The sequence below is a fragment of the Triticum aestivum genome, chromosome 1D (genome assembly GCF_018294505.1).
Source record: "Triticum aestivum cultivar Chinese Spring chromosome 1D, IWGSC CS RefSeq v2.1, whole genome shotgun sequence".
NCBI lineage: Eukaryota > Viridiplantae > Streptophyta > Magnoliopsida > Poales > Poaceae > Triticum > Triticum aestivum.
Window position 1 is genome coordinate 155,076,890 of NC_057796.1, and position 72,089 is coordinate 155,148,978.

The window sequence follows — 72,089 nt, forward strand, 5'->3', positions numbered from 1 at the left end:
AATCCTGCAACATGATATGTTGCAGCCGTGTAGGTCAGTACATTGAATGTACCGACAAGATCACAATAAGAGAAAGCAGATGATAAAACTATTCTATATGCAATATGGCTTTGTGGCTCTATGCCTGAGTTTTATTTTGCATAAAAGCTGGTTTTATTTTCGCTACATCAAAGGAATATCAGGAGTCTGTACTATGGAGTTTTCTATCATGACATGGTTCCGCCAACCGATGTCTCATTGCCCGAATCATCATAAGTTGCCCACAATTAAATTATCAGTCTGGTGTTGACAGTTCTGAGATAGATCCAAGTCCAGAGGCTCAAATTGTCCGTAACCGGGGACACGGCTAATCGATTAGGTTTTAACCCTCTGCTGAGGTTTGTACACTTTACCCGCAAGATTCGATCCCTCTTTTTACGTTCTCGCACTTCAGGGTGTTTGAGAACAAGACGACCGAAACATGGTCTTCCGAAGAGTTCCCCTGACCACTGTCCAGTGCTCATCCAATCCTACCGTAGTTCTACATCTGCTAGCACCGTCCCAGCCAGAGTCACCACTAAGGTCAACCAAGCCAGAGCCCATAGTGACTTGCGGTTGCACAGGTAAGCTTCCGGGCATGAAGTATTCTTCCGTCTCTTTGATTCTGGGTGAGGCTTTCCGCAAGATGTCATGGCACTTCTCCATGCATCCCGGCCATCCACTGGTTGCTCCAGGGTGCCCGTCAACCGTCCTTCACCCAGTAGTGTGCATTAAATTCTTGTCTCTAGTCTTGAAGTCTTGAGGCCTTGAAGATGCAGTCCTTGCAGATTCCATCATGGAGTTGTTGTTATTGACGTAGAGTCCTTCTTCTTCACACCACTCTCGTGCACTCATACCAAACCCCGTCTACTATAGCGTAGCATTAAAACTATATAACGTCCCAGGCTTGGTAACAGGGAGATGGGTTCCTACCTCATGCATTCTACTCAACTACAAGATTCAATAACACTACTGGAGGGGTTGTTGAAAGGGTGCTACTACATGCAAATAAAACATAGGTATGAAAAACATGGTCAAAGTGAACTTGCCTGGTAAGTTGATGAAGATAATAACGCTCTCGAAATCTTTGATAAACTATTCGTCACTCCAAGAAAATCTATATAGTCAAATATTATACTCATATAAGCAATAATCCTAGCAAACAATACTAGCAATCAAAATAACAATCAAAAAGCAATAAATAAAACAATAATGAAGTCAAAGAAAACCAAATAGAATTCCAAAGAAAACTTCAGGAAAACAAGGGAGAAACCAACTCACACAATAACAGTCAATACTCTCATAGCAACACTAAATTACTCTAATAACTTTTATGCAGCAAAGAAAATATAATTCTATTGCAACAACATAAAATAATTTAATAAATTAATAACTAGCAAAAAGAACTAATATAAAAACTACTATAACTATCTAGTTAACACTAGAAAAACTATAACAACTAACACAACACTAAGACAATAAAAAAAACTAAAATAACTATGAAAACTAATTTACTTCTAAATATAGAATCAATGACAACATATATTGAAGTGGCAAAAAGAATTACTTTAAAACTAATAAAACTATTTCTATCAACTCTCACTATGAACTAAACAAACAAATACTAAAACAGTAGCTAAACACTAATAAATAACTACAAAAATTTATCTACCGGAGTCTAACAGAAACATATGACAACATGTAAAAATTTACAAAAAGAATTAACTAAAAACAATTAAAAACACTAATTATATGACTAAAACAACTACATAAGCAAAACAGTACTGTTTTCACAATAAACCTAATTTAAAATAAACTAAAAACAGGCCACTATATGCTACTGGATAGACAAAACAATAACAAAACAGTAGCAAAAAGATTCAATCGAAAATCTATTCTAGAATTCAAACTAGAGCCAAAACAGTGTTTGAAGCATATTTGAAATAACTCAGATTTATCTACTCAAATTCAAAATTTCAAGTTACTAAAAGAAACTTCACAAAATTTGTGACACAGTGCAATTCGAATCACTCAAAAACATTAAGCAGGCTAAAAGATACAAGCAATCTAAGATTGAAACTTGTTCTGTTTTTAAAACAGAAACGAAAATAACAAAAACAAATTGGGAACTAGCTACGTGGCCTATTGCTACTAGGGTAAACAGGTGGGTGATCGGTAGTTAAAAGACGCTCGGCCGAAACTTAACTAAACTGATTGCGTGCGTTTAATAAGAGAAAACCGGCGAACCGGTCAGGTTTAAACCGAGTATAAACCGTAAATAAAACCGATCTACTTAAGAAAACCCTAACTATTGACTCCGATCTAATCTACGCCGTAAAACAAAGATCGGACGGTGGTGGTTGATGCTCACTGGACGGGGTTGCCGGACTTGGAGAAGACGACGACGACGTCGTTCGGACGTGGTTGTGGCGCTCGTCTTGGTGGTCGCCGGACTCGGGGAAGGGTCGAACGGGGCGCGGAGCATGAAGGCGAACTCGGGGTGACCTCGTGAGCTTCGGGGGCGGCCTGTGGCGACAGTGGCGAATGGCTGGAGCAGCGGCAGCGCCGGCGAGATGCGGGAGGCGTCGGGGACGTCGTTCCCGTGCGGATCTGCGCGAGAAAAGGGTCAGGGATATGAAGCGCGTCAAGCAGGAGCGGACAGAGGAAAATAGGGATTCGGGAAACCTCCAGTGGCGGCAGATTTGGTCGGCAATAGGAGCTCCTGGAGGCAAACTCCGGCGAGATCGAGGTGAGGCTCTGGGGCACGAGATATTGAGATTTTTCGAAAAATCGGAGGAGGAGGAGTAGGGCATTATTTATAGGGAGGCGGGCTTGCGCGATGGGCAACCAATCGAGCGAATCTCGCGAGGATTTGGGTTGGCAGGAACGAACTTGTGCGCGTGCAGGATTAGGGCGTGGCTTGAGGAAGAAGAAGACGTGGGCCCCGCTGTCAGTGAGAGAGAGAGAGAGGCGAGCGAGAGCGAGAGGGGTTCGGTCGTCCGAGCGATAGTGCTTTGGCGTTGGAGAGGGGCCCAAGTGGAGGTGGCCCGCGGTTCGGGAGCGACGGCTGGGCCTGGCGGCTAGCGCCAGCCTGCGCTGGTTTTTTTTATAAGAACAGACAACAAAAAAAGAAACAAAATAAAAACAAATTACATATAGTCATATAATATGTCAAAAATTTTAGAAAAATATTTCCCACAACATGAACTATTTTCCAAGTTCAAATAAATCCACAAAAATTCACAAATGTCAAACAGTGCTTCTATTGCAATAAAACCCAATAAAAATCATCTTTTAAAATACCAAAATTATTTCCAAAAACATTTCTCCAAATTTTCCATTGAAGGGAATCATTTTACCCTTATTTCCGTCTATTATGTTTTAGGAGAGAAATAATTTGAAAAAAGGCAAATAACTCCTAAATTGAAGGTGGGTTTCAAAATACTTCCAAATGACTTTCAATTTGATTCTTTTAACTTCCAACCTATATTTCTTATAATTTGAAGAAGTCATTTTATCTTCTCTCATGAAAATCATTGAGTTGCATAAAGTTTCTGAATTTGAAATATTTCCAAATCAAATTCAAATCCCTTTTCATTTAATTAAATGGAAGAATTCATATCATCTTCACTCTAGGGTTTTTGTGATGAAATGGATTTGAATTCATGGAGATCAAATGCAAAGAAGAAAGTTTGGGAAAGTCCTTTTATTCCCTCTCATTCAACTTTCAAAAAGTTTCAAATTCCACCCAATTTCACTCAATCAATCACGCAACAATAAAACTTATTTAATTAATATAACATTCCAAAATTTGGGATGTTACAAACCTACCACACTTAAAATGAATCTCGTCCTCGAGATTCGAAGATGCTAGCAAGAAAGGTTGGGGTTTGGGGGTCTTCTAGCAATTCCATTGATCGGTATGGTCTAGTCTACCACACTTAGAAGCATGGTTATGGTTTCAACAAAATTCATGTACTCCATCCTTTGGGTTGACGGTGTCGGTCTTCTCATATCTTCATGATAAGTCCCACTCCGGGGTCCCTTTTCCTAAAACACTTGTCCTTTCATCCTGGTGAGGTTCTTCCGAGAATGGGTCTTCTTAGCTGACCGGTCTGTCGCCAATGCTAAGCAACTATCGGAACCTCATGGTGGTGAGCCATTCATGGTTTTCCTGCAGCAAATGGGTCTGGGCTAAAGCTCACCGTATAAGTATGATTGGCAATGGTTGCCTGTACATGGATAAATCGTCCTACCATTCTATGGTTTAAACAAGGTTTGACATCGTCGTCTCTCTACTATGGGTGAGTCTGATTTACCATTCCAAATAGCAAGAGCGAATGACAAGAGTAAGTCAGTATGGTGATCAACCCATTCCGCACCCGAATCATTACCTTGTATAAGGTTTAGCAGATCTCGCATTTCTAACACTCGGGCATTCTCACAAGCATTGCAGAATTTCTCTTGTCCTCGAACTGGGTTCGGGTATATCCATTAATTCTGCAAGCTGAACAAAACATCTATCGTTCTTCACAACTCTTAGGTTTTTGCATAATCTCCTATGAAACATTTGCTGATGAAATCACAACTTCTTCCAAAATTTCTTCTTCCTGGGAGTACTTGATCCTTATTAATTCCTGGGCCTGTGGGTTCTGGCCCACTTCAACACTTGTACAACTTTAACTCATCCTTGGAGTAACTCTTGTTTCCATATTTCTACATTACACCTCACTTCATTCCATCATATCAAAAGCCAAAACTCCAACTCATTTTGTCCAAACTAGACTCCAGGGAATAAATTTTCCTTTCCATAAATTAGGTGTTCTCAGAGAGTACTACCAGCCTTAAAAATGAAATGCAGAATTTCATCCATAGACCATATTTCTCATATCCTCGAAACTGGTCCAGATTTGAGTTCATAGCATAACAAATCATACAATTCAACATATGGATTTTGGACACTTTATTGATTTCATGAATTCATTACAATATATGAGCACTCATTACATAAATTCAACTCCATATCCTTATGGAAACAATTGCTTCCTACTAAACTTATTACCAATATCAAAATTCCAACTACTCAGCTCCGGCTTCCTTCTTGTAGGGACATTCATTAGCATAATGTCTGGCTTCCTTGCATCAAAAGCAAATGACTTCCGTCAAGTCTCGAGGCTTCTTGATGATTATGTATGCTCCTTGGATTTTTAGCTTCTTTTGTGGCCATTTATGAGCGTAATGACCTAAATCCTTACACCTGTAACAAGTGATATGACCGAGGTCCTTCTCTGCAGAAATTGGGTTGTTCTGAGGATGCCTTCGTTTTCTCTTCCTGGATTTGTCCGTAATGATCAGAGCTTCTATTTCCTGAGGGTCAAAGTTCACTTCTGCTGTCGGGAAGTCTTCGAGATACTCTTGGCTTTCCTTCGTGCAATACTCTGAAAAATGTCCTTCTTCTCCACATGAATAGCAGGCTTGGGCGAAAAATCTGTTTAGGCCTTCACCATCAGGGTCTTCAATAACTTCCTTCATCACGGGTTCCTCTAAACTTTCCCTAAGGGCTTCTTTCTGCTGCTTGGTAATTTTTTGTACCTTGCGATAAATGTGACATTAACCAGGGTAGTGTGTAGTTCCTTCACACAGGAAACAAGTAACTTGCCCAGTTGGGCATTCTTCGGCTGGGTGATTCTCCTCACAATGTGGGCATCCATCCTTGTGTTCCTCCTGGGTGTGTCCTATTTCTCCACTCCATGCACAAGCTTGCTTCATTTTACTGTCACCGGGCTTCTGGATAAAACGAGACCTCGGTAGAATCGTCTTGAATTCTTCCCAAGCATTTGCTCCATTCCATCCTTGTATAGCTTGATGTATCTCTCGCCATTTTGCAGCACCTTGTGTGATCCATCGTAGGGTGTATGGAACCATATACTCTCCTTCAATACAGTGCTCCTTCATGCGATCTTCCATGTTCCGTATCCACTATGCTACCTCCGGTTGTGTCATAAATCTCGGAAATGCACATCCATCTTCATTCATCATCTATTGGGTCCAAGTGTTTTTGGGATGAGATACGGAAGATAGGGGGAGATGCACGCAATACAAACAATAGTTTTGAAGAAACATGTTTTGTTTTGTGGTTGTCGGAAAAACATCAAACAAATGACAGCTCACAAATCGTCGCATCTAAAGTAAGTATATAACAAGGGTTTTGTTCTTCTAAGGGTCAAATAAATCTTCGGAGTTTTCCAAAGTCTTCGGAGTCTTCTGTTGTTGCAGCTGCACTTCTTCCAACGCATGGAGAAATCCTCTTTAAACTGAAATGACCATCAGTTGTCCGATATCTTGTACTTCTTGGAGCGGCTTCAGTTGATCCTCCGTGTGGTCAAAAGGGAAAAGGGTATACTCCGGCTATTGGAGGTAAGAGGGACTACTTGAAAAAAATTAGAAAAGACGAGAAGTAAGAGTCTTTTTAAAAATAAACTTTTAGAGATATCCTATCCTAGGGCTTTCCAGTTTCTAGGGCCACATCCTACAGTCAACATGTGCTCTGATACCATATCTGTAGCGACCCGACCTCAGACGGTCAAGCCTCTGTGTATCTGTGCCATCCCTGGATCAGTATGCTGGCACACACAGTACATCAATGTATATATCAAAGTGCAATCACATGTATAAATAACGTAAAACTGATATATACCTCATAAGTCTCAGCGGAAACAAACAATCGGGTGTGGAGTCCCATCAACGCCATCGGCAGGTTGAGTGTAGACCGTAACCCAACAACGAAAATCACTCATCATGGAGATAATCCCGCAACATGATACGTTGCAGCCGTGTAGGTCATTACATTGAATGTACCGGCAAGATCACAATAAGAGAAAGCAGATGATAAAACTATTCTATATGCAATATGGCTTTGTGGCTCTATGTCTGAGTTTTGTTTTGCGTAAAAGCTGGTTTCATTTTCGCTACATCAAAGGAATATCAGGAGTCTGTACTACGGAGTTTTCTATCAAGACATGGTTCCGCCAACCGATGCCTCATTGCCCGAATCATCATAAGTTGCCCACAATTAAATTATCAGTCTGGTGTTGAGAGTTCCGAGATAGATCCAAGTCCAGAGGCTCAAATTGTCCGTAACTGGGGCACGGCTCATCGATTAGGTTTATCGATTAGCCGTGTCCCCGGTTACGGACAATTTGAGCCTCTGGACTTGGATCTATCTCGAAACTCCTAATCGATTAGCCGTGTCCCCGGTTACGGACAATTTCAGTCTCTGGACTTGGATCTATCTCGGAACTCTCAACACCAGACTGATAATTTAATTGTGGGCAACTTATGATGATTCAGGCAATGAGGCATCGGTTGGCGGAACCATGCCATGATAGAAATCTCCGTAGTACAGACTCCTGATATTCCTTTGATGTAGGGAAAATAAACCAGCTTTTACGCAAAACAAAACTCAGACATAGAGCCACAAAGCCATATTGCATATAGAATAGTTTTATCATCTGCTTTCTCTTATTGTGATCTTGCTGGTACATTCAATGTACTGACCTACACGGTTGCAACGTATCATGTTGCAGGATTATCTCCATGACGAGTGAGTTTTGTTGTTGGGTTACAGTCTACACTCAACCTGCCAATGGCGTTGATGGGACTCCACACCCGATTGTTTGTTTCCGCTGAGACTTATGAGGTATATATCAGTTTTACGTTATTTATACATGTGATTGCACTTTGATATATACATTGATGTACTATGTGTGCCAGCATACTGATCCAGGGATGGCACAGATACACAGAGGCTTGACCGTCTGAGGTCCGGTCGCTACAACTAGTCTGTAGGATCATATTCTTGTGTGTTTCTATTGTTGCTAACCATGCCAGGATCACAAGTCGACGAGATTGACTGGGAGAACTTAACGAACAAGGAGCTCCATGACAAGTTTCAGCAAATGATGACTGAACAGGTGCAAGATGTGCTGAACAATTTTGAAGAGGCCATGGAGAAGATCACTGGCCTTGAGAAGACATTCGAAACAAAGCTCGATAACAGATTTAATGAACTGTTTGCGCGTCTTCCACCGCTTGCTGCACCTGTCGCACCTCTACAACAACAACAACAACAACAACATCGCCTTCCAAATCAAGTGGGATGTGCACAGCACATTCCCCTTGAGCCTGGTCAAACTTCTGGTGCCGGTGTACCTACTGTTGATGCTTCTGTAGCTCCTGCTGCTGCTACTTCAGAGGTGGAGGACCATTACGAGGTTGAGGTTGATCAAAATCAGAACTACGTGCAACCACCAGCACTACCACCACCAGGTCGTCCTCATGCATATCATCGCAAGGTAGGGCTGCACCACCACCTGAGGTACAAGCTCATGACCATCTTCCTAAACTAAAATTGAATATTCCACCATTTGAGGGTAGATATGTTCCTGATATATATCTTACTTGGGAGTTAGAAACTGAACAACAGTTTACATGCTTACAATATCCTGAGGAGAGACGTGTTCCTGCTGCTGTTTGTGCTTTCACTAGTTTTCCATGTGTTTGGTGGTCTGAACATTGTAGATTATATTCCATTCCAGCTACTTGGGCTGCTTTGAAAACTGCTATGTGTACTCGTTGGGTTCCACCTTATTATTGTTGGGAATCATAGCATAATTTAAAATTTTCCTACGCTCACCAAGATGCATCTATGGAGTATACTAGCAACGAGGGGAAAGGAGTGCATCTACATACCCTTGTAGATCGCGAGCGGAAGCGTTCCAATGAACGTGGATGACGAAGTCGTACTCGCCGTGATCCAAATCACCGATGACCGAGTGCCGAACGGACGACACCTCCGCGTTCAACACACGTACGGTGCAGCGACGTCTCCTCCTTCTTGATCCAGCAAGGGGGAAGGAGAGGTTGATGGAGATCCAGCAGCACGACGGCGTGGTGGTGGATGTAGCAGGATGCCGGCAGGGATTCGCCGAGCTTCTACAAGAGAGAGAGAGGTGTTGCAGGGGAGGAGGGAGGCGCCCAAGGCTGTCATACTACTGCCCTCCCTCCCCCCCCTTTATATAGGCCCCCTGGGAGGGGGGCGCCGGCCAGGGATCCCATCTAGGGTGGGGGCGGCGGCCAAGGGGGGTGCCTTGCCCCCCAAGGCAAGTGGGAAGCCCCCCACCCTAGGGTTCCCAACCCTAGGCGCATGGGGGGAGGCCCATGGAGGGGCGCCCAGCCGACTAGGGGCTGGTTCCCTTCCCACTTCAGCCCACGGGGCCCTCCGGGATAGGTGGCCCCACCCGGTGGACCCCCGGGACCCTTCCGGTGGTCCCGGTACAATACCGGTAACCCCCGAAACTTTCCCGGTGGCCGAAACTTGACTTCCTATATATAATTCTTCACCTCCGGACCATTCCGGAACCTCTCGTGACGTCCGGGATCTCATCCGGGACTCTGAACAACTTTCGGGTTTCCGCATACACATATCTCTACAACCCTAGGGTCACCGAACCTTAAGTGTGTAGACCCTACGGGTTCGGGAGACATGCAGACATGACCGAGACGCCTCTCCGGTCAATAACCAACAGCGGAATCTGGATACCCATGTTGGCTCCCACATGTTCCACGATGATCTCATCGTATGAACCACGGTGTCGAGGATTCAATCAATCCCGTATGCAATTCCCTTTGTCATATCGGTATGTTACTTGCCCGAGATTCAATCGTCAGTATCCCAATACCTTATTCAATCTCGTTACCGGCAAGTCTCTTTACTCGTACCACAATGCATGATCCCGTGACTAACGCCTTAGTCACATAGAGCTCATTATGATGATGCATTACCGAGTGGGCCCAGAGATACCTCTCCGTCACACGGAGTGACAAATCCCAGTCTCGATCCATGCCAACCCAACAGACACTTTCGGAGATACCCGTAGTGCACCTTTATAGTCACCCAGTTACGTTGTGACGTCTGGCACACCCAAAGCACTCCTACGGTATCCGGGAGTTGCACGATCTCATGGTCTAAGGAAAAGATACTTGACATTGGAAAATCTCTAGCAAACGAAACTACACGATCTTTTATGCTATGCTTAGGATTGGGTCCTGTCCATCACATCATTCTCCTAATGATGTGATCCCGTTATCAATGACATCCAATATCCATGGTCAGGAAACCGTAACCATCTATTGATCAACGAGCTAGTCAACTAGAGGCTCACTAGGGACATGTTATGGTCTATGTGTTCACACATGTATTACGATTTCCGGATAACACAATTATAGCATGAACAATAGACAATTATCATGAACAAGGAAATATAATAATAACCATTTTATTATTGCCTCTTGGGCATATTTCCAACAGTCTCCCACTTGCACTAGAGTCAATAATCTAGTTACATTGTGATGAATCGTACACCCATAGAGTTCTGGTGTTGATCATGTTTCGCTCTATGGAGAGGTTTAGTCAACGGATCTGCTACATTCAGGTCCGTATGTACTTCACAAATATCTATGTCTCCATTTTGAACACTTTCACGAATGGAGTTGAAGCGACGCTTGATATGCCTGGTCTTCCTGTGAAACCTGGGCTCCTTCGCAAGGGCAATAGCTCTAGTGTTGTCACAGAAGAGAGTCATCGGGCCCGACGCATTGGGAATCACCCCTAGGTCGGTAATGAACTCCTTCATACAGACCGCTTCCTGTGCTGCCTCCGAGGCTGCCATGTACTCCGCTTCACATGTAGATCCCGCCACGACGCTTTGCTTGCAACTGCACCAGCTTACTGCTCCTCCATTCAAAATATACACGTATCCGGTTTGTGACTTCGAGTCATCCAGATCTGTGTCGAAGCTAGCGTCGACGTAACCCTTTACGACGAGCTCTTCGTCACCTCCATAAACGAGAAACATATCCTTAGTCCTCTTCAGGTACTTTAGGATATTCTTGACCGCTGTCCAGTGTTCCATGCCGGGATTACTTTGGTACCTTCCTACCAAACTTACGGCAAGGTTTACATCAGGTCTGGTACACAACATGGCATACATAATAGACCCTATGGCCGAGGCATAGGGGATGACACTCATCTTTTCTCTATCTTCTGCCGTGGTCGGACATTGAGCCGTGCTCAACTGCACACCTTGCAATACAGGCAAGACCCCTTCTTGGACTGATCCATATTGAACTTCTTCAATATCTTGTCAAGGTATGTACTCTGTGAAAGACCAATGAGGCGTCTTGATCTATCTCTATAGATCTTGATGCCTAATATATAAGCAGCTTCTCCAAGGTCCTTCATTGAAAAACACTTATTCAAATAGGCCTTTATACTTTCCAAGAATTCTATATCATTTCCCATCAATAGTATGTCATCCACATATAATATGAGAAATGCTACAGAGCTCCCACTCACTTTCTTGTAAACACAGGCTTCTCCATAAGTCAGCGTAAACCCAAACGCTTTGATCATCTCATCAAAGCGAATGTTCCAACTCCGAGATGCTTGCACCAGCCCATAGATTGAGCGCTGGAGCTTGCATACTTTGTTAGCATTCTTAGGATCGACAAAACCTTCCGGCTGCATCATATACAACACTTCCTTAAGGAAGCCGTTTTGACGTCCATCTGCCATATCTCATAATCATAGTATGCGGCAATTGCTAACATGATTCGGACGGACTTCAGCCTCGCTACGGGTGAGAAAGTCTGATCATAGTCAACCCCTTGAACTTGTCGATAACCCTTAGCGACAAGTCGAGCCTTATATATGGTCACATTACCATCCGCGTTCGTCTTCTTCTTAAAGATCCATTTATTTTCTATGGCTCGCCGATCATCGGGCAAGTCAGTCAAAGTCCATACTTCGTTTTCATACATGGATCCTATCTCGGATTTCATGGCTTCTTGCCATTTGTCGGAATCCGGGCCCGCCATCGCTTCTTCATAGTTCGAAGGTTCACCGTTGTCTAACAACATGATTTCCAGGACAGGGTTGCCGTACCACTCTGGTGCGGAACGTGTCCTTGTGGACCTACGAAGTTCAGTAACTTGATCTGAAGCTTCATGATCATCATCATTAACTTCCTCCCTAGTCGGTGTAGGCACCACAGGAACATTTTCCCGCGCGGCGCTAATTTCCGGTTCGGAAGGGGTGACTATCACCTCATCAAGTTCCACTTTCCTCCCACTCAATTCTTTCGAGAGAAACTCCTTCTCCAGAAAGGACCCGTTCTTGGCAACGAAGATCTTGCCTTCGGATCTGAGGTAGAAGGTATACCCAATAGTTTCCTTAGGGTATCCTATGAAGATGCATTTTTCCGACTTGGGTTCGAGCTTTTCAGGTTGAAGTTTCTTGACATAAGCATCGCATCCCCAAACTTTTAGAAACGACAGCTTAGGTTTCTTCCCAAACCATAATTCATACGGTGTCGTCTCAACGGATTTCGACGGAGCCCTATTTAAAGTGAATGCGGCAGTCTCTAAAGCATAGCCCCAAAATGAGAGCGGTAAATCGATAAGAGACATCATAGATCGCACCATATCTAATAGAGTGCGATTATGACGTTCGGACACACCGTTTCTCTGAGGTGTTCCAGGCGGCGTGAGTTGTGAAAATATTCCACATTTCCTTAAGTGTGTACCAAATTCGTGACTTAAATATTCTCCACCACGATCTGATCGTAAGAATTTTATTTTCCTGTCATGTTGATTCTCAACTTCACTATGAAATTCCTTGAACTTTTCAAAGGTTTCAGACTTGTGTTTCATTAGGTAGACATACCCATATCTACTTAAATTATCAGTGAGAGTGAGAACATAACGATATCCTCCGCGAGCCTCAACACTCATTGGACCGCACACTTCGGTATGTATGATTTCCAATAAGTTGGTTGCTCGCTCCATTGTTCCGGAGAACGGAGTCTTGGTCATCTTACCCATGAGGCATGGTTCGCATGTGTCAAATGATTAGTAATCAAGAGACTCCAAAAGTCCATCTGCATGGAGCTTCTTCATGCGCTTGACACCAATGTGACCAAGGCGGCAGTGCCACAAGTATGTGGGACTATCGTTATCAACTTTACATCTTTTGGTATTTACACTATGAACATGTGTAACATCACGTTCGAGATTCATCAAAAATAAACCATTGACCAGCGGGGCATGACCATAAAACATATCTCTCAAATAAATAGAACAACCATTATTCTCGGATTTAAATGAGTAGCCATCTCGAATTAAACGAGATCCAGATACAATGTTCATGCTCAAAGCTGGCACTAAATAACAATTATGGAGGTTTAAAACTAATCCCGTGGGTAGATGCAGAGGTAGCGTGCCGACGGCGATCACATCGACCTTGGAACCATTCCCGACGCGCATCGTCACCTCGTCCTTCGCCAGTCTCCGTTTATTCCGTAGTTCATGTTTTGAGTTACAAATATGAGCAACTGCACCGGTATCAAATACCCAGGAGCTACTACGAGTACTGGTAAGGTACACATCAATTACATGTATATCACATATACCTTTGGTGTTGCCGGCCTTCTTCTTGTCCGCTAAGTATTTGGGGCAGTTCCGCTTCCATTGACCACTTCCCTTGCAATAAAAGCACTCAGTCTCGGGCTTGGGTCCATTCTTTGACTTCTTCCCAGTAACTGGTTTACCGGGCGCGGCAACTCCCTTGCCATCCTTCTTGAAGTTCTTCTTACCCTTGCCCTTCTTGAACTTAGTGGTTTTATTCACCATCAAAACTTGATGTTCTTTTCTGATTTCTACCTCAGCTGATTTCAGCATTGAATATACCTCAGGAATGGTCTTTTCCATCCCCTGCATATTGAAGTTCATCACAAAGCTCTTGTAGCTTGGTGGAAGCGACTGGAGGATTCTGTCAATGACCGCGTCATCCGGGAGATTGACTCCCAGCTGAGACAAGCGGTTATGCAACCCAGACATTCTGAGTATGTGCTCACTAACAGAACTGTTCTCCTCCAATTTACAGCTGAAGAACTTGTCGGAGACATCATATCTCTCGACCCGGGCATGAGCTTGGAAAACCAATTTCAGCTCCTCGAACATCTCATATGCTCCATGTTTCTCAAAACGCTTTTGGAGACCCGGTTCTAGGCTGTAAAGCATGCCGCACTGAACGAGGGAGTAATCATCAGCACGCTGCTGCCAAGCGTTCATAACGTCTTGGTTTTGTGGGATTGGTGCTTCACCTAGCGGTGCTTCTAGGACATAATCGTTCTTGGCTACTATGAGGATGATCCTCAGGTTCCGGACCCAGTCTGTATAGTTGCTGCCATCATCTTTCAGCTTGGTTTTCTCTAGGAACGCGTTGAAATTGAGGACAACGTTGGCCATTTGATCTACAAGACATAGTGTAAAGATTTTAGACTAAGTTCATGATAATTAAGTTCATCTAATCAAATTATTCAATGAACTCCCACTCAGATAGACATCCCTCTAGTCATCTAAGTGAAACATGATCCGAGTTTAACTAGGCCGTGTCCGATCATCACGTGAGACGGACTAGTCAAGATCGGTGAACATCTCCATGTTGATCGTATCTTCTATACGACTCATGCTCGACCTTTCGGTCCTCCGTGTTCCGAGGCCATGTCTGTACATGCTAGGCTCGTCAAGTCAACCTAAGTGTATTGCGTGTGTTCCGAGGCCATGTCTGTACATGCTAGGCTCGTCAACACCCGTTGTATTCGAACGTTAGAATCTATCACACCCGATCATCACGTGGTGCTTCGAAACAACGAACCTTCGCAACGGTGCACAGTTAGGGTGAACACTTCCTTGAAATTATCATAAGGGATCATCTTACTTACTACCGTCGTTCTAAGCAAATAAGATGCAAAAACATGATAAACATCACATGCAATCAAATAGTGACATGATATGGCCAATATCATTATGCTCCTTTGATCTCCATCTTCGGGGCAGCATGATCATCTTCGTCACCGGCATGACACCATGATCTCCATCATCATGATCTCCATCATCGTGTCTTCATGAAGTCGTCACGCCAACGATTACTTCTACTTCTATGGCTAACGCGTTTAGCAACAAAGTAAAGTAAATTACATGGCGTTGTTCAATGACACGCAGGCCATACAAAATAATAAAGACAACTCCTATGGCTCCTGCCGGTTGTCATACTCATCGACATGCAAGTCGTGATTCCTATTACAAGAATATGATCAATGTCATACATCACATATATCATTCATCACATCTTCTGGCCATATCACATCACATAGCACTTGCTGCAAAAACAAGTTAGACGTCCTCTAATTGTTGTTGCAGGTTTTTACGTGGTTTGTAGGTTTCTAGTAAGAACGTTTTCTTACCTACGTATGACCACAACGTGATTTGCCAATTTCTATTTACCCTTCATAAGGACCCTTTTCATCGAATCCGTTCCGACTAAAGTAGGAGAGACAGACACCCGCTAGCCACCTTATGCAACTAGTGCATGTCAGTCAGTGGAACCTGTCTCATGTAAGCGTACGTGTAAGGTCGGTCCGGGCCGCTTCATCCTACAATGCCGCCGAAACAAGAAACGACTAGTAGCAGCAAGAAGAATTGGCAAACTCAACGCCCACCACTGCTTTGTGTTCTACTCGTGCATAGTAACTACGCATAGGCCTGGCTCTGATACCACTGTTGGGAATCGTAGCATAATTTAAAATTTTCCTACACTCACCAAGATGCATCTATGGAGTATACTAGCAACGAGGGGAAAGGAGTGCATCCACATACCCTTGTAGATCGCGAGCGGAAGCATTCCAATGAACGTGGATGACGGAGTCGTACTCGCCGTGATCCAAATCACCGATGACCGAGTGCCGAACGGACGGCACCTCCGCGTTCAACACACGTACGGTGCAGCGACGTCTGCTCCTTCTTGATCCAGCAAGGGGGAAGGAGAGGTTGATGGAGATCCAGCAGCACGACGGTGTGGTGGTGGATGTAGCAGGATGCCGGCAGGGCTTCGCCGAGCTTCTACGAGAGAGAGAGAGGTGTTGCAGGGGAGGAGGGAGGTGCCCAAGGCTGTCATACTACTGCCCTCCCTCCCCCCCTTTATATAGGCCCCCTGGGAGGGGGGGCGCCGGCCAGGGATCCCATCTAGGGTGGGGGCGGCGGCCAAGGGGGGTGCCTTGCCCCCCAAGGCAAGTGCGAAGCCCCCCCACCCTAGGGTTCCCAACCCTAGGCGCATGGGGGAGGCCCATGGAGGGGCGCCCAGCCCACTACGGGCTGGTTCCCTTCCCACTTTAGCCCACGGGGCCCTCCGGGATAGGTGGCTCCACCCGGTGGACCCCCGGGACCCTTCTGGTGGTCCCGGTACAATACCGGTAACCCCCGAAACTTTCTCGGTGGCCGAAACTTGACTTCCTATATATAATTCTTCACCTCCGGACCATTCCGGAACCTCTCGTGACGTCCGGGATCTCATCCGGGACTCCGAACAACTTTTGGGTTTCCGCATACACATATCTCTACAACCCTAGCGTCACCGAACCTTAAGTGTGTAGACCCTACGGGTTCGGGAGACATGCAGACATGACCGAGACGCCTCTCCGGTCAATAACCAACAGCGGGATCTGGATACCCATGTTGGCTCCCACATGTTCCACGATGATCTCATCGGATGAACCACAGTGTCGAGGATTCAATCAATCCCGTATGCAATTCCCTTTGTCATATCGGTATGTTACTTGCCCGAGATTCGATCGTCGGTATCCCAATACCTTGTTCAATCTCGTTACCGGCAAGTCTCTTTACTCGTACCGCAATGCATAATCCCGTGACTAACGCCTTAGTCACATAGAGCTCATTATGATGATGCATTACCGAGTGGGCCCAGAGATACCACTCTGTCACAGGGAGTGACAAATCCCAGTCTCGATCCGTGCCAACCCAACAGACACTTTCGGAGATACCCGTAGTGCACCTTTATAGTCACCCAGTTACGTTGTGACGTTTGGCACACCCAAAGCACTCCTACGGTATCCGGGAGTTGCACGATCTCATGGTCTAAGGAAAAGATACTTGACATTGGAAAAGCTCTAGCAAACGAAACTACACGATCTTTTATGCTATGCTTAGGATTGGGTCCTGTCATCACATCATTCTCCTAATGATGTGATCCCGTTATCAATGACATCCAATGTCCATAGTCAGGAAACCTTGACTATCTGTTGATCAACGAGCTAGTCAACTAGAGGCTTACTAGGGACACGTTGTGGTCTATGCATTCACACATGTATTACGATTTCCGGACAATACAATTATAGCATGAATAATAGACAATTACCATGAACAAATAAATATAATAATAACCATTTATTATTGCCTCTGGGGCATATTTCCAACAATTATCAACGTGAATTACTTCAAAAATTGCAGCGCTTAAGACAAGGAAAAAATTCTGTAGAAGAATATTATCAGGAATTACAAACTGGCATGATTCGATGTGGTATTGTTGAGGAGAATGAAGCTATGCTTGCACATTTTACGGGTGGACTAAATCGAGAGATTCAGACCATTCTAGAGTATAAGGAGTATAATAATATCACTCGTTTATTCCATCTTGCTTGTAAAGCTGAACGTGAAGTGCAGGATCGACAGGCATTGGCGCGGACTAACTTTTCTGCAGGTCGACCTTCATTATGGACACCGCGTGCTACTTCCACACATTCTACTGCACCGGCACCTCCATCAGGTGCCACCTCCAACCGTGATACATGAAAGCAGGCACAACCACCTCTATCTTCCAAGAGCACACCTGCCGGGCCTGCACAGAGCTCTTCTTCTTCCATGGCATCAACAGGGCACACAAGTGATATTATTTGTCGTCATTGTAAGGAAAGAGGACATTATGCGAGAGAATGCAAATCTCAGTGTGTGATGATTGCTACTGAGGATGGTGGGTATGAGTCGGCTAGTGACTATGATGAGGAGACTTTGGCTCTGATTACACGTGAAGAACACGCTGAGAGGTATGAATGTTTAGTTACTCAACGTGTTTTGAGTGTGCAGGTCACACAAGCTGAGCAAAATCAGAGGCATAATTTTCTCCATACAAAGGGAGTTGTGAAGGAACGTTCTGTTCGCGTCATCATAGATGGAGGGAGCTGTAACAACTTGGCTAGCATGGAGATGGTGGAGAAGCTATCTCTCACCACAAGACCACATCCACATCCTTACTACATCCAATGGTTCAACAACAGCGGCAACGTTAAGGTAACTCGTACAGTTCGTGTGCATTTTAGTATCTCTACATATGTTGATTATGTTGATTGTGATGTGGTACCCATGCAAGCATGTTCCTTATTACTTGGTAGACCATGGCGATTTGATAAAAAATTATGTACACCATGGTAGAAACAATCAGTATACTCTTGTTCATATGGATACAAATATTACTTTGCTTCCTATGACTCCTGATTCCATTTTGAAAGATGCTATTCATAGAGCTAATAAAGCAAAATAGGAGAAAAATAAGAGTGAAAATCAGATTGTGGCAAAAGAATTTGAGCAACAAATGGAGCCTAATAATTAACCATCTAGTGTTGCTTCTGAAATTAAATTGAAAAGTGCATGTTTACTTGCCACCAAATCTGATATTGATAAGCTAGTTTTTAGCAAATCTGTTTGCTATGCTTTTGTGTGCAAAGAGGCATTATTTTCATTCGAGGACGTGCCTTCCTCTTTGCCCCCTGCAGTCACTAACATTTTGCAGGAGTTCGCTGACGTCTTCCCACAAGACGTGCCACCGGGATTACCACCTATTCGAGGGATTGAGCATCAAATTGACTTAATTCCCGGTGCATCGCTACCCAACCGTGCACCATACCGTACCAATCCAGAGGAGACGAAGGAGATTATGCGTCAAGTACAGGAGCTGCTTGACAAAGGTTATATTCGCGAATCCCTTAGTCCTTGTGTTGTTCCTATTATTCTAGTGCCGAAAAAGGATGGTACGTCACGTGTGTGTGTTGATTGTAGAGGCATTAATAATATTACTATTCGTTATCGTCATCCTATTCCTAGGCTAGATGATATGCTTGATGAGTTGAGTGGCTCTACAATATTCTCCAAAGTTGATTTGCGTAGTGGATACCATCAAATTTGTATGAAATTGGGAGATGAATGGAAAATAGCTTTTAAAACTAAGTTTGGTTTATATGAGTGGTTAGTCATGCCTTTTGGGTTAACTAATGCACCTAGTACTTTCATGAGACTAATGAACGAAGTTTTACGTGCTTTCATTGGATGATTTGTGGTAGTCTATTTTGATGATATACTGATTTATAGCAAATCTTTGGAAGAACATTTGGAACATTGACGTGCTATTTTTATTGCTCTACGTGATGCACGTTTGTTTGGTAACCTTGGGAAGTGCACCTTTTGCACCGACCGAGTATCTTTTCTTGGCTATGTTGTTACTCCACAGGGAATTGAAGTTGATAAAGCCAAGATTGAAGCTATTGAGAGTTGGCCGCAGCCCAAAACGGTCACACAAGTGAGGAGTTTTCTTGGACTCGCTGGTTTCTATAGGCGTTTTGTGTGAGATTTTAGCACCATTGCAACACCTCTCAATGAGCTTACAAAGAAGGATGTGCCTTTTGTTTGGGGTACCGCACAGGAAAAAGCCTTCACGATATTGAAAGATAAGTTGACACATGCTCTTTTACTCCGACTTCCTGATTTTAATAAGACTTTTGAGCTTGAATGTGATGCTAGTGGAATTGGATTAGGAGGTGTGTTATTACAAGATGGCAAACCTGTTGCATACTTTTCTGAATAGTTGAGTGGGCGTAGTCTGAACTATTCTACTTATGATAAAGAATTATATGCTCTTGTTCGGACCTTAGAAACATGGCAATATTATTTATGGCCCGAAGAATTTGTTATACATTCTGATCATGAATCTTTGAAACACATTAAAAGTCAAGCTAAACTGAACCGTAGACATGCTAAATGGGTTGAATTCATTGAGACTTTCCCTTATGTCATTAAACACAAGAAGGGTAAAGAAAATGTTATTCCTGATGCATTGTCTCGTCGTTATACTATGCTTTCACAACTTGACTTTAAAATATTTGGTTTGGAGACCATCAAAGATCAATATGTGCATGATGCTGAATTTAAAGATGTATTGCAGAATTGTAAAGAAGGTAGAACATGGAACAAGTTCGTCGTTAACGATGGATTTGTGTTTCGTGCTAACAAGCTATGCATTCCTGCTAGCTCCGTTCATCTTTTGTTGTTGCAGGAGGCGCATGGAGGAGGACTAATGGGACACTTTGGCGTGAAGAAGACGGAGGATATACTTGCTACACATTTCTTTTGGCCAAAGATGAGACGGGATGTTGAGCGTTTTGTTGCTCGCTGCAATACATGTCAAAAAGCAAAGTCACGACTCAATCCTCATGGTTTATATATGCCTTTGCCTGTACCTAGTGTTCCTTGGGAGGATATATCTATGGACTTGGTTTTAGGTTTACCTCAAACAAAGAAGGGGAGGGATAGCATATTTGTTGTCATGGATAGGTTCTCGAAAATGGCACACTTTATACCATGTCATAAAAGCGATGATGCTGTTAATGTTGCTGATTTGTTCTTTCATGAAATTATTCGCTTGCATGGTGTGCCAAATACTATTGTTTCAGATCATGATACTAAATTTCTTAGCCACTTTTGGAGATGTTTATGGGCTAAGTTGGGGACTAAACTGCTTTTCAATACTACTTGTAGCCCCATAATCTACTATGCTTAGGGCTGTTTTGAAGAATAATAAGAAAATGTGGGAAGAATGCTTGCCTCAATTGAATTTGCTTATAATCGTTCGTTGCATTCTACTACTAAGATGTGCCCTTTTCAAATTGTGTATGGTTTCCTACCTCATGCACCCATTGGTTTGTTGCCTCTTCCATCTTCGGAGAAGGTTAATTTTGATGCTAAACAACATGCTGAATTGATCTTAAAAATGCATGAGTTAACTAAGGAAAACATTGAGCGTATGAATGCTAAATATAAACTTGCTGGAGATAAGCGTAGAAAACATGTTGTCTTTGCACCTAGAGATCTTGTTTGGTTACATTTGCGTAAGGATAGGTTTCCTAATTTGCGCAAATCAAAGCTAATGCCACGTGCCGATGGTCCTTTTAAGGTGTTAGAGAAAATAAATGATAATGCATATAAACTTGAGCTGCCTGCAGATTTTGGGGTTAGTCCCAGTTTTAACATTGCAGATTTGAAGCCTTATTTGGGTGAGGACGATGAGCTTCCGTCGAGGACGACTTCATTTGAAGAAGGGAAGGATGATGAGGACATCAATAACATTGTTACACGCACAGCCCCTGCTGCTATACATACTAGACCAATTACTAGGGCTCGCGCACACCAATTAAATTATCAGGTACTTTCGTTTCTTGGTAATGATTCTCATGTTCATGAGAATATGATGCTGCCTAAATTGGATACATTTGTTTTGCTTACAAATGAAGGGCCTAGCTTGGAGAAGGATGAACATTGGAGCAAGAACAAGCATGGAGTTGATGCCATGCGCAAGGGGAACAAGAACGGAGTTACAAGTGATGATTTCAGGACTTTGAAGCCACCATAAGGTGTGCATGAAGCCTTGGACAAAATATACAAAATATACAAGATGCCTCTTATACATACTGGACCAATTACTAGAGCTCGCGCATGCAAATTAAATTATCAGGTACTTCCGTTTCTTGGTAATGATTCTAATGTTCGTGAGAATATGATGATTCCTAAATTGGATACATTTGTTTTGCTTACAAATGAAGGGCCTGTCATGGATAACAGGGATGAACACTAGAGCAAGACCAAGCATGGAGATGATGGCATGCGCGAGGGGAACAAGAACAGAGTTACAAGTGATGATTTCAGGACTTTGAGGCCACCATAATGAGTGCATGAAGCCTTGGATGAAATATACAAGATGCCACTTCATAATATTCGTCCATAGGCTATTCTAGGTGCTGCGTCACCTTATTATTGGGCCAGGCCCATGTAATTTTGAAATACTTAAGTATAGGCTGTTTTTAGAGTCCGTATGTGTGGGGAAACAAGAGATAGGGTTTATTTCAGACCCCTTCCCCAAGGTCCACAAAATTCCCCCCTCTTCCTCCATATATACAGCCCTTAGGGCACCGTTTAGACTTTGGGTTTTCTTTAGACTAAAAGTTCACGTACTTCATTTGTGTTCAACGACCAGACAAAGGCGTCACAGAACCCCACCTTCATTAATAAAGCTTTCCTCTTTTATTCGCAATATCCAGATTGCAATCTCAGTTTCTTGCTTGTTCGTCATTTGCTCGCAGGAAATAGACCCTCGTGGTCAGGTCGATCGTGCTCCGGCGTGGTCAATAACCCCTCGGAAGTTGGTTTAGCGATTGCTAAGGCGCGACGTCTCGCACGATCGTTATCGGATCATCAAGGTCGACTCCCACAGAAAACGATAGTCATCATCTCATTGAAACATCGGGACACCTTAGCCTCTATCATTAGCGGATATAGCGGTTGTTCCGGTGCTGTTCCGGCCTTGCACCGGTCTCATCACAGAAGCTTCACCGGTAGTTGACCGGTAGTTGGGCGGTAGTACCGGTGGACCGGTAGTTTGGGCGGTAGTTGAACCGGTAGTACCTCTATCTCTGCGCTGGGAATATCCCTGTCCATGCTCTTGGTGTCCATCTTCCTCCATTCCTTATCCTTGTTGGTTCCTTGGTACCTAGGCACACAAAGTGTCTTTGTTTGAGGTAGTAGCCATGTCTCATGTTGGTCCAAGGGAAGTTGAACAAGGAGAGAGTTCACCTTATGTCCAATGGCACATGTTGGAGGTCTCGTCGTATGTCCACTTGGGGCTTATGATGTAGGGTGGAACCCTAGATGGCCGATCTTTCATGAAAGGAGCGGATCCCAATTAAGAACACGAAGAACACGAAGGCAAACACGAGGGAAAACACGAGAGAATCACTCAAACCAACAAGAACAATCACACATGTGCTAGATCCTCGAAACACGAGACGAGATACAAGATCCACGATCAACAAAGGACGATACAAAGGGTAACCGGTTCTTATCCGTAAGGAGGTCTTGATGGGGGCCATGATGAGGACATCAATACCATTGTTACACCCACAGCCCCTGCAGCTATACATACTGGACCAATTACTAGAGCTCGCGCACGCCAATTGAATTACCAGGTACTTTTGTTTCTTGGTAATGATTCTAATGTTCATGAGAATATGATGTTGCCTATATTCGATACATTTGTTTTGCTTACAAATGAAGGGCCTGACATGGACAAGAGGGATGAACACTGGAGCAAGACCAAGCAGGGAGATGATGGCATGCGCAGGGCGATCAAGAACGGAGTTACAAGTGATGATTTCAAGACTGTGAAGCCACCATAAGGAGTGCATGAAGCCTTGGACAAAATATACAAGATGCCACTTCATAAATTTCATCCAGAGGTTATTCTAGGTGCTGCGTCACCTTATTATTGGGCCAGGCCCATGTATTTTTGATATACTTAAGTATAGGCTGTTTTTAGAGTCCGTATGTGTGGGGAAACAAGAGTTAGGGTTGGTTTCGGACCCCTCCTCCAAGGGCCAAGAAATTCCCCTCTCTTCCTCCATATATACAGCCCTTAGGGCGTCGTTTAGACTTTGGGTTTTGTTTAGATTAAAGTTCGCCATAGCTGCAACTTCGCGTACTTCGTTTGTATTCAACGACCAGACAAAGGCGTCACAGAACCCCACCTTGATCAATAAATCTTTCCTCTTATATTCGCCATATCCAGATTGCAATCTTAGTTTCTTGCTAGTTCTTCGTTTTCCTGCAGGAAACAGACCTTCGTGGTCAGGTTGATCGTGCTCCGGCGTGGTCAATAACCTCTCGGAGTTGGTTTAGCGATTGCTAAGGCGCGACGTCCTTGCACGTTCGTAGTCGGATCGTCAAAGTCGACTTCCTCCAAAACGATAGCCACAATCTCATCGAAAAATGGGACACCTTTGCCTCTATCAAGTGGTATCATATTTCTAGCTTGCTCGGTGAGATTTTACAGTTTTTCGTAGTTTAGATCGAGTCTATTCTTCATACCTAAAGTCCTAGATTGAGTTCTAGACGATTTTATGCTTGAGGTATACTCTGCCACCCTCTACCACCCTTCCGTGAGCTCACCTACGGACTAATATATGGACAATAACATATAGAACAATGCACCATCCTTCCATTAGAAACTAGAAAGACTACATGTTCCGTCACGACACACGGAGGAGGCTCTTCGTCGCATCGAAACCCAAGAATTGATGCTTTACAAGGTCTATCACCCATCTCGCTACCACCCTCACGTTTAAACCAGCGGATGCATTATTCTTGGATCATAAAGTACATAACACTTCATCCTCACTCCATCTATGCACTCGAAAAATTATAGGTCATTCCGAGTTGTGCAAGATGGCTCGTCGGTGCGATCATCTTACCTTGAAAGTTGTATTCATGGTCTGTCCCGCGAAGTTGTATCCATAAAATGGCAAAAAATTTGCCACAAAAACTCCATTGGAGCTTCATGACCTGTCAATACTATCAAAACCAAAAGTTTTATGCGCCCGACCCAACTCTCGGGTTTCGACAACATTTCGGAGGCAAGATCTGGCTTGTAAAATTGAGTTCCAGACGATTTTATGCTTGAGGTATACTCTGCCACCCTCTACCAGACTTCCGTGAGATCACCTACGGACTGATATATGGACAATAACGTATAGAACAATGCACCATCCTTCCATTACAAACTATAAAGACTACATGTTCAGTCATGACACAAGGAGGAGGCTCTTCGTTGCATCAAAACCGAAGAATTGATGCTTTACATGGTCAATCACCCGTCTCGCTACCACCCTCACGTTTTCACCATCGGATGCATTATTTTTGGAGCATAAAGTACATAACAGTTCATCGTCACTCCATTTATGCACCCGAAAAATAATAGGTCTTTCTGAGTTGTGCAAGATGGCTCGTTGGTGCGATCAACTTACCTTGAAAGTTGTATTCATGGTCTGTCCCGCGATGTTGTATCCATAAACCGGTAACAATTTTGCCACAAAAACTCCATTGTATCTCCATGACCCGCCAAAACAATCACAACCAAAACTTGTATGCGCCCGTAACCCACTCGTGGGGTTCGACAACATTTCGGAGACAATATCCGGCTTGTAAAATTGAGTTACGGACGATTTTATGCTTGAAGTATACTCTGCCACCCTCTACCACCCTTCCGTGAGTTCACCTACGGACTGATATATGGACAATAACATATAGAACAATGCACCATCCTTCCATTACACACTAGAAAGACTACAGGTTCAGTCACGACACAAGGAGGAGGCTCTTTGTTGAATCGAAACCTAAGAATTGATGCTTTACTTGGTGGATCACCCATCTCGCTACCACCCTCACCTTTAAACCAGCGGATGCATTGTTCTTGGATCATAATGTACATAACAGTTCATCCTCTCTCCATTTATGCACTCGAAAAATTATAGGTCATTCTGAGTTGTGCAAGATCGCTCGTCGGTGGGATCATCTTACCTTGAAACTTGTATTCACGGTCTGTCCCGCGATCTTGTATCCATAAAACGGCAACAATTTTTCCAAAAAAACTCCATTGGAGCTCCATGACCCGCTTATACTATCACAACCAAAAGTTTTATGTGCCCGTAACCCACTCTCCGGCTTCGACAACATTTCGGAGGCAAGATCCGGCTTGTAAAATTGAGTTCCAAACGATTTTATGCTTGAGGTATACTCTGCCACCCTCAACCACCCTTCCGTTAGCTCACCTACGGACTGATATATGGACAATAACATATAGAACAATGCGCCATCCTTCCATTATACACTAGAAATACTAAAGGTTCAGTCACGACACAAGGAGGAGGTTCTTTGTTGCATCGAAACCCAAGAATTGATGTTTTACATGGTCTATCACCCATCTCGCTACCACCCTCATGTTTTTACCAGCGGATGCATTATTCTTGGATCATAAAGTACATAACAGTTCATCCTCACTCCATTTATTCACTCAAAAAATTATAGATCATTCCGAGTTGTGCAAGATGGCTCGTCGGTGTGATCATCTTACCTTAAAAGTTGTATTCACGGTTTGTCCCCACGATGTTGTATCCATAAAACGGCAACAATTTTGCCACAAAAAATCCATTGGAGCTCCATGACCCGCCAATACTATCACATCCAAAAGTTTTATGCGCAAGTAACCCACTCTCGGGCTTCGATAACATTTCGGAGGCAAGATCCGGCTTGTAAAATTGGGTTCCAGCCGATTTTATGGTTCAGGTATACTCTGCCACCCTCTACCACCCTTCCGTGAGCTCACCTACGGACAGCTATATGGACAATAACATATAGAACAATGCACCATCTTTCCATTACAAACTAGAAATACTACATGTTCCATCACGACACAAGGAGGAGGCTCTTCATCACATCGAAACCCAGGAATTTATGCTTTACATGGTCAATCACCCATCTCGCTACCACCCTCACGTTTTCACCAGCGGATGCATTATTCTTTGATCATAAAGTACATAACAATTCATCCTCACTCCATTTATGCACTCGAAAAATTATAGGTCATTCCGAGTTGTGCAAGATGGCTCGTCGGTGCGATCATCTTACCTTGAAAGTTTTATACACGGTCTGTCCCGCGATGTTGTATCCATAAAACGGCAACAATTTTGCCACAAAAACTCCATTGGAGCTCCATGACCCGCCAATACTATCACAACCAAAAGTTTTATGCGCCCGTAACCCACTCTCGGGCTTTGACAACATTTCGGAGGATGATCCGGCTTGTAAAATTGAGTTCCAGACGATTTTATGCTTGAGGTATACTCTGCCACCGTCTACCACCCTTCCGTGAGCTCACCTACGGACTGATATATGGACAATAACATATAGAACAATGCACCATCCTTCCATTAGAAGCTAGAAAGACTACATGTTCAGTCATGACACAAGGAGGAGGCTCTTCGTCGCATCGAAACCCAAGAATTGATGCTTTACATGGTCAATCACCCATCTCGCTACCATCTTCACGTTTTCACCTGCGGATGCATTATTCTTGGAGCATAAAGTACATAACAGTTCTTCCTCACTCCATTTATGCACCCGAAAAATTATAGGTCATTCCGAGTTGTGAAAGATGGCTCGTCGGTGCGATCTACTTACCTTGAAAGTTGTATTCATGGTCTATCCCGCAATGTTGTATCCGTAAACCGGCAACAATTTTGCCATAAAAACTCCATTGGATCTCCATGACCCGCCAAAACAATCACAACCAAAACTTCTATGCGCCCGTAACCCACTCGCGAGGTTCGATAATATTTCGGAGACAAGATCCGGCTTGTAAAATTGAGTTACGGACAATTTTATGCTTGAAGTATACTCTGCCACCCTCTACCACCCTTCCGTGAGTTCACCTATGGACCGATATATGGACAATAATATATAGAACAATGCACCATCCTTCCATTACACACTAGAAAGACTACAGGTTCAGTCACGACACAAGGAGGAGGCTCTTTGTTGCATCGAAACCCAAGAATTGATGCTTTACGTGGTCTATCACCCATCTCGCTACCACCCTCACGTTTTCACCAGCGGATGCATTATTCTTGGATCATAATGTACATAACAGTTCATCCTCACTCCGTTTATGCACACGAAAAAATATAGGTCATTCCGAGTTGTGCAAGATGGCTCGTCGGTGCGATCATCTTACCTTGAAACTTGTATTCACGGTCTGTCCCGCGATGTTGTATCCATAAAACGGTAACAATTTTGCAAAAAAAAACTCCATTGGAGCTCCATGACCTGTCAATACTATCACAACCAAAAGTTTTATGCGCCCGTAACCCACTCTCGCGTTTCGACAACATTTCGGAGGCAAGATCCGGCTTGTAAAATTGAGTTCCAGACGATTTTATACTTGAGGTATGCTCTGCCACCCTCTACCAGACTTCCGTGAGATCACCTACGGACTGATATATGGAAAATAACATATAGAACAATGCACCATCCTTCCATTACAAACTAGAAAGACTACATGTTCACTCACAACACAAGGACGAGGCTCTTTGTTGCATCAAAACCCAAGTATTGATGCTTTACATGGTCAATCACCCGTCTCGCTACCACCCTCACGTTTTCACCATCGGATGCATTATTCTTGGAGCATAAAGTACATAACAGTTCATCGTCACTCCATTTATGCACTCGAAAAATTATAGGTCATTCCGAGTTGTGCAAGGTGGCTCGTCCGTGCGATCATCTTACCTTGAAAGTTTTATTCATGGTCTGTCCCGCGAAGTTGTATCCATAAAACGGCAACAATTTTGCCACAAAAACTCCATTGGAGCTCCATGACCCGCAAATACTATCACAACCAAAAGATTTATGCGCCCGTAACCCACTCTCGGGCTTTGACAACATTTTGGAGGCAAGATCCGGCATGTAAAATTGAGTTCCAGACGATTTTATGCTTGAGGTATACTCTGCCACCCTCTACCACCCTTCCGTGAGCTCACATACGGACTGATATATGGACAATAACATATAGAACAATGCACCATCCTTCCATTACACACTAGAAAGACTACGTGTTCAGTCACGACAGAAGGAGGAGGCTCTTCGTTGCATCGAAACCCAATAATTGATGCTTTACGTGGTCTATCACCCATATCGCTACCACCCTCATGTTTTCACCAGCGGATGCATTATTCTTGGATCATAAAGTACATAACAGTTCATCCTCACTCCGTTTATGCAATCGAAAAATTATAGGTCATTCCGAGTTGTGCAGGATGGCTCGTCGGTGCGATCATCTTACCTTGAAACTTATATTCACGGTCTGTCCCGCGATGTTGTATCCATAAAACGGTAACAATTTTGCCACAGAAACTCCATTGGAGCTCCATGACCCGCCAATACTATCACAACCAAAAGTTTTATGCGCCCGTAACCCACTCTCGGGCTTCGACAACATTTTGGAGACAAGATCCGACTTGTAAAATTGAGTTCCAGACGATTTTATGCTTGAGGTATACTCTGCCACCCTCTACCACCCTTCCGTGAGCTCACCTACGGACTGATATATGGATAATAACATATAAAATAATGCACCATCCTTCCATTACACACTAGAAAGACTACAGGTTCAGTCACGACACAAGGAGGAGGCTCCTCATTGCATCGAAACCCAAGAATTGATGCTTTACATGGTCTTTCACCCATCTCGCTACCACCCTCACCTTTTCACCAGCGGATGCATTATTCTTGGATCATAAAGTACTTAACAGTTCATCCTCACTCCATTTATGCACTCGAAAAATTATAGGTCATTCCGAGTTGTGCAAGGTGGCTCGTCCGTGCGATCATCTTACCTTGAAAGTTTTATTCACGGTCTGTCCCGCGAAGTTGTATCCATAAAACGGCAACAATTTTGCCACAAAAACTCCATTGGAGCTCCATGACCCGCAAATACTATCACAACCAAAAGATTTATGCGCCCGTAACCCACTCTCGGGCTTTGACAACATTTTGGAGGCAAGATCCGGCATGTAAAATTGAGTTCCAGACGATTTTATGCTTGAGGTATACTCTGCCACCCTCTACCACCCTTCCGTGAGCTCACATACGGACTGATATATGGACAATAACATATAGAACAATGCACCATCCTTCCATTACAAACTAGAAAGACTACGTGTTCAGTCACGACTGATAGAGGCGAGGGTGTCCCGATCTTTCGATGAGGTGATAACTATCGATTTGGTGGAGATTACTTTGAGGATCCGACTACAAACATGCACGACGTTGCGCCTTAGCAATCGCTAAACAATCTCCTGAGGTTACTGACGATGCCGGAAGCACGGTCAGCATGACCATGAAGGTATAATCCTGCAAGCAATCGAAGAACGAGCAAGAATATGATAAAGCAATATGAATATTGCAAATATATATATATATATAAATTATATATATATGAAGTATTGATAATGGTGGGGATCCAAAAGCGGTCTTGGTCTGGTCATTGGACACAAACGAAGTACACGAAGTTGCGATGGCTATCTTTTAACTAAACAAATCCCAAACAAAAAGCTACTAGATGGATCTACTTATATAGGAGCAAGGGGTGGCGGCCAAGGAGGTGGGAGGATGTCCCAAGGCAGCCTAAAACCAACCCTAGGTCGTACAAGGCTCATGGGCCCAAGTGGAGGTGATGCAACACCTTTGGACTTGTTGTTTGACTCGGATTCTGCTGCAGTGTCAGATTGTTTCGTCCATAGCTCAATGCTCCGAAGGAGTTTAAAGGTTAATCTAGTTGGTTTGGAAAGAGGACGAAATCTACTTGACAACAAAAAAAGAATCACCCAATTCGGAGTCCGTATGAAAAAGTTGTTGGCGTTTTGAGTCAGGTATGTCTGTGCAGTCTGAATCTGAATCTAGAACGTGAGAGACTTGGACTCTATCTTCTCTTGGCCCAAAAGTGATGTGAGAGGACTTTTTGAACAGAACCTAAACTTCTTCTTTTCCCCTATCTTCATATGTGGATTGTACAAATGTCCCATACACGTGCAATTAGACAAAACACAAAAGTGTGTGAAGTATTTTTGTTCTGGATAACATAAATAAATTATTGAATAGTTTGCACTAGAAATCACCTGACAAATATGCATGTATGCAATATTTTTGGTCGTATCCAAGGTAGTCATGTCCTCATCATCCTCCCCTTCTTGAAAATAAAGCTGTCCTCGGCGTTGCTTAATCTGAAATGTGGCTAACAAAAGAGACAAGGTGTACATGTTGTATATGTATATGTCATCCATTTTTCCTTCCCGTGGATTTTGCACATATGACACATGTATACATGAGTAACTTTCATAGTTAATAAAATATAAAGCCAAAATATTATCACAAGAAGTAGAAGGCATGAAAGTATTGCAACTCAGTTTGCACATATAAGTGAAGCTCTTATTCATATGAAAAGATTGACAATATCCATCATTAAACCATCCCAACATTGATGAATAAACCTTACTTGCATGAAATTTACATGCTACAACATGCTTAAATAAGCAAACATGCAATAAGTCATTTGACACAGAATCATCACCAAGATTAGAGGTCATATAAAAGTGATTAAACATTGGTTCTTTTGCATCAACAGTTAATTCATTGGGTGCACTCAAAATTGTTGGTATTTCAGTTGTTTGATCACATGACACATTCATCACATTAACATGATTCTCTAAAATAGGTGATGCGCTCAAATCAAGAGGTAACTCAACACATGATGTATTCAAGTTAACTAGGCATGCATCATTCTCATGTGAAGTTATATCATCAATACCTTTACAGTTACCTTGTCGCAAAGATGTTGCTGATGTAGGTACGGATGATGGCAATGTACCATACTCTTGAGATGATGTCGCGCTCACAATCTGAGGTGTGGCTGCTCTAGTAGGTGCAACGGTGGAGGAACCAAGCGGTGGTGGTGAGCATGAACTAGAATAGTAGTTGTTGTAGTCACCCAATGCATCCTCCTGTAACTGTCTCTCAAAGGTACAAGCACGAACATACATACCAGTAATGCAACGAGGAAAATACTGAAATCGTGCCTGAATATCATGGTTCAAACCACCAAAAAATCTATTCATTGTATCATCCTCAGATTCTTCTATGTCACAATGATGCATATAAGATTTGAACTCTTGGTAGTAAGCATGAACAATGTTGTTGCCTTGTTTAAATTGTTCAAATTTGCGAATCAATTCACGATGATAGTAAGGAGGGAAAAATTGTTGTCTCATTACATCTTTCAAATCTTTCCAAGTTGTGGGTTGGTTATCAATGTTTTTCTTACAATTCACACTCCACCAAACAGTAGCAAAACCAGTAAATGCTCTACTGGCAACTCGTACTCGCTTAAGTTCAGAAAAGTCATGGTGACTAAAAACTTGTTCTACTTCAAGCTCCCAAGCTAGATAAATAGCAGGATTAAATCTACCCTCAAATGTCGGTAAAGAGATAACCTGACCATGTGCTTGTGTGTGTTCTCCCACCTCTTGTGATGGTAAAGATGTATCCGTCGTCCAAGAACTTCTATCTCCGGAACCTGTCATGATTAGTAGAAAAAAGAAACAAAATTCAAGGATAATGTTCCTATGAACTCCTAGGATGTGGTGGTAAAGCGCTCACATTAAAGCAAATATCAATATCTTACAAGTTCTTACCAAGCAACAGGTGGTGACAGGCAACCAGCGGTGTCAAATAACTCCGAAGATTGAGTAAAGCGATTGCCAGGGGAAAATACGTATACATGGTGTAGAAATATGTGCAGCTTGGAAGGCTTGAATATATGGTAGCAAAAGATTAGCAATAATCAATTTAGAGATGCACTGTTGAATAAACGTTCAACGACGGTACTGTGCTGGTCTTAGGCTAGATCGGAACTAGAGACGCGAGCCTAGAACACTAATGAGGTCCCGGCGTAGCACAACTAGCATCGATGAAGGATACTAAGTAGCTCTGGACAGCAAGATATAAGTGAAGATCACAACGGCAGTAAAGATAATGATGAAAAACAACTGCCAAACAGGATATACAACAACTCTCTCTCCAACTTTCCTCTTGAAAAGTTTGAGCCAATTTTCTGATAACTTTTTTCAAAGAATACTACTGACTCAAGCTTTCCAATGCAAAAAGAATGACTCAATTCCGAGTTGATATGAGGAGTCAAAAAAATTTAAAACTGGCTTGAAAAACTGGAATAAGCTGTGTTCACGAACTTCGGAGGGCAAAAAGACCTATTTAGTAGAAGATTCTGAGGTGCCAAATATTGAACTTTTGTCTGCAACTATTTAGATGCGGCTCATCGCTAGCTTTCATTTGAGTACTCGCGGAGCCAAAACGGACTTCGTACGAGGAAGTTATGCCTGTTTTACTGAACAGTGCACAAAACATATTCCAATCCGAATTCAACTACGAGATTGAGTCTAGATAGATCCGAATTTTGTTTTTTTTCTTCTCTTTTTTTTTCCTCACACTTTTCTTTTTCTTCCTCTCTTTTTTCTTCTCTTTTTTTTATCTCTCTTTTTTTCTCTCTCCCTATTTCCAAAACAAACTAGATAAGATGCAGATTGGATCAAGCGAAGGTGTGAACGATCTCAACTATGATTATGACAATGAACGGTGGGTAGCACATGGTGGAAATTGATGGATGGGTGGTGGACAGCGGAAGGGATAACTACGCAGCGGCGGCGTGACTAATGTGAACAGAACTCGAAACTCTAAACGAACTAGACACTAAGACCAGCAACTCGACACGACGATGCAACGGATAATTCAATAATGCAAACAATGAAAAGAAAATTACAAAGGCTCAGACTGGCTAGGACAAAGGATGAATAGATCTAACTTTTTTTGGCTTTTTTCTTGGACAATAGGTAAGAAAATAAATCTAATCTAGGGATGACTGGAAATTCTCACCGAGCAACCTGAAAACTGATACCACTTGATAGAGGCGAGGGTGTCCCGATCTTTCGATGAGGTGATAACTATCGATTTAGTGGAGATGACTTTGACGATCCGACTACAAACGTGCACGACGTTGCGCCTTAACAACCGCTAAACCAATATCCTAAGGTTACTGACGATGCCGAAAGCACGGTCAGCCTGCCCACGAAGGTCTATTCCTGCAAGCAATCGAAGAACGACCAACAATATAATAAATCAATCTGGATATTACAAATATATATATATATAGATATAATATATATATATATATATATATATATATATATATATATATATATATATGAAGTATTGATAATGGTGGGGATCCGTAAGCGGTCTTGGTCTGGTCGTTGGACACAAACGAAGTACACGAAGTTGCGATGGCTAACTTTTAACTAAACAAATCCCAAGCAAAAAGCTACTAGATGGATCTACTTATATAGGAGCAAGGGGTGGCGGCCAAGGAGGTGGGAGGATGTCCCAAGGCAGCCAAAAACCAACCCTAGGTCGTACAAGGCTCATGGGCCCAAGTGGAGGTGATGCAACACCTTTGGACTTGTTGTTTGACTCGGATTCTGCTGCAGTGTCAGATTGTTTCGTCCATATCTCAACGCTCCGGACGAATTTAAAGGTGAATCTAGCTGGTTTGGAAATAGGACGAAATCTACTTTCCAACAAAAAAAGAATCACCCAATTCGGAGTCCGTATGAAAAAGTTGTTGGCGTTTTGAGTCAGGTATGTCTATGCAGTCTGAATCTGAATCTAGAACGTGAGAGACTTGGACTCTATCTTCTCTTAGCCCAAAAGTGACGTGAGAGGACTTTTTGAACAGAACCTAAACTTCTTCTTTTCCCCTATCTTCATATGTGGATTGTACAAATGTCCCATACACCTGCAATTAGACAAAACACAAAAGTGTGTGAAGTATTTTTGTTCTGGATAACATAAATAGATTATTGAATAGTTTGCACTAGAAATCACCTGACAAATATGCATGTATGCAGTATTTTTTGTCGTATCCAAGGTAGTCATGTCCTCATCAACGACACAAGGAGGAGGCTCTTTGTTGCATCGAAACCCAAGAATTGATGCTTTACATGGTCAATCAACCATCTCGCTACCAGCTTCACGTTTTGACCAGCGGATACATTATTCTTGGAGCATAAAGTACATAACAGTTCTTCCTCACCCCATTTATGCACCCAATAAATTATAGGTCATTGCGAGTTGTGAAAGATGGCTCGTTGGTGCGATCTACTTAGCTTGAAAGTTATATTCATGGTCTGTCCCGCGATGTTGTATCCATAAACCAGCAACAATTTTGCCACAAAAACTCCATTGGATCTCCATGACCCGCCAAAACAATCACAACCAAAACTTGTATGCGCCCGTAACCCACTCGTGGGGTTCGACAACATTTCGGAGACAAGATCTAGCTTGTAAAATTGAGTTACGAACGTTTTTATGCTTGAAGTATACTCTGCCACCCTCTACCACCCTTCTGTGAGTTCACCTATGGACTGGTATATGGACAATAACATATAGAACAATGCACCATCCTTCCATTACACACTAGAAAGACTACAGGTTCAGTCACGACACAAGGAGGAGGCTCTTCGTTGCATCGAAACCCAAGAATTGATGCTTTACTTAGTCTATCACCCATCTCGCTACCACCCTCACGTTTTAACCAGCGGATGCATTGTTCTTGGATCATAAAGTACATAACAGTTCATCCTCACTCCATTTATGCACTCAAAAAATTATAGGTCATTCCGAGTTGTGCAAGATGGCTTTGTTGGTGCGATCATCTTACCTTGAAAGTTGTGCAAGATGGCTCGTCGGTGCAAGATGGTCTGTCTCATGATGTTGTATCCATAATATGGAAACAATTTTGCCACAAAAACTCCATTGGAGCTCCATGACCCGCCAATATTATCACAACCAAAAGTTTTATGCGCCCGTAACCCACTCTCGGGCTTCGACAACATTTCGGAGGCAAGATCCGGCTTGTAAAATTGAGTTCCAGACGATTTTATGCTTGAGGTATACTCTGCCACCCTCTACCACCCTTCCGTTAGCTCACCTACGGACTGATATATGGACAATAACATATAGAACAATGCACCATCCCTCCATTACACACTAGAAAGACTACTGGTTCAGTCACGACACAAGGAGGAGGTTCTTCGTTGCATCGAAACCCAAGAATTGATGCTTTACATGGTCTATCACCCATCTCGCTACCACCCTCACGTTTTCACCAGCAGATGGATTATTCTTGGATCATAAAGTACATAATAGTTCATCCTCACTCCATTCATGCACTCGAAAAATTATAGGTCATTCCGAGTTGTGCAAGATGGCTCGTCGGTGCGATCATCTTATGATGTAGGGTGGAACCCTAGACGGCCGATCTTTCACGAAAGAAGCGGATCCCAACTAAGAACACGAAGAACACGAGGGGAAAAAGAGGAAAAACACAAGAGGACTCACTAAACCAACAAGATATAGTCACACATATGCTAGATCCTCGAAACACAAGGGGAGATACAAGATCCAAATCCAACAAAGGACGATACAAAGGGTAACCGGTTCTTCTCCACGAGGAGGTCTTGATGGGGCCACCCCAGAAGGCGGTCTTGAATCCAACGTGGATCGTCTTTGTAGAGGGGCCGCGGTCTCTCTCGTGGAGCAGATCCGTATGGATGAGCAATGCTCTATCTCATATATATGCTAAACCAATGCTAACCCTAGAAAGAGGGAGATCGGATGATGCGGAGCATCCTATGGACATCACCATGTCAAGAGTCCGTTTGGCGAGTTGCACGTGCGATATCTACTTCACATACACAAAGGTGAATCATCTCCTTTACATGTGCTCACTTGACCCCTTCGAGGATGGTATACTACTTGACACTCCACTCGTGTGCATGCATAGGTATTGTCGGAACACTACGGACGACGAGGAGGAGTGCAAGAGCCAAGGAACAACTACACCATCCGTGAGGGAAGCCTGGAAGAGACGGCGGAAGAAGACGGAGCTGCTGAAGCTACAACGGCCGGACATCCGGCGCCTGTGCAGCCGCCAAGAAGCTGCACCAACAGACGACCAACAGCATCAGCGGGCGGACATCCGGCGCCAGCCTCGGACATCCGGCGCCTCGCCAAAGCCCGGACATTCGGCCCTTTCCACGGAAATCCGGCATCGACGACAGAACACACCCGAAGTTTGGCCACTTCAGCCCGGACATCCGGCGCCTCACGAAGCCCCGGACATCCGGCCCCCAGCCCGGACATCCGGCGCCTGCCTGCGCGCAGCCACGGGCCAGAGGCCCATGTATCCCCTTCCCCACTTACCCCTTCGTGGCTTGGACTATAAATACTCCTTCCCCTTCTTATATGGGGCTAACCCGGTGTAGGCTGATCTTTCACGATTGGAGTGGGTTCCCTTGAAGAACACAATGAACATGGGGAAGAACGGAGAGAAATCACAAGGGGGAACACTCAAGAACAAGTCCAATCACACATCGACTAGACAATCAAACACACAAGATCCACAAGGTACATGAACAACAAAGGGAAAGATACAAGGTAAGGTTCATCTCCATGAGGAGGTCTTGAAGGGGGGCCGCCCAAGAGGGGTCTTGATGATATATCCCGCAGGATCTTCTCCTAGATGGAGGTCTTGTCCTCCATAAGGAGTAGTAGTCTCTCTCTCTCTCTCAAGAGTAGAGTGGTACAAGGAGCAAAGCTCTCTATCAAATGAGCTATCACTTTGCTAACCCTAGAAAGGAGAAGGGGGAGGTCTATTTATAGTCTAAGCCTCGAAGGGGTAAGTGGAAAGGGATACATGGGCCTCTGGCCCGTGGCTGCGCGCAGGCAAGCGCCGGATGTCCGGGCTGGGGGCTGGATGTCCGGGGCTTCGCGAGGCGCCGGATGTCCGGGGCTCTGGCCGAATGTCCGGGCTGAAGTGGCCAAACTTCGGGTGCGTTCTGTCGTCGATGCCGGATTTCCGGGGTAAGGGCTGGATGTCCGGGCTTTGGCGAGGCGCTGGATGTCCAGGGCTGGCGCCGGATGTCCGGCCGCTGATGCTGTTGGCCGTCTGTTGGTGCAGCTCCTTGGCAGCTGCACAGGCGCCGGATGTCCGGCCGCTGTAGCTTCAGCAGCTCCGTCTTCTTCCGTCGTCGCTTCCAGGCTTCCCTCGCGGATGGTGTAGTTGTTCCTTGGCGCTTGCACTCCTCCTCAACATCCGTGAAGCTCCGACAATACCTATGCATGCACACGGGAGAAGTGTCAAGTAGTATACCATCCTCGAAGGGGTCAAGTGAGCACGTGTAAAGGAGATGATTCACCTTTGTGTATGTGAAGTAGATGTCGCACGTGTCACTCGCCAAACGGACTCTTGACATGGTGATGTCCACAGGATGCTCCGCATCATCTCCCCTCCCTTGGGAAAGATCCGACCTCGGATCGAAAACCAAATCACCATGGGAAAGAGATGGCGTCGCCGTGTAGAAGTGGACGTTCACCAAGTACTTGTCATCTTGAAGCTCGAAATGGGCACTCTCCAATGTCGCATCGTCTTGTGATTCCTTCAAAATGAGTAAGGACAACAAACACTTGAAAAAACAAATGTGGTTAGCGTTAGTGCAAAACCAAGCATTCAAGAGGTGATTCACCAAACAAGTGTCGTCATCATGCAAAGCATATGGTGTGACAAAGGATTGAGACATGGCATGTAAGTATATCAATCGAGCACAAGCAAAGATATCATGGGACAAGCATGTAAATTGGAGGTAGAGATGCAAATATGTGTGTCAAGAGAATAAGCATCTACCTCAAGTTCATCGCAAGCATGGGCAAAGCGCTCAATGAAAGGTCTATGGTAGGCATAGGAATCATTCACAACACCTAAGAAGATGAGATGTCTAAACACATGGGTTAAGTGCAAGACAATCCAAGCATAATGTGCATAGGGTGTAGTGAACATAGTGTGGCACTCAACACAATAGAAAGAGCAATTGTTCATCATGTGTGAGGCAATCAAGTCAATTATGTGACAAGCAACGGGACATGGCATATGTGAAGTGATGACATTGTTGCAACCAAACATATGAGAGGAGCAAGTAATCCATGAATTGGATGCAACACATGATGAGGACATCAATACCATTGTTACACCCACAACCCCTGCTACTTGTCAGGACCCCGATTCTAAGTCACACCGATCTAGCCTGTAACACCTCATATCACTTTGCGGCCTCACGCACGGTATTCCCATGGGCGTCGCCTTACCATGGCCCGAGACCGTTTGCGCCTTTTGGCTCACGTATATGATAATGTCGCTAGCATCCATATGACAGAGAACCCGGGCCGACATGACTAGTCGTGAACCCAAAGTGGCACTAACTTACGGGGACAGGCATACATGAATCAACATCGAGCATGTCGGTCAGCAGCGTGCGAATTCGGGCTGTAGCACTGGGCTAACAGGACTCCGAGAACCCGGGCTGTAGCAGGCTAGGCAGGACTCCGGATGTCACCGCATGACATTTCCCCGAAGGGACAGACACAGGAACGAAGTGAAACACATGCCGGCCAGTCAAGTGTTCCGGAGCAATAGTGCTGGGCTAGCAGGACTCCGGTGAACCGGGCTGTAGCGGACTACTATGGCTCATGGAAGCACAAGACTACATTTCCCCATAAGAGAGGCTACCAAGGATAAACAACTAGGTTGCCGGATCCCACACATACCAAGCATTTCAATCATACACACAATATGCTCGATATGTGTAAATACAACATGGCATCACAACATAAGTCTATGACTCAAGTACTTATTCATTAGGCTCCGAGGAGCGAGAGAATGAGATTGTATCGTCATGAATAAGGGGGTTTTGCTTGCCTGGCACTTCTGAAGATAATATAGTTCTTCATCGGTGTCATCGATCACGTCATCGGAGCATCGGCTACTGAGAGGGGACGGTTACCGGCAAACAGAGAAGGACACAATCAATGCAATGCGACAATATGATGCATGGTCATGACATGTCAAGAATGTTATGATTTACACTAATGCATCTAGCAACAGTTTAAATGAGGTCCATATGAACTAAGGGTTCATATGCAAACTCCATATTTAGCATTTATAATGTCATTATCATGTTTTCACCTATACAGCAGGTATAACTTAGTTTTACATGCATGAAAATGATACAGATGGATAGATTGCATTTTTCTGATAATTTTTCATATATAAATTATTTCATTCTGAGCTACGGTTGATTTTATATGATTTTTAGAAGTTTATACTATTTTTTGGAATTTTCTGAATTATTTTAAATCCAGAAAACCAATACTGCGTCAGCATGACATCATGCTAATGTCAGCAGGTCAACGGGCCACGGTCCAGGTCAAACCTGACGCGTGGGTCCCGTATGTCAGTGTAATAGGGCAAGAACATAGGCTGACCAGTGGGTCCGGGTCAACGTACACGTCAGCATAGTCAAAGCTGACGCGTGGGTCCATCGTGTTTAGATTAATCTTAATCTATTTTTGTTAGCTGGTTAATTAGGCAGTGGGGCCCGGCTGTCATTGACTCATGTGGTAGTTAGTGGGGTGATTAGCTCCTAACAGCCGGGTTAGGTCGGCGGTTAGTCGCCGGCGACGTCCAGAAACGGCGGCGTTGCTCGGGTTTTGCCCTCCGGCGACCAAATCGGCGGCGGAGGGGCTCTACGTGCAGCTGTGACTCGTCCGCGTCCAATGGTGCCATTAGCTCGAGCCGGGGTGAACCAGAACGACAGCGGGGAGCACATCCGCGGCGGCACCCGCACGGGGTTGGCCGAGGCAGCGTTGTGGTGTGCCGGAAGAAGAGTTGGTGGGAGTTATCGGCTCCTGGGAGCGTGATGAGCATGACGACGGCCTCAGACGCGAGCTACAGCAGCTGTGGCCGCGACGGCACCATGGCAGGCGGCGAGGAGCGCTCGGCATGGTGAGACGGCAGCTAGAGGACAGGAACGAAGGGGGCGAGCAAGGGGAAAGAATCAGGAGCTCACAGGGATGTGACAGGGCAGGTCAGCGGCCTCGGGGACGCTCTGGACGAGGCGAATCGACGCCGGCGATCTCCGGCCATAGGCGGCGGGGACGAGCTCGATGGCGACGCTTCCAGGCGTCGGGGCTTGCTTCCTTCGTCGAGGGGATGTAGGAGATGATGGCGGTGCTGCTGGACATCCTAGCTAGGCGAGGGGGGCTCGGTGGCCACGGCAATGGCGAGCGGCGTCGACGAGCTCCGCTCGGGCAGAGAGGAAGAGGGAGCAGAGGAGGGGGAAGGGGTCGGGAGAGAGAGCAGTGAGTGAGGGAGAGGAGAGAGGGGTCTCTGGGCGTCTCCGTGGCGCCCTCAGAAGAGTCGGGCGTCGCGGTGGAAGCAGGAGCTGGCGCGCGCGCGGCGACCAAGCGCCCTTGCTCCTACTGGCAGGAGGAGGAAGGCGACAGGAGCCCGGGAGGTGGGATGGCCTAGCCACTTGGGCTGCAGGTAAGGCCCAGGTAAGGTTCTCTCTCTCTTTTATTTCTGTCGTTAGTTTCCGTCTTCTATTTTCTTTCTCTGTTTTGGATTGCGCTCCTCCCTTGTTTACGTGCAGCGCCATGATTTTTTTAGTGTTTTAGGCTCGCGTCTCTAGTACGGTCTAGCCTAGGACCAGCACAGTACCGTCGTTGAGCGTTTATTCAACTTTGCATCTCTGAATTGATTATTGCTGACACTTTTTGCTACCATATTATAAGCCTTCCCAGCTCCACATACATCTACATTGTGCGTTTGACTCTCCCTGGTAATCGCTCTAGCCAAGCTTTGAGAGTTTTGACTACATCGGTTGCCGATCACCGCCTGCTGCTGGGTAAGAACTGGTAAGAATTTGAGATTTGCTTGACGAATTTGTGACACCCACGACCACCACTTGTTAGTAGTCTGTAGGATCATATTCTTGTGTGTTTCTATTGCTGCTAACCATGCCAGGATCACAAGCCGATGAGATTCACTGGGAGAACTTAACAAACAAGGAGCTTCATGATAAGTTTCAGCAAATGATGACTGAACAGGTGCAAGATGTGCTGAACAATTTTGAAGAGGCCATGGAGAAGATCACTGGCCTTGAGAAGACGTTCAAAACAAAGCTCGATAACAGATTTAATGAACTGCTTGCGCGTCTTCCACCACCGGCTGCACCTGCCGCACCTCTGCAACAACAACAACAACAACAACAACAATAACAACGACTACCTCCACGTCGGGAAACAGCCCTCCACCGAGCGAGTCGTGTCCCTCTTCAGCCTGGCCAAATTGCTGGTGCTGCTGTTGATACTTCTGTGGCTCCTGCTGCTGATGTGGAGGAGGATGATTATGCGGGAGATTACGAGGATGAGGTTGATCAAAATCAGAACTACGTGCTACCACCAGCACCACAACCACCAGGTCGTCCACATGCAAATAATGGCAATGTTAGGGCTCCCCCTCAGGTACGAGATCATGACCATCTTCCTAAACTGAAATTGAATATTCCCCCATTTGAGGTAGATATGTTCCTGATATATATCTTACTTGGGAGTTAGAAACTGAACAACGATTTACATGTTTACAATATCCTGAGGAGAGACGTGTTCCTGCTGCTATTTGTGCTTTCACTAGATTTGCATGTGTTTGGTGGTCTGAACATTGTAGATTATATCCTGTTCCAGCTACTTGGGCTGCTTTGAAAACTGCTATGCGTACTCGTTGGGTTCCACCATATTATCAACGTGAATTACTTCAAAAATTGCAGCGCTTAAGACAAGGAAAAAATTCTGTAGAAGAATATTATCAGGAATTACAAACTGGCTTGATTAGATGTGGTATTGTTGAGGAGAATGAAGCTATGCTTGCACGTTTTATGGGTGGATTAAATAGAGAGATTCAGATCATTCTAGAGTATAAGGATTATAATAATATCACTCGTTTATTCCATCTTGCTTGTTAAGCTGAACGTGAAGTGCAGGATCGACAGGCATTGGCGCGAACTACCTTTTCTGCAGGTCGACCTTCATCATGGACACCACGTGCATCATCTACTTCCACTGCACTATCACCTCCTTTAGATGCCACCTCCAACCGTGATACAAGAAAGCAGGCACAACCACCACTATCTACCAAGAGCACACCTGCCGGGCCTGCACAGAGCTCTTCTTCTTCCATGGCGTCAACAGGGCACACAAGTGATATATTTGTCGTCGTTGTAAGGGAAGAGGACATTTTGCGAGAGAATGCAAATCTCAGCGTGTGATGATTGCTACTGAGGATGGTGGGTATGAGTCCGCTAGTGACTATGATGAGGAGACTTTGGCTTTTATTACACATGAAGAACACGATGGAGATGATTCTGATCATGAGACGCAATACATGGCTGCTGAAGATGCTGACAGGTATGAATGTTTAGTTGCTCAACGTGTTTTGAGTGTGCAGGTTACACAAGCTGAGCAAAATCAGAGGCATAATTTGTTCCATACAAAGGGAGTTGTGAAGGAACGTTGTATTCGCGTCATCATAGATGGAGGGAGCTGCAATAACTTGGCTAGCATGGAGATGGTGGAGAAGCTATCTCTCACCACAAGACCACATCCACATCCTTACTACATCCAATGGTTCAACAACAGCGGCAAGGTTAAGGTAACACGTACTGTTCGGGTGCATTTTAGTATCTCTACATATGCTGATTATGTTGATTGTGATGTGGTACCTATGCAAGCATGTTCCTTATTACTTGGTAGACCATGGCAATTTGACAAAAAAATTGTACACCATGGTAGAAACAATCAGTATACTCTTGTTCATAACGATACAAATATTACTTTGCTTCCTATGACTCCTGATTCCATTTTGAAAGATGATATTCATAGAGCTATTAAAGCAAAACAGGAGAAAAATAAGAGTGAAAATCAGATTGTGGCAAAAGAATTTGAGCAACAAATGAAGCCTAATAATAAACCATCTAGTGTTGCTTCTGAAATTAAATTGAAAAGTGCATGTTTACTTGCCACCAAATCTGATATTGATGAGCTAGTTTTTAGCAAATCTGTTTGCTATGCTTTTGTGTGCAAAGAGGCATTATTTTCATTCGAGGACGTGCCTTCCTTTTTGCCCCCTGCAGTCACTAACATTTTGCAGGAGTTCACTGACGTCTTCCCAAAAGACGTGCCATCGGGATTACCACCTATTCGAGGGATTGAGCATCAAATTGACTTAATTCCCGATGCATCGCTACCCAACCGTGCACCATACCGTACCAATCCAGAGGAGACGAAGGAGATGATGCGTCAAGTACAGGAGCTACTCGACAAAGGTTATATTCTCGAATCCATTAGTCCTTGTGTTGTTCCTATTATTCTAGTGCCGAAAAAGGATGGTACGTCGCGTATGTGTGTTGATTGTAGAGGCATTAATAATATTACTATTCGTTATCGTCATCCTATTCCTAGGCTAGATGATATGCTTGATGAATTGAGTGGCTCTACAATATTCTCCAAAGTTGATTTGCATAGTGGATACCATCAAATACGTATGAAATTGGGAGATGAATGGAAACAGCTTTTAAAACTAAGTTTGGTTTATATGAGTGGTTAGTCATGCCTTTTGGGTTAACTAATGCACCTAGTACTTACGTGAGACTAATGAACGAAGTTTTACGTGCTTTCATTGGACGATTTGTGGTAGTCTATTTTGATGATATACTGATTTATAGCAAATCTTTGGAAGAACATTTGGAACATTTACGTGCTGTTTTTATTGCTCTACGTGATGCACGTTTGTTTGGTAACCTTGGGAAGTTCACCTTTTGCACCGATTGAGTACCTTTTCTTGGCTATGTGGTTACTCCACAGGGAATTGAAGTTGATAAAGCCAAGATTGAAGCTATTGAGAGTTGGCCGCAGCCCAAAACGGTCACACAAGTGAGGAGTTTTCTTGGACTCGCTGGTTTCTATAGGCGTTTTGTGTGAGATTTTAGCACCATTGCTGCACCTCTCAATGAGCTTACAAAGAAGGATGTCCATTTTGTTTGGGGTACCGCACAGGAAGAAGCCGTCATGATATTGAAAGATAAGTTGACACATGCTTGTTTACTCCAACTTCCTGATTTTAATAAGACTTTTGAGCTTGAATGTGATGCTAGTGGAATTGGATTAGGAGGTGTGTTATTACAAGACGGCAAACCTGTTGCATACTTTTCTGAAAAATTGAGTGGGCCTAGTCTGCACTATTCTACTTATGATAAAGAATTATATGCTCTTGTTCAGACCTTAGAAACATGGCAACATTATTTGTGGCCCAAAGAATTTGTTATACATTCTGATCATGAATCTTTGAAACACATTAAAAGTCAAGCTAAACTGAACCGTAGACATGCTAAATGGGTTGAATTCATTGAGACTTTCCCTGATGTCATTAAACACAAGAAGGGTAAAGAAAATGTTATTGCTGATGCATTGTCTCGTTGTTATACTATGCTTTCACAACTTGACTTTAAAATATTTGGTTTGGAGACCATCAAAGATCAATATGTGCATGATGCTGAATTTAAAGATATATTGCAAAATTGTAAAGAAGGTAGAACATGGAACAAGTTCGTCGTTAACGATGGATTTGTGTTTCGTGCTAACAAGCTATGCATTCCAGCTAGCTCCGTTCGTCTTTTGTTGTTGCAGGAGGCGCATGGAGGAGTACTAATGGGACACTTTGGCGTGAAGAAGACGGAGGATATACTTGCTACACATTTCTTTTGGCCAAAGATGAGACGGGATGTTGAGCATTTTGTTGCTCGCTGCACTACATGTCAAAAAGCTAAGTCACGACTCAATCCTCATGGTTTATATATGCCTTTGCCTGTACCTAGTGTTCCTTGGGAGGATATATCTATGGACTTTGTTTTAGGTTTATCTCAAACAAAGATGGGGAGGGATAGCATATTTGTTGTCGTGGATAGGTTCTCGAAAATGGCACACTTTATACCATGTCATAAAAGCGATGATGCTGTTAATGTTGCTGATTTGTTCTTTCATGAAATTATTCGCTTGCAGGGTGTGCCAAATACTATTGTTTCAGATCATGATACTAAATTTCTTAGTCACTTTTGGAGATGTTTATGGGCTAAGTTGGGGACTAAACTGCTTTTTAGTACTACTTGTCACCCCCAAACTGATGGTCAAACTGAAGTAATCAATAGAACATTGTCTACTATGCTTAGGGCTGTTTTGAAGAATACTAAGAAAATGTGGGAAGAATGCTTGCCTCATATTGAATTTGCTCATAATCGTTCGTTGCATTCCACTACTAAGATGTGCCCTTTTGAAATTGTGTATGGTTTCCTACCTCGTGCACCCATTGATTTGTTGCCTCTTCCATCTTCGGAGAAGGTTAATTTTGATGCTAAACAACATGCTGAATTGATCTTAAAAATGCATGAGTTAACTAAGGAAAACATTGAGCGTATGAATGCTAAATATAAACTTGCTGGAGATAAGGGTAGAAAACATGTTGTCTTTGCACCTGGAGATCTTGTTTGTTTACATTTGCGTAAGGATAGGTTTCCTAATTTGTGCAAATCAAAGCTAATGCCACGTGCTGATGGTCCTTTTAAGGTGTTAGAGAAAATAAATGATAATGCATACAAACTTGAGCTGCCTGCAGATTTTGGGGTTAGTCCCACTTTTAACATTGCAGATTTGAAGCCTTATTTGGGTGAGGAAGATGAGCTTCCGTCGAGGACGACTTCATTTCAAGAAGGGGAGGATGATGAGGACATCAATACCATTGTTACACCCACAACCCCTGCTACTATACATACTGGACCGATTACTAGAGCTCGCGCACGCCTATTAAATTATCAGGTACTTTCGTTTCTTGGTAATGATTCTAATGTTCATGAGAATATGATGCTGCCTAAATTGGATACATTTGTTTTGCTTACAAATGAAGGGCCTAGCTTGGAGAAGGATGAACATTGGAGCAAGAACAAGCATGGAGTTGATGGCATGCGCAAGGGAGACAAGTACAGAGCTTCAAGTGATGATTTCAGGACTTTGAAGCCACCATAATTAGTGCATGAGGCCTTGGACGAAATATACAAGATGCCACTTCATAATTTTCATCCAGAGGCTATTCTAGGTGCTGCGTCACCTTATTTTTGGGCCAGGCCGATGTAATTTCGAAATACATCACTATATGCTGTTTTTAGAGTCTGTATGTGTGGGGAAACAAGAGTTAGGGTGGGTTTCGGACCCCTCCTCCAAGGGCCACGAAATCCCCCCCCCTCTTCCTCCATATATACAGCCCCTAGGGCATCGTTTAGACTTTGGGTTTTGTTTAGATTAAAAGTTCGCCATAGCTGCAACTTCGCGTACTTCGTTTGTGTTCAACGACCAGACAAAGGCGTCATAGAACCCCACCTTGATCAATAAAGCTTTCCTCTTATATTCGCAATTTCCAGATTGCAATCTTAGTTTCTTGCTTGTTCTTTGTTTGCCTACAGGAAACAGACCTGCATGGTCAGGTTGATTGTGCTCCGGCGTGGTCAATAACCTCTCGGAGTTGGTTTAGCGATTGCTAAGGCGCGACATCCTCGCACGTTCGTAGTCGGATCGTCAAAGTCGACTTCCTCCAAAACGATAGCCACCATCTCATCGAAAGACGGGACACCTTTGCCTCTATCAACACACAAGGCATATATATCATGATGCATGGGACGGTGAAAATGACAAGTCGAAGCAAGATCTCTAACATGTGTGCAATCAAGTGGTCCAAGATGAACAATAAGTCTCATGGTGCAAGCAACACAAGTAGTATGATCCGCAATATCCATGCTCAAGAAAGATATCACCTTGACAGCGTGTCCTTGTGCATTCTTCACAATGCCAAAGTGGTAGGAAAGGTGGTGTAGAAACGAGTCGTGGTCGAATGTATGAGGCTCGCTCTCAAGAGCTTGAATGGTCAACTCACGTGAAGCGGAAGTCGACACAAAGTCCAAGTATCCTACACATGCACACAACAAAAGAAAGAACGTATGCGCATGGTAGATAAACACATCATCCATCATGATGGTTCTCTTCTTTTGCACATAACCATTAGAAGCACAAGTGCATGAATAATATGATGCAATAATGGCTATATTCATGGCACGAGGTATATGGTGCAAAGAGGTAAGACAAGCATGCTTCACAAGGAATATGTCAAAATCTCCAATTATATGTGAGAATACTATGGGGGCAAACTCATTATCAAGACTAAAGGCATTGTTGCACTCAATACATGTCAAATCATCTAGCATGAGGGAGGCAACATATGGAGAGATATGACAAGAAGCAATAACAATCATGTGCAAAGCATGTAGATGGTTGTCATCAACCGCATGAAGTGAGCAAGTATAAATCATTGGTGATGCAACAAGGCAAGAAATAGTAATCAAGTCGTGCAAACTAGTGGAGCGAAGATGCAACATACTAGAGGAAATCATGGCAATCATGTCATGTGAGCAAATAATAGGCATAGGCAATGTACATGACATATCGCAAGCACGAACACAAATCAAGATCATAGTATAATCATAGGCATGGGGCACAAAGCAAACATGGCAATAACAAGTGATATCTCCACCACGCTTGCAAATACACATACAAGTACTAGAATCAAGCATCATGTGGAATGCAAAGCATGGGTCACAAATGCATGGCAAAGGCATAGGAATGAGCATATCATGCAAAGTGAACATGGCAATATGGGCAAATGATACATAATGGACAATAACCCATAGCCAAGTGAGGACCATGTAAAAGAAATGCACGAAGTGTTTGCGCGAAGTGAGCAGTGGGAAAGGCAATCCATAGGATCCCAAGTCATCATTGCTCTCTAGAGCACATTTTGTCAACTCATGGGATTGTGAGGTTGACAAGTGTTCATGGGTACCTACACAATAAGGACACAATCGAAAGAAACTGTGTGTGTGGTAAATGTACACATCATCCATCATGATGTGTATGTGCAAGTGAGTGTTAGCACAAGATAAGCATCGCTCAAAGAAATTTGATGCATGGTACAAGAACATGTCATCCATCATGAAAGAATAGTTATTGTGTATGACACGATGGGGATGAAAATTTAGCATAGAAGTATATGGCACATCAATAGCATGTTTATTCATGGGAAGCATATTGTGCACACAGGTATTAGGATCATGCAATGAATGGGATGGATCAAAATCTCCTAAAATGTTTGAGGAAACTATGGGGGTCTCCTCATGAGCAATATTGAAAACATCATATGGAGAAAATGGACAACATCCAAAACAATGCATATCCGAAGCTAGGTGGTCATGGCATGGCATATGAGATAAATGATGCAAAGGGAGCATATCAATATCATCACAAGAAAAACAAATGCCAATAACCATGGGCTTGTCATCTATGCCATATGTGCAAATTGGGTTTATTTTAATGGCATATGCATAGTCACTATGAAGAGATTGCAAATATGACATATGGTTGATCTCATGCATAGCATATGGCAAGTCAAGCGGCTTGTCAAACATGATGTGACCTCAAGAATTGTCACAAGAAATTCTATGTAACATGGCATCACAACCAATAGACTCCACATGGCAATCATCATACTCATCATAAATGGGTAAATCATCGCATGGGGAAATCATACTAGCATGAAGCATGGTAATAGGTTGATCAACATCATGCAAGCAATCAATGTTAAGAATGTCCACTAGTGGGACTAGAGCATCACCTTCACCTATGTTACCGTTCTCATTCCACTCATGTGGTGTAGGTGAGGTGGCAAAGACCAAATGGTGGTCATCTTCATCTTGATGGAACCATGTGGGGGGTGCATCATATTCCACCATGGCCATCGTCTTGTCCAAAGGCAGGACGTAGTCGTCGCGAATCGGCGCGTCATCATATATGGGACCTAGCACCAAATGAGAAGACACAATAGAGGTAGAGGTTAAGTCGTTAGAAATCATAGTGGCCTCACTCTCTCTATGTGGTGGCTCACTCACTCCCTCAAGGTAGGTGCACTCAAACTCACATATGGTGGAGTCACTCATCTCACAAAAATGGTGGGGGTTGTGGCTCTCCTCACATGGGAATTGGGGCAACACATCGTATATGGGTCTTGTGGTGAAGTCACTCTCACTCTCAATATGGTGGCACAAGTCACTCAAGTCATCATACGTCGCCGTGGTCGAAGTGAAATACTCAACCATCTCATCACTGTCACCGTGGATGAAGGCCGAAGATGGAACATCATCACTCTCCTCTATGACTAAAGGGAGAATCCCATGATCGATCATCTCGTCATCGTCGCCGTGGATGAAGGCCAAAGATGGCACATCATCGCTCTCACCTCCTAAGATGGAAGCATCCTCCTTGCTCGTTGCCGTGTCGTTCGCCTCCAAAGCTTGGTCCTTGAAGGTCTCCGTAGTCGTACTTGTTGCCGCACCATCTTGAAAGAGAGTCGTGGAGGACTCGGCATCATCAATGCCACAAAGAGGGATGGCGGTGAAGTCGAACTTGGGAGCATCGTCTTGGAGCTCGTCGGGCTTGGACATCTTGGTGGTACTAGCCTCATGCTCGTCATCTTTGAGTTTGGTCTTCGAGAAGTGTGCTTGGGGTGGAGAAGCCATGCCCTTCATGAGTTCTTGTTCCGCCTTTAGAGCACCAATGTAGTTGTCGTCGAGGGACTTGTAGTTCTCGAGGAAGATAGTCTTGGAGATGTCGTTGTTCAATCCCATCATGAAGTGGAACTTCATTGACATGGGGTCGTCCACGCCGGCTCGTCGCAAGGCTTTCTTCATCTCCTTGAAGTACTCATCGATGGACTTGGATCCTTGGATGGTGTTCTCCAATTGGCGTAGAAGTTGTTCCGTGTAAGTTGGAGGCATGAACTCTCGCCGCAAAGCTTTCATCGTCTTGGGCCAACTCATGTCATAGCTCTCCGAAGGTGTGTGAAACCACCATGTCGAGCCATAGTCGTGGAAGTTTCTTGTGGCGCACTTCACTTGATCTTCGGGAGGAACTTGATGTAGCTTGAGGTAGTCGTCCATCAAACGCTCCCACTCGAGGTACTCCTCGGGTTCTAGAGTCCCATAGAAAGGAATCTCGTGGTCATTGTCGAGGTCGTAGTAGCTCATGGAGGTCGCGGACTTGAGCTTGGGAAGCTTCTCTTGAGGTGCTTGTGGGCGAAGATGCCGTATGTCCAAAGGTGAAGATGCATTGAAGTCGCTTGGCAAAGATGCCAAGGGAGATGGTGAAGTCATTGAGCGGTTGTTGGTGTTCAGCTCTTGACCTTCACGTTCGTGGTGGTGATGGTGTCGATGCCGATGTGACCTTGCTGGAGATGGTAGCTCGGAGGCATGTGCTCTTGAGCGTCTTCTCGAAGATGAGGAAGATTGCTTGTAGGACTTGATGAGGGCTTTGATCTCCTCCATTTGAGCATTCATCTTGGCGTCGTTGGAGTTGTTCGTGGCATCGAACTCGTTGCTGTTGTTGTAGACCGAGGGTGAAATACCTTGCCTATCCATCACAAGACTCGAGTAGAGGTGAGTAGGAAATGAGATAAACAATACCAAGTTACCCTTTTCCCAAAGTGATAGAGGCAAGGGTGTCCCGTCTTTCGATGAGATGGTGGCTATCGTTTTGGAGGAAGTCGACTTTGACGATCCGATTACGAACATGCGAGGACGTCGCGCCTTAGCAATCGCTAAACCAACTCCGAGAGGTTATCGACCACGCCGGAGCACGATCAACCTGACCACGAAGGTCTGTTTCCTGCAGGCAAACGAAGAACAAGCAAGAAACTAAGATTGCAATCTGGATATTGCGAATATAAGAGGAAAGCTTTATTGATCAAGGTGGGGTTCTATGACGCCTTTGTCTGGTCGTTGAACACAAACGAAGTACGCGAAGTTGCAGCTATGGCGAACTTTTAATCTAAACAAAACCCAAAGTCTAAACGATGCCCTAGGGGCTCTATATATGGAGGAAGAGGGGGGGGGGGGGAATTTCATGGCCCTTGGAGGAGGGGTCCGAAACCCACCCTAACTCTTGTTTCCCCACACATACGGACTCTAAAAATAGCCTATATTGAAGTATTTCGAAATTACATGGGCCTGGCCAGAAAATAAGGTGACGCAGCACCTAGAATAGCCTCTGGACGAAAATTATGAAGTGGCATCTTGTATATTTCATCCAAGACTTCATGCACTCATTATGGTGGCTTCAAAGTCCTGAAATCATCACTTGAAACTTTGTTCTTGTCTCCCTTGCACATACCATCAACTCCATGCTTGTTCTTGCTCCAATGTTCATCCTTCTCCAAGCTAGGCCCTTCATTTGTAAGCAAAACAAATGTATCCAATTTAGGCAGCATCATATTCTCATGAACATTAGAATCATTACCAAGAAACAAAAGTACCTGGTAATTTAATTGGCGTGCGCGAGCTCTAGTAATCGGTCCAGTATGTATAGTAGCAGGGGTTGTGGGTATAACAATGGTATTGATGTCCTCATCATCCTCCCCTTCTTGAAATGAAGTCGTCCTCGACGGAAGCTCATCTTCCTCACCCAAATAAGGTTCAAATCTGCAATGTTAAAAGTGGGACTAACCCCAAAATCTGCAGGCAGCTCAAGTTTATATGCATTATCATTTATTTTCTCTAACACCTTAAAAGGACCATCAGCACGTGGCATTAGCTTTGATTTGCACAAATTAGGAAACCTATCCTTACGCAAATGTAACCAAACAAGATCTCCAGGTGCAAAGACAACATGTTTTCTACCCTTATCTCCAGCAAGTTTATATTTAGCATACATACGCTCAATGTTTTCCTTAGTTAACTCATGCATTTTTAAGATCAATTCAGCACGTTGTTTAGCATCAAAATTAACCTTCTCCGAAGATTGAAGAGGCAACAAATCAATGGGTGCACGATGTAGGAAACCATACACAATTTCAAAAGGGCACATCTTAGTAGTAGAATGCAACGAACGATTATAAGAAAATTCAATATGAGGCAAGCATTCTTCCCACATTTTCTTATTATTCTTGAAAACAGCCCTAAGCATAGTAGACAATGTTCTATTGATTACTTCAGTTTGACCATCAGTTTGGGGGTGACAAGTAGTACTAAAAAGCAGTTTAGTCCCCAACTTAGCCCATAAACATCTCCAAAAGTGACTAAGAAAATTAGTATCATGATCTGAAACAATAGTATTTGGCACACCCTGCAAGCGAATAATTTCACGAAAGAACAAATCAGCAACATTAACAGCATCATCGCTTTTATGACATGGTATAAAGTGTGCCATTTTCGAGAACCTATCCACGACAACAAATATGCTATCCCTCCCCATCTTTGTTTGAGGTAAACCTAAAACAAAGTCCATAGATATATCCTCCCAAGGAACACTAGGTACAGGCAAAGGCATATATAAACCATGAGGATTGAGTCGTGACTTAGCTTTTTGACATGTAGTGCAGCGAGCAACAAAACGCTCAACATCCCGTCTCATCTTTGGCTAAAAGAAATGTGTAGCAAGTATATCCTCCGTCTTCTTCACGCCAAAGTGTCCCAGTAGTCCTCCTCCATGCGCCTCCTGCAACAACAAAAGACGAACGGAGCTAGCTGGAATGCATAGCTTGTTAGCACGAAACCCAAATCCATCGTTAACGACGAACTTGTTCCAAGTTCTACCTTCTTTACAATTTTGCAATATATCTTTAAATTCAGCATCATGCACATATTGATCTTGATGGTCTCCAAACCAAATATTTTAAAGTCAAGTTGTGAAAGCATAGTATAACAACGAGACAATGCATCAGCAATAACATTTTCTTTACCCTTTTTGTGTTTAATGACATAAGGGAAAGTCTCAATGAATTCAACCCATTTAGCATGTCTACGGTTCAGTTTAGCTTGACTTTTACTGTGTTTCAAAGATTCATGAACAGAATGTATAACAAATTCTGTGGGCCACAAATAATGTTGCCATGTTTCTATGGTCCGAACAAGAGCATATAATTCTTTATCATAAGTAGAATAGTTCAGACTAGGCCCACTCAATTTTTCAGAAAAGTATGCAACAGGTTTGCCATCTTGTAATAACACACCTCCTAATCCAATTCCACTAGCATCACATTCAAGCTCAAAAGTCTTATTAAAATCAAGAAGTTGGAGTAAAGGAGCATGTGTCAACTTATCTTTCAATATCATGAAGGCTTCTTCCAGTGCGGTACCCCAAACAAAAGCCACATCCTTCTTTGTAAGCTCATTGAGAGATGCAGCTATGGTGCTAAAATCTCGTACAAAACGCCTATAGAAACCAGTGAGTCCAAGAAAACTCCTCACTTGTGTGACCGTTTTGTGCTGCGGCCAACTCTCAACAGCTTCAATCTTGGTTTTATCAACTTCAATTCCCTGCGGAGTAACAACATAGCCAAGAAAAGATACTCGGTCGGTGCAAAAGGTGCACTTCCCAAGGTTACCAAACAAACATGCATCACGTAGAGCAATAAAAACAGCACGTAAATGCTCCAAATGTTCTTCCAAAGATTTGCTATAAATCAGTATATCATCAAAATAAACTACCACAAATCGTCCAATGAAAGCACGTAAAACTTCGTTCATTAGTCTCATGAAAGTACTAGGTGCATTAGTTAACCCAAAAGGCATGACTAACCACTCATATAAACCGAACTTAGTTTTAAAAGCTGTTTTCCATTCATCTCCCAATTTCATACGAATTTGATGGTATCCACTACGCAAATCAACTTTGGAGAATATTGTAGAGCCACTCAGTTCAACAAGCATATCATCTAGCCTAGGAATAGGATGACGATAACGAATAGTAATATTATTAATGCCTCTACAATCAACACACATATGCGACGTACCATCCTTTTTCGGCACTAGAATAATAGGAACAACACAAGGACTAAGGGATTCGTGAATATATCCTTTGTCGAGCAGCTCCTGTACTTGACGCATAATCTCCTTCGTCTCCTCTGGATTTGTATGGTATGGTGCACGGTTGGGTAGCGATGCACCGGGAATTAAGTCAATTTGATGCTTAATCCCTGAAATAGGTGGTAATCCCGGTGGCACGTCTTGTGGGAAGATGTCAGCGAACTCCTGGAAAATGTTAGTGACTGCAGGGGGCACAGAGGAAGGCACGTCCTCGAATGAAAATAATGCCTCTTTGCACACAAAAGCATAGCAAACAGATTTGCTAAAAACTAGCTCATCAATATCAGATTTGGTGGCAAGTAAACATGCACTTTCTAATTTAATTTCAGAAGCAACACTAGATGGTTTATTATGAGGCTTCATTTGTTGCTCAAATTCTTTTGCCACAATCTGATTTTCACTCTTATTTTTCTCCTGTTTTGCTTTATTAGCTCTATGAATATCATCTTTCAAAATGGAATCAGGAGTCATAGGAAGCAAAGTAATATTTGTATCTGATGAGGACATCAATACCATTGTTACACCCACAACCCCTGCTACTATACATACTGGGCCGATTACTAGAGCTCGCGCACGCCAATTAAATTACCAGGTACTTTCGTTTCTTGGTAATGATTCTAATGTTCATGAGAATATGATGCTGCCTAAATTGGATACATTTGTTTTGCTTACAAATGAAGGGCCTAGCTTGGAGAAGGATGAACATTGGAGCAAGAACAAGCATGGAGTTGATGGCATGCGCAAGGGAGACAAAAACAGAGTTTCAAGTGATGATTTCAGGACTTTGAAGCCACCATAATGAGTGCATGAAGCCTTGAATGAAATATACAAGATGCCACTTCATCATTTTCGTCCAGAGGCTATTCTAGGTGCTGCGTCACCTTATTTTTGGGCCAGGCCCATGTAATTTCGAAATACTTCAATATAGGATGTTTTTAGATTCCGTATGTGTGGGGAAACAAGAGTTAGGGTGGGTTTCGGAATATTCCTAAGGTAGATATGTTCCTCATATATATCTTACCCTAAGGAAGAGGGGGGAATTTCGTGGCCCTTGGAGGAGGGGTCCGAAACCCACCCTAACTCTTGTTTCCCCACACATACGGACTCTAAAAACAGCCTATATTGATGTATTTCGAAATTACATGGGCGTGGCCCAAAAATAAGGTGACTCATCACCTAGAATAGCCTCTGGACGAAAATTATGAAGTGGCATCTTGTATATTTCGTCCAAGGCTTCATGCACTCATTATTGTGGCTTCAAAGTCCTGAAATCATCACTTGAAACTCTGTTCTTGTCTCCCTTGCGCATGCCATCAACTCCATGCTTGTTCTTGCTCCAATGTTCATCCTTCTCCAAGCTAGGCCCTTCACTTGTAAGCAAAATAAATGTATCCAATTTAGGCAGCATCATATTCTCATGAACATTAGAATCATTACCGAGAAACGAAAGTACCTGGTAATTTAATTGGCGCGCGCGAGCTCTAGTAATCGGTCCAGTATATATAGTACCAGGGGTTGTGGGTGTAAAAATGGTATTGATGTCCTCATCATCCTCCCCTTCTTGAAATGAAGTCGTCCTCGACGGAAGCTCATCTTCCTCACCCAAATAAGGTTCAAATCTGCAATGTTAAAAGTGGGACTAACCCCAAAATCTGTAGGCAGCTCAAGTTTATATGCATTATCATTTATTTTCTCTAACACCTTAAAAGGACCATCAGCACGTGGCACTAGCTTTGATTTGCGCCAATTAGGAAACCTGTCCTTACGCAAATGTAACCAAACAAGATCTCCAGGTGCAAAGACAACATGTTTTCTACCCTTATCTCCAGCAAGTTTATATTTAGCATACATATGCTCAATGTTTTCCTTAGTTAACTCATGCATTTTTAAGGTCAATTCAGCACGTTGTTTAGCATCAAAATTAACCTTCTCTGAAGATGGAAGAGGCAACAAATCAATGGGTGCACGAGGTAGGAAACCATACACAATTTGAAAAGGGCACGTCTTAGTAGTAGAATGCAACAAACGATTATAAGCAAATTCAATATGAGGCAAGCATTCTTCCCACATTTTCTTATTATTCTTCAAAACAGCCCTAAGCATAGTAGACAATGTTCTATTGATTACTTCAGTTTGACCATCAGTTTGGGGGTGACAAGTAGTACTAAAAAGCAGTTTAGTCCCCAACTTAGCCCATAAACATCTCCAAAAGTGACTAAGAAATTTAGTATCATGATCTGAAACAATAGTATTTGGCACACCCTGCAAGCGAATAATTTCATGAAAGAACAAATCAGCAACATTAACAGCATCATCGCTTTTATGACATGGTATAAAGTGTGCCATTTTCGAGAACCTATCCACGACAACAAATATGCTATCCCTCCCCATCTTTGTTTGAGATAAACCTAAAACAAAGTCCATAGATATATCCTCCCAAGGAACACTAGGTACAGGCAAAGGCATATATAAACCATGAGGATTGAGTCGTGACTTAGCTTTTTGACATGTAGTGCAGCGAGCAACAAAATGCTCAACATCCCGTCTCATCTTTGGCCAAAAGAAATGTGTAGCAAGTATATCCTCCGTCTTCTTCACGCCAAAGTGTCCCATTAGTACTCCTCCATGCGCCTCCTGCAACAACAAAAGACGAACGGAGCTAGCTGGAATGCATAGCTTGTTAGCACGAAACACAAATCCATCGTTAACGACGAACTTGTTCCATGTTCTACCTTCTTTACAATTTTGCAATATATCTTTAAATTCAGCATCATGCACATATTGGTCTTTGATGGTCTCCAAACCAAATATTTTAAAGTCAAGTTGTGAAAGCATAGTATAATGACGAAACAATGCATCAGCAATAACATTTTCTTTACCCTTCTTGTGTTTAATGACATAAGGGAAAGTCTCAATGAATTCAACCCATTTAGCATGTCTACGGTTCAGTTTAGCTTGACTTTTAATGTGTTTCAAATATACATGATCAGAATGTATAACAAATTCTTTGGGCCACAAATAATGTTGCCATGTGTCTAAGGTCCGAACAAGAGCATATAATTCTTTATCATAAGTAGAATAGTTCAAACTAGGCCCACTCAATTTTTCAGAAAAGTATGCAACAGGGTTGCCATCTTGTAATAACACACCTCCTAATCCAATTCCACTAGCATCACATTCAAGCTCAAAAGTCTTATTAAAATCAGGAAGTTGGAGTAAAGGAGCATGTGTCAACTTATCTTTCAATATCATGAAGGCTTCTTCCTGTGCGGTACCCCAAACAAAAGGCACATCCTTCTTTGTAAGCTCATTGAGAGGTGCAGCTATGGTGCTAAAATCTCGCACAAAACGCCTATCGAAACCAGCGAGTCCAAGAAAACTCCTCACTTGTGTGACCATTTTGGGCTGCGGCCAACTCTTAATAGCTTCAATCTTGGCTTTATCAACTTCAATTCCTTGTGGAGTAACAACATAGCCTAGAAAAGATACTCGGTCGGTGCAAAAGGTGCACTTCCCAAGGTTACCAAACAAACGTACATCACGTAGAGCAATAAAAACAACACGTAAATGCTCCAAATGTTCTTCCAAAGATTTTCCATAAATCAGTATATCATCAAAATAGACTACCACAAATCGTCCAATGAAAGGACGTAAAACTTCGTTCATTAGTCTCATGAAAGTACTAGGTGCATTAGTTAACCCAAAAGGCATGACTAACCACTCATATAAACCAAACTTAGTTTTAAAAGATGTTTTCCATTCATCTCCCAATTTCATACGAATTTGATGGTATCCACTACGCAAATAAACTTTGGAGAATATTGTAGAGCCACTCAATTCATCAAGCATATCATCTAGCCTAGGAATAGGATGACGATAACGAATGGTAATATTATTAATGCCTCTACAATCAACACACATACGCGACGTACCATCCTTTTTCGGCACTAGAATAATAGGAACAGCACAAGGACTAAGGGATTCGTGAATATAACCTTTGTCGAGCAGCTCCTGTACTTGACGCATAATCTCCTTCGTCTCCTCTGGATTGGTACGGTTGGGTAGCGATGCGCCGGGAATTAAGTAAATTTGATGCTCAATCCCACGAATAGGTGGTAATCCCGGTGGCACGTCTTGTGGGAAGACGTCAGCGAACTCCTGCAAAATGTTAGTGACTGCAGGGGGCAAAGAGGAAGGCACGTCCTCGAATGAAAATAATGCCTTTTTGCACACAAAAGCATAGCAAACAAATTTCTAAAAACTAGCTCATCAATATCAGATTTGGTGGCAAGTAAACATGCACTTTTCATTTTAATTTCAGAAGCAACACTAGATGGTTTATTATTAGTCTTCATTTGTTGCTCAAATTCTTTTGCCACAATCTGATTTTCACTCTTATTTTTCTCCTGTTTTGCTTTATTAGCTCTATAAATATCATCTTTCAACATGGAATCAGGAGTCATAGGAAGCAAAGTAATATTTGTATCTGATGAGGACATCAATACCATTGTTACACCCACAACCCCTGCTACTATACTTACTGGGCCGATTACTAGAGCTCGTGCACGCCAATTAAATTACCAGGTACTTTCGTTTCTTGGTAATGATTCTAATGTTCATGAGAATATGATGCTGCCTAAATTGGATACATTTGTTTTGCTTAGAAATGAAGGGCCTAGCTTGGAGAAGGATGAACATTTGAGCAAGAACAAGCATGGAGTTGATGGCATGCGCAAGGGAGACAAGAACAGAGTTTCAAGTGATGATTTCAGGACTTTGAAGCCACCATAATGAGTACATGAAGCCTTGGACGAAATATACAAGATGCCACTTCATAATTTTCGTCCAGAGGCTATTCTAGGTGCTGCGTCACCTTATTTTTTGGCCAGGCCCATGTAATTTCGAAATACTTCAATATAGGCTGTTTTTACAGTCCGTATGTGTGGGGAAACAAGAGTTAGGGTGGGTTTCGGACCCCTCCTCCAAGGGCCACGAAATTCCCCCCCTCTTCCTCCATATATTGAAATTGAATATTCCTAAGGTAGATATGTTCCTGATATATATCTTACCCTAAGGAAGAGGGGGGGAATTTCGTGGCCCTTGGAGGAGCGGTCCGAAACCCACCCTAACTCTTGTTTCCCCACACATACGGACTCTAAAAACAACCTATATTGAAGTATTTCGAAATTACATGGGCCTGGCCCAAAAATAAGGTGACGCATCACCTAGAATAGCCTCTGGACGAAAATTATGAAGTGGCATCTTGTATATTTCGTCCAAGGCTTCATGCACTCATTATGGTGGCTTCAAAGTCCTGAAATCATCACTTGAAACTCTGTTCTTGTCTCCCTTGCGCATGCCATCTACTCCATGCTTGTTCTTGCTCCAATGTTCATGCTTCTCCAAGATAGGCCCTTCATTTGTAAGCAAAACAAATGTATCCAATTTAGGCAGCATAATATTCTCATGAACATTAGAATCATTACCGAGAAATGCAAGTACCAGGTAATTTAATTGGCGTGCGCGAGCTCTAGTAATCGGTCCAGTATGTATAGTAGCAGGGGTTGTGGGTGTAACAATGGTATTGATGTCCTCATCATCCTCCCCTTCTTGAAATGAAGTCGTCCTCGACGGAAGCTCATCATCCTCACCCAAATAAGGTTCAAATCTGCAATGTTAAAAGTGGGACTAACCCCAAAATCTGCAGGCAGCTCAAGTTTATATGCATTATCATTTATTTTCTCTAACACCAAGGACCATCAGCACGTGGCACTAGCTTTGATTTCCTCAAATTAGGAAATCTATCCTTACGCAAATGTAACCAAACAAGATCTCCAGGTGCAAAGACAACATGTTTTCTACCCTTATCTCCAACAAGTTTATATTTAGCATACAGACGCTCAATGTTTTCCTTAGTTAACTCATGCATTTTTAAGATCAATTCAGCACGTTGTTTAGCATCAAAATTAACCTTCTCCGGAGATGGAAGAGGCAACAAATGATTGGATGCACGAGGTAGGAAACCATACACAATTTCAAAAGGGCACATCTTAGTAGTAGAATGCAACGAACGATTATAAGCAAATTCAATATGAGGCAAGCATTCTTCCCACATTTTCTTATTATTCTTCAAAACAACCCTAAGCATAGTAGACAATGTTCTATTGACTACTTCAGTTTGACCATCAGTTTTGGGGTGACAAGTGAAGGAAATATGCCCTAGAGGCAATAATAAAGTAATTATTTATTTCCTTATATCATGATAAATGTTTATTATTCATGCTAGAATTGTATTAACTGGAAAATTGATACATGTGTGAATACATAGACAAACAGAGTGTCACTAGTATGCCTCTACTTAACTAGCTCGTTGATGAAAGATGGTTATGTTTCCTAGCCATAGACATGAGTTGTCATTTGATTAACGGGATCACATCATTAGGAGAATGATGTGATTGACTTGACCCATTCCGTTAGCTAAGCACTCGATCATTTTAGTATGTTGCTATTGCTTTCTTCATGACTTATACATGTTCCTATGACTATGAGATTATGCAACTCCCGTTTACTGGAGGAACACTTTGTGTGCTACCAAACGTCACAACGTAACTCGGTGATTATAAAGGTGCTCTACAGGTCTCTCCGAAGGTACTTGTTGGGTTGGCGTATTTCGAGATTAGGATTTGTCACTCCGATTGTCGGAGAGGTATCTCTGGGCCCTCTCGGTAATGCACATCACTTAAGCCTTGCAAGCATTGCAACAAATGAGTTTGTTACGAGATGATGTATTACGGAACGAGTAAAGAGACTTGCCGGAAACGAGATTGAACTAGGTATTGAGATACCGACGATCGAATCTCGGGCAAGTAACATACCGATGACAAAGGGAACAACGTATGTTGTTATGCGGTCTGACCGATAAAAATCTTCGTAGAATATGTGGGAGCCAATATGAGCATCCAGGTTCCGCTAGTGGTTATTGACCGGAGACGTGTCTCGGTCATGTCTACATAGTTCTCGAACTCGTAGGGTCCGCATGCTTAAAGTTAGATGACGGTTATATTATGAGTTTATGTGTTTTGATGTACCGAAGGAGTTCGGAGTCCCGGATGAGATCAGGGACTTGACGAGGAGTCTCGAAATGGTCGAGATGTAAAGTTCGATATATTGGATGACTATATTCGGACATCGGAAAGGTTCCGAGTGATTCGGGTATTTTTTGGAGTACCGGAGAGTTACGGGTATTCGTATTGGGCCTTAATGGGCCATACGGGAAAGGAGAGAAAGGCCCCAAAGGGTGGCCTCACCCCTCCCCATGGACTAGTCCGAATTGGACTAGGGAGGGGGGGCGCCCCCTTCCTTCTTTCTCCTTCTCCTTCCCTTTTCCTACTCCAACAAGGAAAGGAGGAGTCCTACTCCCGGTGGGAGTAGGACTCCCCCCTTGGCGCGCCCTCCTCCTAGGTCGGCCGCCTCCCCCCTTGCTCCTTTATATATGGGGGCAGGGGGGCACCCCATAGACATAACAATTGATAATTGATCTCTTAGCCGTGTGCGGTGCCCCCCTCCACCATATTACACCTCGATAATATCGTAGCGGTGCTTAGGCGAAGCCCTGCGTCGGTAGAACATCATCATCGTCACCACGCCGTCGTGCTGACGAAACTCTCCCTCAACACTCGGCTGGATCGGAGTTCGAGGGACGTCCTCGAGCTGAACGTGTGCTGAACTCGGAGGTGCCGTGCGTTCGGTACTTGATCGGTCGGATCGTGAAGACCTACGACTACATCAACCGCGTTGTGTTAACGCTTCCGCTTTCAGTCTACGAGGGTACGTGGACAACACTCTCCCCTCTCGTTGCTATGCATCACCATGATCTTGCGTGTGCGTAGGAATTTTTTTGAAATTACTACGTTCCCCAACAGTGGCATCCGAGCCTGGTTTTATGCGTAGATGTCATATGCACGAGTAGAACACAAATGAGTTGTGGGCGATATAAGTCATACTGCTTACCAGCATGTCATACTTTGGTTCGGCGGTATTGTTGGATCAAGCGGCCTGGACTGACATTACGCGTCCGCTTACGCGAGACTGGTTCTTCCGATGTGCTTTGCACAGAGGTGGCTGGCGGGTGTCAGTTTCTCCAACTTTAGTTGAACCGAGTGTGGCTACGCCCGGTCCTTGCGAAGGTTAAAACGGCACCAACTTGACAAACTATCGTTGTGGTTTTGATGCGTAGGTGAGAACGGTTCTTGCTAAGCCCGTAGCAGCCACGTAAAACTTGCAACAACAAAGTAGAGGGCGTCTAACTTGTTTTTGCAGGGCATGCTGTGATATGGTCAAGACATGATGCTGAATTTTATTGTATGTGATGATCATGTTTTGTAACCGAGTTATCGGCAACTGGCAGGAGCCATATGGTTGTCGCTTTATTGTATGCAATGCAATCGCCCTGTAATGCTTTACTTTATCACTAAGCGGTAGCGATAGTCGTAGAAGCATAAGATTGGCGAGAAAACAACGATGCTACGATGGAGATCAAGGTGTCGCGCCGGTGACGATGGTGATCATGACGGTGCTTCGGAGATGGAGATCACAAGCACAAGATGATGATGGCCATATCATCTCACTTATATTGATTGCATGTGATGTTTATCTTTTATGCATCTTATCTTGCTTTGATTGACGGTAGCATTATAAGATGATCTCTCACTAAATTTCAAGATAAAAGTGTTCTCCCTGAGTATGCGCCGTTGCCAAAGTTCGTCGTGCCCAGACACCACGTGATGATCGAGTGTGATAAGCTCTACGTCCATCTACAACGGGTGCAAGCTAGTTTTGCACACGCAGAATACTCAGGTTAAACTTGACGAGCCTAGCATATGCAGATATGGCCTCGGAACACTGAGACCGGAAGGTCGAGCGTGAATCATATAGTAGATATGATCGACATAGTGATGTTCACCATTGAAAACTACTCCATTTCACGTGATGATCGGTTATGGTTTAGTTGATTTGGATCACGTGATCACTTAGATGATTAGAGGGATGTCTATCTAAGTGGGAGTTCTTAAGTAATATGATTAATTGAACTTAAATTTATCATGAACTTAGTCCTGATAGTATTTTGCAAATTATGTTGTAGATCAATAGCTCGCGTTGTTGCTTCCCTGTGTTTATTTTTGATATGTTCCAAGAGAAAAATTATGTTGAAAGATGTTAGTAGCAAAGATGCGGATTGGATCGGTGATCTGAGGATTATCCTCATTGCTGCACAGAAGAATTATGTCCTTGATGCACCGCTAGGTGACAGACCTATTTCAGGAGCAGATGCAGACGTTATGAACGTTTTGCTAGCTCAATATGATGACTACTTGATAGTTTAGTGCACCATGCTTAACGGCTTAGAATCGGGACTTCAAAGACGTTTTGAACGTCATGGACCATATGAGATGTTCCGGGAGTTGAAGTTAATATTTCAAGCAAATACCCGAGTTGAGAGATATGAAGTCTCCAACAAGTTCTATAGCTAAAAGATGGAGGAAAATAGCTCAAGTAGTGAGCATGTGCTCAGATTGTCTGGGTACTACAATCGCTTGAATCAAGTGGGAGTTAATCTTCCAGATAAAATAGTGATTGACAGAATTCTCTAGTCACCATCACCAAGTTAGTAGAACTTCGTGATGAACTATAATATGCTAGGGATGACGAAAGTAATTCCCGAGCTCTTCGCGATGCTGAAATCGACGAAGGTAGAAATCAAGAAAGAGCATCAAGTGTTGATGGTTAACAAGACCACTAGTTTCAAGAAAAGGGCAAAGGGATAGAAAGGGAACTTCAAGAAGAACGGCAAGCAAGTTGCTGCTCAAGTGAAGAAGCCCAAGTCTGGACCTAAGCCTGAGACTAAGTGCTTCTACTGCAAAGGGACTGGTCACTGGAAGCGGAACTACCCCAACTATTTGGTGGATAAGAAGGATGGCAAAGTGAACAAAGGTATATTGGATATACATGTTGTTGATGTGTACTTTACTAGTGTTTATAGAAACCCCTCGGTATTTGACACTGGTTCAGTTGCTAAGAGTAGTAACTCGAAACGGGAGTTGCAGAATAAACAGAGACTAGTAAAAGGCGAGGTGACGATGTGTGTTGGAAGTAGTTCCAAGATTGATATGATCATCATCGCACACTCCCTATACTTTCGGGATTAGTGTTGAAACTAAATAAGTGTTATTTGGTGTTTGCGTTGAGCATGAATATGATTTGGTCATGTTTGTTGCAATACGGTTATTCATTTAAATTAGAGAATAATTGTTGTTCTGTTTACATGAATAAAACCTTCTATGGTCATACACCCAATAAAATGGTTTGTTGGATCTCGATCGTAGTGATACACATATTCATAATAATGAAGCCAAAAGATGCAAAGTTAATAATGGTAGTGCAACTTATTTGTGGCACTGCCGTTTAGGTCATATTGGTGTAAAGCGCATGAAGAAACTCCATACTGATGGGATTTTGGAATCACTTGATTATGAATCACTTGATGCTTGCGAACCATGCCTCATGGGCAAGATGACTAAAACACCGTTCTCCGGAACTATGGAGAGAGCAACAGATTTGTTGGAAATCATACATACATATGTATGTGGTCCGATGAATATTGAGGCTCATAGCAGGTATCATTATTTTCTGACCTTCACAGATGATTTGAGCAGATATGGGTATATCTACTTAATGAAACAGAAGTCTGAAACATTTGAAGTTCATATAATTTCAGAGTGAAGCGGAAAATCATCATAACAAGAAAATAAAGTTTCTACGATCTGATCGTGGAGAAGAGTATTTGAGTTACGAGTTTGTCCTTCAGTTAATACAATGTGAAATAGTTTCACTACTCACGCCACCTGGAACACCACGGTGTAATGGTGTGTCCGAACATCGTAAGCGTACTTTATTAGATATGGTGCGATATATGATGTCTCTTACCGACCTACCACTATCGTTTTGGGGTTATGCATTAGAGACAGCTGCATTCACGTTAAATAGGGTACCATCTAAATCCGTTGAGACGACATCTTATGAACTGTGGTTTGGCAAGAAACCAAAGTTGTCGTTTCTTAAAGTTTGGGGTTGCGATGCTTATGTGAAAAGGTTTCATCCTGATAAGCTCAAACCCAAATCGGAGAAATGTGTCTTCATAGGATACCCAAAGGAGATAGTTGGGTACACCTTCTATCACAGATCCGAAGGCAAGACATTCGTTGCTAAGAATGGATCCTTTCTAGAGAAGGAGTTTCTCTCGAAAGAAGTGAGTGGGAGGAAAGTAGAACTTGATGAGGTAACTCTACCTCATCGCTTGGAAAGTAGTTCATCACAGAAACCAGTTCCTGTGACACCTACACCAATTAGTGAGGAAGTTAATGATGATGATCATGAAACTTCAGATCAAGTGGTTACTGAACCTCGTAGGTCAAACCAGAGTAAGATCCGCACCAGAGTGGTACGGTAATCCTGTTCTGGAGGTTATGTTACTAGACCATGACGAACCTATGAACTATGAAGAAGCGGTGGTGAGCCCAGATTCCGCAAAATGTCTTGCGGCCATGAAATCTGAGATGGGATCCATGTATGAGAACAAAGTATGGACTTTGATTGACTTGCCCAATGATCGGCGAGCCATAAAAAATAAATGGATCTTCAAGAGGTAGACGGACGCTGATAGTAGTGTTACTATCTACAAAGCTAGACTTGTCGGAAAAAGGTTTTTGACAAAGTTCAAAGTGTTGAATACGATGAGATTTTCTCACTCGCAGCGATGCTTAACTCTGTCCGAATCATGTTAGCAATTGCCGCATTTTATGAAATCTGGCAAATGGATAAACAAAACTGCATTCCTGAATGGATTCATTAAAGAAGAGTTGTATATGATGCAACCAGAAGGTATTGTCAATCATAAAGGTGCTAACAAAATATGCAAACTCCAGCGATCCATCTATGGACTGGTGCAAGCATCTTGGAGTTGGAATATACGCTTTGATAAGTTGATCAAAGCATATAGTTTTATACAGACTTGCGGTGAAGCCTGTATTTACAAGAAAGTGAGTGGGAGCACTACAACATTTCTGATAAGTATATGTGAATGACATATTGTTGATCAGAAATAATGTAGAATTATTCTGCAAAGCATAAAGGAGTGTTTGAAAGGAGTTTTTCAAAGGAAGACCTCGGTGAAGCTGCTTACATATTGAGCGTCAAGATCTATAGAGATAGATCAAGACGCTTGATAAGTTTTTTCAATGAGTACATACCTTAACAAGATTTTGAAGTAGTTCAAAATGGAACAGTCAAAGAAAGAGTTTCTTGCCTGTGTTACAAGGTGTGAAATTGAGTAAGACTCAAAGCCCGACCACGACAGAAGATAGAAAAAGAATGAAAGTCATTCCCTATGCCTCGGCCATAAGTTCTATAAAGTATGCCATGCTGTGTACCAGATCTATTGTATACCCTACACTGATTTTGGCAAGGTAGTACAATAGTGATCTAGGAGTAGATCACTGGACAGCGGTCAAAATTATCCTTACTGGAATAAGGATATGTTTCTCGATTATGGGGGTGACAAAAGGTTCGTCGTAAAGGGTTACGTCGATGCAAGTTTTGACACTAATCTAGATGACTCTAAGTCTCGGTCTAGATACATATTGAAAAAGGGAGCAATTAGCTAGAGTAGCTCCGGGCAGAGCATTGTAGACATAGAAATTTCCAAAATACTTACGGATCTGAATGTGATAGACCCGTTGACTAAAATTATCTCACAAGCAAAACATGATCACACCTTAGTACTCTTTGGGTGTTAATCACATAAGCGATGTGAACTAGATTACTGACTATAGTAAACCCTTTGGGTGTTGGTCACATGACGATGTGAACCATGGGTGTTAATCACATGGTGATGTAAACTATTGATGTTAAATCACATGGCGATGTGAACTAGATTATTGACTCTAGTGCAAGTGGGAGACTGAAGGAAATATGCCCCAGAGGCAATAATAAAGTTATTATTTATTTCCTTATATCATGATAAATGTTTATTATTCATATTAGAAATGTATTAACTGGAAACTTGATACATGTGTGAATGCATAGACAAACAGAGTGTCACTAGTATGCCTCTACTTAACTAGCTCGTTGATCAAAGATGGTTATGTAACATCCCAAATTTTCAATTTGGTATGTTATACATAGATCATCATTGCATATCATATTTTATTGCATTTTGACAAATCCTCGATAAATCCTAAGCAACTCAAGGACCCTCGGAGAGAGTTGGGGATTTTCTCGAATTTTCATATTTGATTTCCATCAAATAATAAATCGAGGATTTTGGTTTTAATTATTTTCTCTCCGGAAAAATATTTCATTTTAAAAATAAACGAGAGGAGAAAATATGACTTCTCCAAAACAATTGAAATACTGGAGGAAAAGTGTTAAAATCATTTATTGGAATTTATTTGGATTTTATTTGCAATTTTAATTGCATTAAAAATATTACATGTTTTCAAAAATTTATTTTGTGTCAAAAAAATGTTCACCCTATTCTAGATTTTCTAACTAGACGGGGAAAATTTATTTTATATTTTTTGGACTTTTATTTATTTTTCTACGAATTTTTCCGCGGAACGTTTTAAAAAAAAAACTGCGCGCCGCCCGACCGGGCCGAGGCCCAGCCGAGCGGCGGCCGCCCGCGCCGTCTCCTCCCCCAGTACGCCGCCGCCGCCGCGTGCCCGGCTCGGACTCCGCCGGAGTCGTGCCTTGCCCCCTCCCCCACGCCTCCAGCACCCCCCTCCTATAAATAGTCGTCGCCCCCCCCACTTCTCTCACCCCGCCGCCGCCCGCACCTGCCCCGCACCCGCCGCCGCCGGAGCCGAGCTCGAGGCCGCCGCCGCTCGCCGTTCGCCGCCCCTCGCCGCCTCCCGAGCACCCCGCACCCCGCCGCCCTCGCCGCCCCTCGCTGGAGTAGCCGGAGCCCCGCCCCCGACGAGGTATACCTCGCCGCCGTTCGTTGCCGGTTTTGTTTTAAAAAAAACCGTTCGTTTTGAAAAAAAACCCTAGATCGGTTTTTTTTTCGGTTTTATTATTTGTGAGCGTTCACCGACTCGTTCGTTTTAACGAACGCGTTCGTCGGATTTTCTCTGTTAACGAACGTCCGTTCTTTAACCGTTCGTCCGTTTTTCTTTTTCGTCGGATTTTTCCGCGATTATCTCAGATTCGATTTCTGATCGAATCTTCGTTTCTGTTTAACTTTTCGCTCGTTTATCGGAATCAGGCGATTCAAGCGCCTAGAGTTTCGTCTCGAAATTCTCTTTCCGTTTAACCTACTCAAACAAGTTTTTGCTACTGTAAAATTTGACCTAGATCCAGATTAGTAAACGAAGCTTGTTTCTTTCGCCGTTTGACTTTCGTTGCTTCGTTCGAGTTGATTCTTTTTGCAAACCGGAGTTCTTAAGTTGAACTTTCTGGTTGGATCTTTCATTCGAGTTTTACCTGTGCATTAGATGAGTACTTATTGTTTGCTTGTTTGTTTGCGATAGAGTACCCGGAGTGTGCCGCTTGTTACTTCAAATCGCTAGGTTTCGCGGATCATCAGCAAGGCAAGTAACACTTTGATCATACTTTCCATACCCAGTTTTATTGCATTAGATCTATTCCTCAAACAATTGCATGATTAGGATCTAATTAAATTGTGGGACTGGGAAGTAGTTGAGGTAGTACCTATTACCTGTTTTCTTATCAAACCCTTGGGAGTTACTTCTACGTTGCTATTATATTGCCATGCTATGCTCGTAGACGTGGATTGGGTTTGAGTGATATTCATGACAGATGTGAGATTGTTAATAATGGTTTACCTAAGGTGGCAACTAAAACTCACATCTGGGTGGATTGAGGCACCTGGAGAATCCAGTGTTGTCTGTTTGTATAAGGACCGCCACCCAGGCTCAAAGGGATCATAAGATTATTCATGCTAGAAACTTCCGTGTGCAGCCACAAGCTATTATGGGCTCTAGCATAGTTGAGTAGGTTACATGATCTCTTGAAGAGGTGGGCTAGCAGATGTAGGGGAAAGTAGGTGTACCGGTCCACCCGGAGTAAAGAGTGATTGTTCCTGAAAGACTGTGTCTCGGTCATCCGTTTCTCAAACATCATGCAGTGCGAGAATCAAGCGGAGGCGATCGAGTCTTGTGGGGAAAAGTGCGCAAACCTCTGCAGAGTGTACAAACTAATCATGGTTAGCCGTGTCCCCGGTTATGGACAACTTGAGTATCTAGTACCTGGATTATCATTTGAATCTCATCACCATGTTACTTTTAATTAATTTTGTTGGGTTAATGATGACACTTAATTGGGATTGAGATGCTGTCAACCATCTCAATGTTTCACAACCACCATGATAGTTAAATAAAATTTATTCCTTTGAAGTAGGGAAAAATTGGCTTTTCGCAAAACTGTAACCATAGAGCTTTCCACCAGCCATATATGCATGTAGTATAGCATTATTATTGTTCATTATTCTCTATGTGTTACTTTGCCAGCATATTCTATGTGCTGACCCGTTTTCGGGCTGCAACGTTTCATGTTGCAGACTTTTCAGATGACGAGTAAGGTGCCTTAGGTCGTGGTCTTATACTCAGTGATGCCGCTGGAGTTGATGGACTCACTTATCTTCCAAGTCTTCCGCTGTTATCCTTTAGATGGCCTTAAGCCATATTTATCATACTTAATCTCTTTGGAGATATTCGATGTAATAAGTGTGTGATTGCTACTCTGTTATAAATCCTCCATTTGTATTGTGCATGTCAGCATTACTGATCCAGTGATGACACTGGTGCACAGCAGCACAGACCATTTGAGGTCTGGTCGCTACAAAGGTGGTATCAGAGCACACGCTGACTGTAGGACACGACCAGTAAGCTTAAGCCCTAGAAAGCTTCTCTCTTCTCATTTCTGACCCCTCTCCAATTTCTACTCTTTTAGGAATGGCGGATGCAAGGAGCAAGTTCATGCAACCAGATGAAGACACGCCTTTTGGTCGACACTTGAAGGAAGTCACCAAGTATTTGAACATAGGAATACCAAGCATCACCGGAACCTACAACGCCACATTACCCGAAGAGGAGAGCTGGAAGATTCAAGTTCACATTCCAGGAAGGACGTTTGTGCCAGTTACTGACCCCATAAGATTGGTTTTCGAAGCACCAACCTGGAGTTTAGGGAAGAGCATAGCCGCTCACATTGCCATGGGACGCATTGGAGAAGTCTACCACCAGGAGCTTAAGGATACAATTTATCAGATTTGTGGACGCCGAGACGCGCAATGGGAGATGATCAGAACCAAGAAGGATGGATCAATCGCAGCTTTCATCCAGGAGCAAAACCAACATATTCGTCGCCAGGAGAACCAGATGTGCACGGACAAGGAAGAACTGAAGAAGGCATTAACCAAGATCAAGGAGCTGGAGGAAGAACTCAAGGCTACACGCGAGGATTATATGGAGGAAATCATCGCACTAGTAGGGAAGAATGACGACCTGGAGAAGAAGATTGGAGTATTCATGGGAAATCCAGTGCCAAAAGCAAAGGATGACGAATGCACTTGTCCGGATAACTACATCATCATCGACGACACCGACTCGGAACCAAGCGAAGATGACTTTGTTGATGAAGCTGGAGCAAACATCCTGGAGTCTTCAACTGATTAGAATTTTTAGTAGACCACCATATCAGTAGTAGTTTTCCCCCATTTAATAGTATAGTTCAAGCACTTTTGTAACGCTAGTCAGATCGATTGTTATGCCTTGTTTGAATTGATTGAGTGATATTGATTGTATTTGTCTCATGAGCATATGGGTAGTGTTTTCTCTCTAGACCTCATTCTATTCTTAACTCTCATCTTTTCTAACCTATCAGATGCCTCCGAGACGCGACACCGGATTTGTTTTCCCACCGGAGATCACCCAGTTGATTCAGCAACAGAATGCCCTGATGCAAATGTTAGTGCAGAACCAAGGCAACAACAACAACCCACCGCCACCACCACCTGTTGATCACTTAGCCCGTTTCTTGAGGCTAAAGCCGCCGGTGTTTTCCAGTAGCACCGAGCCGATTGTTGCAGATGATTGGCTCCGCAAAGTTGGAAGGGAGTTGACCACTGCAGGATGCACAGATGCGGAAAGAGTGCGTTTTGCCGCACATCAGCTTGATGGACCCGCAGCATCATGGTGGGAGAATTATACAGCCACGCACCCTATTGACACTGTCACATGGGACCAGTTTCAGCAAGCTTTCCGTACAGCTCATGTTTCAGCAGGAGCTATG